The 71,135-nt window shown below is 36.1% G+C and overlaps 5 protein-coding genes, 1 long non-coding RNA gene and 1 pseudogene across 7 annotated transcripts in view; 5 read left to right on the forward strand and 2 right to left on the reverse strand.

Annotated features, from left to right (window-relative positions):
- LOC107640307 (leucine-rich repeat extensin-like protein 6 pseudogene) overlaps positions 1-385 on the reverse strand; it is a 1,008-nt pseudogene extending 623 nt beyond the window's left edge.
- Positions 386-13,123: 12,738 nt separating this feature from the next.
- On the forward strand, positions 13,124-17,547 carry LOC107643240 (uncharacterized). The gene is given in 2 exon segments (XM_088486584.1): positions 13,124-13,997; positions 15,825-17,547. A coding segment is annotated over 1 exon segment (516 nt). The 5' UTR covers positions 13,124-13,997; positions 15,825-16,844; the 3' UTR covers positions 17,361-17,547.
- Positions 17,548-25,990: 8,443 nt separating this feature from the next.
- LOC107640309 (uncharacterized) lies at positions 25,991-27,446 on the forward strand. Its single transcript, XM_021103476.2, has 6 exons — positions 25,991-26,131; positions 26,197-26,259; positions 26,500-26,584; positions 26,712-26,785; positions 26,983-27,026; positions 27,416-27,446. Exons 1-6 carry the CDS (start codon positions 25,991-25,993, stop codon positions 27,444-27,446), a joined length of 438 nt encoding a protein of 145 aa, XP_020959135.1.
- An 18,923-nt stretch (positions 27,447-46,369) lies between these two features.
- LOC110262767 (uncharacterized) lies at positions 46,370-47,274 on the forward strand. Its single transcript, XM_021103477.2, has 2 exons — positions 46,370-46,630; positions 46,723-47,274. The coding sequence occupies exons 1-2, from the start codon at positions 46,370-46,372 to the stop codon at positions 47,272-47,274; spliced, it is 813 nt and encodes a 270-aa protein (XP_020959136.2).
- A 748-nt stretch (positions 47,275-48,022) lies between these two features.
- On the reverse strand, positions 48,023-50,029 carry LOC148563539 (uncharacterized). 2 transcript variants are annotated; one of them, XM_088486585.1, is made up of 3 exons: positions 49,745-50,029; positions 49,040-49,178; positions 48,023-48,102 (listed from the first exon to the last, which is right to left on the reverse strand). In XM_088486585.1, exons 1-3 carry the CDS (start codon positions 50,027-50,029, stop codon positions 48,023-48,025), a joined length of 504 nt encoding a protein of 167 aa, XP_088342711.1. The 2 variants fall into 2 exon arrangements, 1 of the variants encoding a protein (XP_088342711.1); XR_015883299.1 differs by lacking the exons at positions 48,023-48,102; positions 49,745-50,029 and adding an exon at positions 48,523-48,614 and having other exon boundaries at positions 49,040-49,177.
- A 3,728-nt stretch (positions 50,030-53,757) lies between these two features.
- LOC110271819 (uncharacterized) lies at positions 53,758-54,452 on the forward strand. The gene is made up of 3 exons (XR_002362587.2): positions 53,758-53,857; positions 54,074-54,221; positions 54,325-54,452. It is a non-coding gene; the product is annotated as an uncharacterized LOC110271819 (long non-coding RNA).
- Positions 54,453-70,781: 16,329 nt separating this feature from the next.
- Positions 70,782-71,135, forward strand: part of LOC148563540 (uncharacterized) — a 1,049-nt gene continuing 695 nt past the window's right edge. The window contains exon 1 of the mRNA XM_088486846.1: positions 70,782-70,898. Coding sequence (XP_088342972.1) covers positions 70,782-70,898 — 117 coding nt within the window. The remainder of the gene's footprint in view (positions 70,899-71,135) is intronic.

Below are 71,135 nucleotides of genomic sequence, written 5' to 3' on the forward strand. Positions count from 1 at the left end.
TCTTAGGGAGAGGACCGGTGAATCTATTGGAGTTTATATGGAAGAAGTCTAGGTCGGTTAAGAGGCCAAGATCTTCAGGTAATGAACCAGATATGTTTGCATTCTTAAGGTCAATTCCAGCCACTGTAAAAATGGTGGAGTCATCTGGTGCTGGTGCACAGTAGATGCCAGTGTAGTTGCACACATTGGGGCCAGACCATGTGGAAGTGATTTTGTTTGGGTCAGAGGTCATGCAATGTGTCCATGCTTCAAGTGCTGCATGAGCTTGCATCAGTCTTGGATTATTTAATTTCTGTGACTCTAATGGTTTAAGCTTAAGGGATATGAGAAGAATGACAACAACGAAAACCCAATGTATTAATACATCAAGGTAATAAGAAGCCATTAATGGTTTTAATTGGGTCATGGAAACTTCGTATCTATGCATGTGTGTATATATATAGTTATATACACATTACAGTGGGACTTGAGAAATTTCACAAGTTTAGGACGGCACCAAATTTGTCACATGTCATTAATCACATTAAATAATGTGTCACAAGAATTACTCTTATACTACTTCCACAATTACAATCGTACTATCGCAGTGACATTATACGAAGCAATAATGATATATATATATATATGAACAATGCTAGGAACCAAAAGGATATTAGCCAAAAATCAGTCAAATACTTTTGAGTGAATACAAAATTACTACGAATTAATACATATGGATGTTTCTTCTGCTAAGTATCATAATGTTTCTTTTTCATACTAAATGGATGTTCTTTTATATATTTTTCGAATTTTTTTATATTGCAAATAAGAATGTCTCTATTTCTTTAAGAATTTTATATTTTTTTTTAAATTTTATAGATATTTAATTATTTTTACTAAAATATAACTGGATATTTCTTTTGTTAAGTATTAGGATGTTTTTTTCCATATTAAATTAATGTTTTTTTTTATATTTCTGTAATTGTATAATTTACAGTCTCTTTAATAATCAAAACGACACCTAATAACCACTTTAGTAATTGAAGAGCTTGCAAATCCCTTGTCATTGGCTTCCCAGCGACATTTCTCAAAATGGATTGATAAACCAGAATTTATATTTACGCTTGTATATAAGATCACAAGCGATTATGTTGATTCAATGGATGAAATGTTGCAGCCTTTGATTGATGAAGTAAAAGTAGTTGGCTATAGTTGCATAGAAGAATGGATTTCAGCAATGGTTACTTCCTTTGATTGTTGATATTAACAGTTCTTCCGTCGCCTCCTCCCTCCACGTCTGCCACCGCCTCCATGGCTTCTCCGGCTGTCCCCCCACCCTTGAAATCGTCGCCGCCTTAAGGATCGTGTGACGGTGAGAGAGAGGGGTCTGTGTGTGATTGTTGGAGGTGGGTAGGTTAATGTGAGAGAGAAGAGGAAGATTTTTATAGGTTTTAATTAGGTTTACTTAATCAATTTTAAATTTTTTAAATTTTGAATTTAAAAAATTTAAAATTAATTATTAATATAAATTAACGTGGTTTTGTTTAGTTTTCCGCTGATAACCTCTTGGTTCCATATACTTTTCCTATATATATTTATGTACATAATATGATATGTAACATTTTTACTTTACATATTAAAAATAATTTATAAAAAATAAAAAAATAAAAAATTATGGTATGTGTTCATACCCTGACCCAACGCTAAGGCCCAGGATCCAAGTAAAAAGGCCCGACCCAAAGGGTTGAGCCTCACCTTTTCCAAATCAACAGCTAAGACGTCGGTACTCACCACGACTTGCTCTAAGGAAGTCGGGAAAAAGGGTTAGCTAGCAGATGAGCACTCATTTAAATGAGTAACTGCCCCTAAAATCTCTCTAACCACTTCCACGAGTCATATCTTAACCTCCCTAAGATAAAGGGACGGTTAACACCCTAAAAAAGCGGCACTACTCCAGCGGTGGTTATTGGTTCACCACTATAAATACACTGACACTTCTCAGGTATCTCTAAGTCCCAATACTCTCTAGACCTGCTCACACCCTTGCTGACTTAGGCATCGGAGTGTCTTTGCAGGTACCACCCCCCATTCTTTCATGCGAACGAGCCGGACGGAGGACCCCGAGTTGCAGATCCACCTGCAAGCCTCCTCTTTCATACGTTTGGGCCAACCAATACCGTCCAGCCCATTAATCTCTGGTTACCCATCGTAACATTGGCGCCGTTGCCGGGGACCCGAGAGATCAACCAGTGATGGCGGACAGATCCCCTGAGGAAGGTCGTGTAGAAATAGATTCCGAACAATAGAATCTGGGTACCAGAAACCACGACGCAGACCTGACCCTTCATCAGGAAACCAACGACCAACACAGGGAAGGAACCTCTGGATTTAAAAATCCGAAGACAAATTCCTCGGAGGGGCGTGAGTCAGAAAAGGATGGACCACCCCACGCAACTGAACTAATAGGGCTAGTCCATGTCCACCAAAGTCGCTTGGAACAGCTGGAACAGGAACGGGAGCGACAAAGGGAGATAGAAAAGCACCTAAGAGAGGAGATGGATCGACGAAAAGAGTTAGAGAAAAAACTCTTAAAGTTAGAATCCTCCCTCAGAGGTCGGAACTCCCGTGAAGATCGAGAAGAGTCGCCCCCGGGAGGAGAGGACCCTTTTAGTGAGGACATAATGAGGGCAAAAGTTCCAAAAAACTTTAAAAGCCCCGATATGGACCTCTATGACGGAACCACCGATCCAAAGCATCATCTAAGCAACTTTAAAAGTCGGATGTATATGGCTGATGCTTCTGATGCAACGCGCTGCAAAGCTTTCCCGACCACCTTATCGAAAGCAGCGATGAAGTGGTTCGATAGTCTCCCTCCAAGGTCGGTAACCAGCTTCGAGGACCTCTCGAAGAAGTTTCTGATGAGGTTCTCTATTCAGAAAGATAAAGTAAAGCATGCACCGAGCCTCCTGGGAATAAAACAGGAGGTCGGAGAACCTCTACGAGATTATATGGAAAGGTTCAACAAAGTATGCTTAGAGATTCAAGACCTGCTCACCGAGGCAGTCATTATGGGGCTAGTAAATGGACTTAGGGAAGGTTCATTCTCACAGTCCATATCAAAAAGGCACCCCACCTCCCTGAGTGATGTACAAGAAAGGGCTGAAAAGTACATCAACATGGAGGAAAATGCCAGGCTGAGAGAGTCGAGCTGGCGACCTGGGCACCTTCCCTCAATAAAAGAGAGAGAAAGGGAGCCCAAGAAGAAAGAAGACCTCGGTCCTGACAGGCCCAGGAAATATCACTCTTATACTCCTCTAAAGATTTCTATAGTGGACGTATATAGAGAAATTTGCAATACTGAAAGGCTGCCACCTCCCAGGCCCATTAAAAAAAAAGGGGGGGGGGGAGCCGCAGCGACTACTGTGAGTACCATAAAATATATGGTCACTCCACAAACGACTGCTACGACCTTAAAAATGTGATAGAAAAGCTGGCTAGAGAAGGTCGGCTTGACAGATACCTCATAGAAAGGTCGGACAGTCATGGGAAGAGAAAGCGAGATGATATGGATAGAAGAGACCCACCACCGCAGACTCCGGAGAGACATATCCATATGATCTCAGGGGGGTTCGCGGGAGGGGGACTCACCAAATCCTCTCGCAAAAGGCATCTCAAGAAAGTCTACCTGGTCGGAGGAGAGTCATCCGACCTCCCTACCATTTCATTCACAAAAGAAGATGGGCAAGGAATAATCCCTGGATACGATGATCCAGTGGTAATAACTATGATCCTAGCAAATGCCCATCTCCATAGAACCTTAGTAGACCAAGGAAGCTCAGCGGACATTCTTTTCAAGCCCGCTTTCGACAAACTAGGGTTGGATGAAAAAGAGTTAAGAGCCTACCCCGACACCTTGTACGGATTAGGTGACACGCCAATAAAGCCACTGGGATTTTTGCCCCTCCACACCACTTTTGGAAAAGGGAAAAAATCAAAAACTCTTAGTATAGACTTCATAGTCATCGATGTAAGGTCAGCATATAATGCTTTAATCAGCAGAGCTACCCTTAATCAACTCGGAGCGGTGGTATCCACTCCCCACCTTTGTATGAAATTTCCGACCTCAGCGGGGATAGCAACGGTAAGGGGAGACCAGAAATTGGCAAGGAAATGCTACAATGAAAGCCTAAACCTGAGAAGGAGAGGCCGAGAAGTCCATACAATAGAGCTCGGAGGTGCAAGGGCTAGAGAAGAGCTGCGACCACAGCCGGGAGGAAAAACCGAGGAGATACAGGTAGGTGAAGAGGAAGGGAAAAATACTCATATAGGAGCCAACCTAGGGGAAACCCTGAAACAAGGGTTGACTAAGCTCCTAAGAGACAACTCCGATCTCTTCGCCTGGAAGGCCTCCGACATGCCTGGGATAGACCCCGAGCTCATGTCCCACAAGCTTTCGGTCTACCCGGGGTCCCGACCTGTATAACAAAGAAGACGCAAGCTCGGCCCAGAACGAGCCCTGGTAGTAGAAGAGCAAGTACAGGCGCTCCTAGAAGCCGGCTTCATCAGAGAAGTCAAGTACCCAACATGGCTAGCCAATGTAGTGCTAGTCAAAAAACAAAATGGCAAATGGAGAATGTGTGTCGACTATACCGACTTAAATAAGGCCTGTCCCAAGGACCCTTATCCACTGCCAAGTATTGACACCCTAGTAGACTCCAGCTCGGGGTATCAATACTTGTCGTTCATGGACGCCTACTCGGGGTATAACCAAATCCCGATGTATGAGCCAGACCAGGAGAAGACGTCATTCATCACACCCAGAGCTAACTTCTGCTACGTGGTCATGCCATTTGGATTGAAAAATACATGAGCCACATACCAGAGGTTGATGAATAAGGTGTTCGCCTCTCACCTTGGAAGCTTAATGGAAGTATACGTCGACGATATGCTGGTGAAAACCGAAAAAGAAGTCGACCTCTTATCAGATCTCTCACGAGTCTTTGACACCATAAGGTTACACGGGATGAGATTAAATCCTGCAAAGTGTGCCTTCGCGGTAGAGGCAGGGAAATTTCTAGGGTTTATGCTGACACAAAGAGGGATCGAAGCAAATCCCGATAAGTATAGAGCTATCCTGGAGATGAAAAGCCCGACTTGTTTACGAGAGGTCCAACAACTGAATGGCCGACTTGCAGCCCTCTCCAAATTTTTGGCAGGATCAGCACTAAAATCCCTTCCACTGTTCTCCTTATTGAGAAAGGGATGTCAGTTCGAATGGACTACTGAATGCGAGGAAGCGTTCCAGGAGTTCAAAAGATTCTTAAGCCAACCTCCTATTCTGACCCGACCTATAGCTGGAGAAGACCTCGTCCTATACTTATCTGTAGCAGACAAGGCCGTCTCATCGGCCCTGATAAGAGAAGACGAGGCCGGTCAGCACCCAGTATATTTCATCAGTAAAGTTCTACAAGGCCCTGAGCTAAGGTGCCACAAACTAGAGAAGTTTGCCTACTCCTTAGTAGTAGCCTCACGAAGGCTACGGCCTTACTTTCAAGCTCACACAATAAGAGTCCGCACGAACCAACCCATGAAGCAAATCCTCCAAAAGACGGATGTTGCAGGAAGAATGGTTCAATGGGCAATAGAGCTCTCCGAGTTCGACTTGAAGTATGAAACTCGGACGGCGATTAAAGCCCAGTGCCTCACCGACTTCATTGCAGAATACGCAGGAGACCAAGAGGAAAAACCAACTACATGGGAACTCTATGTAGACGGATCCTCAAACAGAACAGGAAGCGGTGCAGGCATAATATTGGTGGATGAAAGAGGAACCCAGATAGAGGTTTTCCTCAAATTCGAATTCCCAGCTTCAAATAATCAGGCAGAGTATGAAGCCTTGATTGCTGGATTGAAGCTGGCGGAAGAAGTCGGTGCTACAAAGGTGATGATATACAGCGACTCACAAGTGGTGACCTCCCAGATAAGTGGAGAGTATCAGGCAAAGGACCCAAATATGAAGAGGTACTTGGAAAAAACTCTGGAACACCTTGGGCGCTTTGCAGAAACCGAGGTCAAACACATAACTCGGGATCTAAATAGCAGAGCAGACGCCCTATCCAAGTTAGCAAGTACCAAGCCAGGAGGGAATAACAGAAGCCTGATCCAGGAAACTCTCCAGGAACCCTCCGTAGTAAAAGAAAAAGACAAACAAGAGGTCCTTGAGGTAGTCGGATTAAGCCTCGGATGGATGAACCCCTTGGTCGAATACATGAAATTCCACATCCTTCCGAAGGAGGAAAAAGAGGCTAAGAAAATCCGGAGGGAAGCCCAACACTACACCTTGGTGAAAAATATTCTCTACAGGAGGGGGATATCAACACCATTGTTAAAGTGCGTACTAACCTCAAAAACCACCGAGGTGTTAGAGGAAGTCCATAGTGGGATCTGCGAAAATCATCTCGGAGCAAGGTCATTAGCCAGGAAAGTGATCCGAGCTGGATTCTACTGGCCGACCTTGTAGAAAGATGCGACCGAATTTGTGAAAAAGTGTCAACCATGCCAGATGCATGCAAATTTCCACGTGGCTCCCCCGGAGGAGCTCATCAGCATCACTTCTCCATGGCCCTTTGCGAAATGGGGAATGGATTTGTTAGGTCCTTTCCCCCAGGCACCAGGACAAGTCAAATACCTGATTGTGGGAATAGATTACTTCACAAAATGGATAGAAGCAGAAGCATTGGCCACCATCACCGCACAGAGAAGTCGGAGGTTCCTCTACAAAAATATCATCACAAGATATGGGATACCCTATTCCATTACTACAGATAATGGAACCCAGTTCACCGACTCTACCTTTAGAAGCCTAGTAGCCAGTATGAAAATCAAACACCAGTTCACCTCGGTGAAACACCCGCAAGCCAATGGGCAAGCCGAGGCAGCCAACAAAGTCATACTGGCAGGGCTGAAGAAAAGATTACAAGATGCAAAAGGAGCCTGGGCCGAAGAGCTCCCACAAGTGCTATGGGCTTACAGGACAACCCCCCAGTCCGCCACTGGAGAAACGCCCTTCCGACTAGTCTATGGCGTAGAAGCCATGATACCAATAGAAGTCAACGAACAAAGCCCAAGAGTAATTCTCCATGACGAGATCGGAAACATACAGGGGCACAAAGAGGAGCTCGACTTGCTCCCCGAAGTCCGAGAAGAAGCCCAGATAAGAGAAGCGGCGTTGAAGCAAAGGATGACTACAAGGTACAACAAAAAAGTCATTCGAAGAACATTCGCCCCGAATGACTTGGTCTTGATCAGAAACGACATTGGAGTCAACAAGTCAGGAGAAAGAAAACTCGCTGCAAATTGGAAGGGACCATACAAAGTCAATGAGGTCTTAGGAAAAGGTTATTATAAAGTAACCGACCTGAACGGAACCGAGTTACCAAGGTTGTGGCATGCTTGTAATATGAAAAGGTACTACAGTTAAAAGCGAACTCTACTCCCTGATGTACTCTTTTCCTAACTTCATGATTTTTTCCCAAAAATCAAAGGGTTTTTTCTGGAGAAGGGTTTTTAACGAGGCATCATAGTAGAGGCTAAGGGAAATAGATTGTCAAAAACCCTTAGTAGCCATAAGGTACCTCCCCAATCAATAAAGATCTTTTTTACAAATATCTCTTATAAGTTCCTTTTTTGTTTTCTCTTTCTTTCGACAAAACGCGCCGACTTAAGCTCGACAAAACGTGAAAATCTCATGAACCGACCTAGATGGTCGTCAGTATAAAACGACGAGGTACAAGTCGGTGTAAAGAGGTTACAGAGATTGATCATGATAAACTCGGAAACATTCCGACTCATAAGTCGAGATGGGAAACCGAGTAAAACAAAAATGAATCACAAAAGTAGCCTAAGTGATAAAAACTCAATAAAACAAAATTGAGTACGAAGAATAAACAAAAGAGATCGAAAAAACCCAGGAAAAGATTAGAAAGCTGTCCTAAAAATCCTTAAAACAAAAAGGTTCAGAAAGACAGACAAGCCAAAGAAAAGGTTTTTCAGAAAAGATCAAGGGGAGTTTGAAAAATCACTATCAAAAAAGCATGCACGCATAAGGTAACTTAAACCCTTATCCAAAAAAGGGTATTTATTAACATTAAACCCTTATCCAAGAAGGGGTATTTATTTTTTAACTTAAACCCTTATTAAAAAAGGGTATTTTAAATGTTTTGTTTACGGCCTTATAAGGCCAGAAGCAAATTGTTCAAACACCACCAAACACAAATAAAAAGTTTTAAAAAGGGGGGGACCCACAGGCCGGGCCCTAAATAGCCAACAAAATTACTTTTTCGGAAGAGGAGTAGACGAATCACCACCATCAGAGTCAGGAAGAGCGCCACCAGGACCAAGGAGAGAGGCATCCATTGGAGACGAAGAGGAAGTCGGCGGAACTGCTGAAGAACTCGGAGCGTCCTTTGAGTGAGGAGGGGACTCAATGATCCTCTGCCCCCGAGTCTTCAATTTTGACTCAGAAACGATCATGGGAGCAGGGGGATCAACTATGGCACCATCAAGGACAACTTTGTCAGGATCCAAAGGAGAAAGATCTAAGTCAGGAGCAATGACTCCAACTTGCTCCTTAAAGATCCTCCAAGCCTCCTCGGCAGCCTCAGCAATAGAGTCCTCCAACTCGGTATATGCCTTCCGAGAATTCAGCAAATCATTCTTCACAGACACAAGATCTCCAAATAAACTTTGGTAGCTGTCCTGCGCTGTTTTCTTCAAGCCCACCTCCATGTTGCATTGGGCTTGCAACTTCCTCTCCCTCTCCCGAAAGCCATCTCTCTCCTCCCTCAGCTTGGCGACCTCCTCCTTCAACCCCCTCTCATGCTCTTGATATATAAGAAGCCTTCCTTCCAGCTCCTCAACCTTCGAGGTTGAACCCAAAGAGCTGAGAGGAGCCTTCTCAAAAATATCTAAGAGTTTACCACAAACACCCGCCGCCTGAGACTCTCCTCAACCAAAGTGGTAAGGTGATTCCGAACAGATACATCATCCATCCTCATGGGAGCATGGGGGTAGATGTACTTTCAGACGAATGCAAGGGCATCCGCCTTAGCCTCACCCTCAAAAGAAGAGCCAGACTCTAAAGTCTTGCGTTTCCTCCTCTCGGGCTCAGGAGAAGGTCGGGCGGAGGGGGGTGGCTGAGAGGAAGCTGAAGAAGAAATCACAATAGGCTGAGAAGGAGTCCCAACATTCCGAGGAGGATGAGGAGGAGGAGGAGGAGAGATAAGCGCCTTGGAGCCACCAGTCCTGGCTCGAGACCTTGCTTTGGCCTCCTGGACTCTCTGGTAAGATTTCTGAGCATTCTTCTTCGCCATCTCTACAAAAACAAGAAGTAACCAAAAGTCAAACAAGTCGGTACAAGAAATCACAAGTCGGAAGTAAATTAAAAAAACAAAAGCTACCTAGTTGCGCCTGGATAAAAGTCGGAGACCCCTGGAGGAATTTTTTAGTGTCCAGATATGGGGCCCTCCCCCACACTTCTCGGAGGAACCCCACAACGGCCGCCTCCACGTCGTCTAGGTCACCCAGACCATATTTCTCACAGGGGGAGGCCTCCAACCAGTACAGGGGAAAGCGAGGAGAAGAAGTATCATCCAGAAAAAAGGGGTGGTGACCCTCTACAGCTTGCACTTTGAAAAAATAATTTTTAAAGTCATGGAAGGATTCGTCAAAAAGGGTGAAAACTCTCTGACCCTGTATGGCTCTGAAAGACACCCACTGTTGCTTATTATTTAACCCACTAAAGGGTTTGGTCATATGAAAAAGATAGAAAAAAATCTTCAAAGAGGTCGGGAACTCCAAAGCCTGGCTGATAAGTTGATAAATTTTCAAAAAACCCCAAGAGTTGGGGTGAAGCTGAGTAGGGGCAACTTGGCAATGATGCAAAACAGACATCTCAAAATTTGAAAAAGGAAGAAAAACACCCAAACAGGTGATCATACACTCATACATAAAGAAAAAATGAGGGGCCGCTTCATTGGCCCTCCCGAAGCAAACCCGGTCTTCTGGACTCGGGACTACCAACTCATACTTCGGCTCGTCCTCCTCAAAAGTACAAATTCTGTGGCAAGTACGAAGGTGGGTGATAAATTCAGTATCCACCGAAGGTTCCTCCCCTAGGACCGTGACATCAACCCACTGAGAAAGAACATCTACGGAAGCCATTTTCTTTTCTTAAAAAGGTGACAAAAACCTACAAGGGAAAAAGAAAAGGAAAATCAAAAAACACGGTCTCTAAAGGGAGGGAATACGGAACTAAACGGAAGTCTACAAACCAACCTATCTATCTACAAAATAAAGGCATGCAAATAGAAAAGCATGTTACAAAAGGAGAAAAAACTAACCTTTATCTGAAAATGAGGGTTGGAGGAAGTAAAAGCCTTCGAACACAAGAGTACAGCACGAACAGATGAAGAGGAAATTTGAAAAATCGCAGAAACGAAACAAGGAAAGAGAATGAAGGTATTTATAAGTACGTTAGGGGCACAATGGTAAAAACGGGGCAGTCATTAATAAAGACGCACCGTTACCAAGACCATCAATCCCTACGCACATCCTAACAGACGCGACGCTTGATTAGACGTAACTGTCAGAACCAAAAGGTCACGAAAAGTCACGTCGGTTTTAGACCGTCACGTCGGTCCTCCGACAAGTCGGCTACAATTCCGAGTAAAATACTCGAACCCAAATCTTGAAAAGAAATTGGGCTCGAGTAGGGGCACTGTTCATACCCTGGCCCAACGCTAAGGCCCAGGATCCAAGTAAAAAGGCCCGACCCAAAGGGTTGAGCCTCACCTTTTCCAAATCAGCCGCTAAGACGTCGGTACTCACCACGACTTGCTCTAAGGAAGTCGGAAAAAAGGGTTAGCTGGCAGATGAGCACTCATTTAAATGAGTAACTGCCCCTAGAATCTCTCTAACCACTTCCACGAGCCATATCTTAACCTCCCTAAGATAAAGGGACGGTTAACACCCTAAAAAAGTGGCACTACTCCAGCGGTGGTTATTGGTTCACCACTATAAATACACTGACACTTCTCAGGTATCTTTAAGTCCCAATACTCTCTAGACCTGCTCACACCCTTGCTGACTTAGGCATCGGAGTGTCTTTGCAGGTACCACCCCCCATTCTTTCACGCGAACGAGCCGGACGGAGGACCCCGAGTTGCAGATCCACTTACAAGCCTCCTCTTTCATACGTTTGGGCCAACCAATACCGTCCAGCCCATTAATCTCCGGTTACCCATCGTAACAGTATATTTAATTCGTATTTTTATTTTCTGTTTTTAATTTTTAATTTTTAAAACTTTATAAAAAAACAATAAATAAAAATAAAAAATTTAATTATTTTCATTATTTTTATTTTTTCTTTCATAAAATTATCACACACTAAAATAAAACATAAATCAAAACAACACATCCTCTTATGTATATAAAGCGAGAATTTGCTGACGGTATATAATTATTTAATTATATTTATTTTTTATTATTTATATTATCAATATAATTAAATATATGTATATTTTAGAATAATATATCAAAATGTATATCATAAATATATGTATATTTAGAAATGTACCAACAAACGTTAGCGCATATGTCACCATATTTATCTGGGTGACAAGAGTACGTATTAGTGTATTACCAAACCAAACGAAAACTACCGTACCAATTTGGGAAGGCAAAGCTGAATTACTCGAATTTTGACGCATCATGCTGATTCCTTTTTTCATCATTGACATTATGGGTTTTATTTTCCAATATCCTTTCTTGTAATAATTAATTTATTCCATTAACATTCCACTAAATAAAAAATAAAAAAATTAAAGGTAATCAAAATTTATTATTTTAACTATTAATTAATTATCAATATTTAAAAATATAAAATAAAATAATTAAATAATAATCAAAACAAATAAATTTTAATGGCCATAATATTTCTCGTATAGAATTGCAGTAGTAGTTACCATAAAATATCAGTTAATAGTATACATAGTTTCTAAAAGACTATGTATGTGTAATTTAACTTTTAATAAGAAAGATCAATTTAAGATTAGTTTGTGATGTCTAATCTTTCAAAAATCAAATTGAGACATACATGATATTTAAGAAATCATCTGATTTTGTAAAATATACTCATATACAATATAAAAGTTTGAGAAGAAAAAATTATTTTTAAGATTTTAGAAAAAAAAAAAAAGAATTATTGTAGTTTTAGTCACTTAATTCAATTGTTAAACTTTTTTAGTTTTATAATAACTTTCAAATAATTTTTTTTAACTAAAATTAATAATTAAAAGATAAGATAAACATTAAATATAAAAGTTTAAATTCAAATTTAACCAACAAAAAAAAGCACACATACAATTAACATTTAGCAACCACTTTAGAGTACAAATTCGATCTTTTATCCACTGTAACATTACAAAGGCTAAATATGATGAAATTTGAAGATACGAGCTTTCAACTTTTCACATGGCATTTAGCTAGAATTAGAAGAAAAACTAATAATTTAAGATAAAGAGTTATGTGCATTTGTTTTCATGTATTATAGGAATAATTTAGAAATGATCTCAACATCTAATTTCATTCATTTATTTTTTCTTTAAATATTTATTAATTTAGGAGTGAGTACATGAATATTTTCATTTCTTGTTAATTTTTGGAACAATATATGAATAATTTTTTATCTAACCAAAATAAGTTTTGTAAAATGAAAGGTGTAAGTAAATTAAAGAAAGAATGACAGGACAGGGAGAAATGGATCTTCTCAATTTTTTTTAATAATTGAGAAAGTAAAATGTGATATCTTACTATTAATTGTTATAAGTAGGACTACGAAAAAACATAAGAGAGAGCATATTAAAGAGTTATAGATCACACTTTATTCCCTCAAATTTTTTTTAAACAATTTGAGAGGATCCTTTCCCCAGGATAAGGTGGTATTGAAGGAGCAGTGGAGCACATCTATCAGAATTGCATACGTGGGCCAATAAGAAGTCGACACCTATACTCTAATAGTTGTCCTTTGTCTTACGTGGAGTACTGTGCACCTCCTCCACCTTATCTCTTCCACTTCTCATCTGTCTTGTCATCGCTTTCCTAACTGGCTCACTATCTTTTTCTCCGTACGATCACAATAATAGTAACAGTGTTGTTGATGTTGCTGCTTCTACCGTTATATATGGTGAAGAAATCAGGGAAAGAGATCTATGGAAGTAGTAGTTAATAAGACACAAAATTAGAATACAAGTGAGATTGACGGAAGAAAGAGAGCACATGCTGCCAGACAGTCATTGCTATGTATCTACATGTTCTTGCAGTGCGTGCTCTCTTTTTTTCTGTCAATCTCCAGTTTATCCTTCATTTTTTGTCTTTGTTTTCTCATTCTTAGTTTCCCTTTTAATCGATTGGAAAAGGGATGGAATAATCTATATAGTTCTTCTTTTTCAGGATCTAACGATGCCATGCCTGCCTAATAGCCCTGTTTCCTCTTAATTAGTTCTGTAATCTGTTATCTGTACTGCGACTTCTCAGTATCTATCTATATTTCCTATATTTTCTTTCTTGGTTTTCTTTTGTTTCTTTGCACGAATCTCTCTGAAAGAGTAGAGAACCAAGATTTGATCTATATTTCCTATATTTTCTTTGCAAAAATCGTTTATAATAATGTGGCCTACTATTCTTTGATCTTCATCCTAACTGGATCTAAGATTTTTGCATTGCTTTCTTCTTGAGTTTGCCTGTGTATCTATATATGTATAAAGTAAAGTAAACATGTTAGATCATAATTTTTTTGCTTTTATGAATGTAGATAATCTTAAGAATTAGCCTTGCTTGAAAAGGAAATGATTTCATTTTGCATCGCTATACTGACACTACATCTCACTACCTTTTACAGTGAGTATATTAACTTTCACTTTAAGGATGACAGCAGTGATTATGATCTATCTGCACATCAGGTAAATGGGACTCATTTTAGGGTTTCATTACTAGCTTAATTCTATGAATTTAATTTGTATCTGCATATGATTTTTTATCTTCACAAACAAAAAGACCTTGCTAGCTATATAGTATGTTATAACCGGAAAGCATAGCTGCATGCATATATGATATATGTGACCTTCATGATTTCTTTTCCAATAACATGATGATATATATTCAAAGTGAATATTTATTTAATAGTAAAAGACTAACCGAATGTATTATTTTTTTTTTAACAGTGATCAATATTTAAAAATTTGGATTAAAAGAATATTATTCAATTACTAGATTAAAAAAATTGAATTAATAACTAAAATTAATGTCCAAAAATAATAAATTTTGATGACTCTTAAGTATTTTCCTTTGTTTATACCAAATGACGAATCACATATACAAGCACAAAAAAGGATTTTTTATTTTATTGTTGTTAAAAAATCTTGCTCATTGGAGTACTATTGTTTTATTTAGATATTTTAAGAGATTTATTTTTTAACTAAATATATATATGTATAGTCTTTTTTTTTTCAAAAATAGATAATTTCATTACTAATATAAAATGAAATTACAAGTATTTTTTTTGTTTGGGTATAAAGAGAAAAAGATGAGGTTCTCCCAATACTCTAAAATAAAGAAAACACAACATCACTACAAAGGAAAGTAAAGTTCTCTTGCATTATTTAAGGATTGAGGAATTTCTGGATTTTATTGTAGAACTTTATTGCGGATAATACTACTGTGTCCATTAAGAAGGTTCATCTTCGACATCACCTAATTTCTCATTACATTCTTCTTGATCAAAGGAAAAAAAAAACACGCACTACTGCTTTCCATACACATGCAATGGGTACTGCTTTCCATACACATGCAATGGGTCAAATCCATTGCATTGTGTGTTTAAGGGACCAACCTAAATATTGTTAGTATGTCATTTAAATATAATATTTGATTTTTGTTATCATATGAAAATAGTAGAATATTGATCAAAGACTTTACTTCATTGTGATATTTGAAAATACTGATCAAATATGACACTATATAATTTAGAGTACATACTTTAAAAAATATTAACTACTCCAATAAAAATGTAAAAAATAATTTTTTATGATGATTTTGGTTTAAGAAGTGTAGTTTATTTATTTTGTCATAATTTAAATAAAAATAATATATTTACAGCATATGAAAATTAGGTTTTAAAATTTATTATTCAATAATCAAAATAAAATATCTTTACATAATAATAATTATAAAATTTTTATTAGAATATTCACCTTAAAAAATTTCAAAGTGAGATTTACATTGTAGATAGACTATGACATTTTTTTCTTTAAATTATATATATATTTCAATCACATAATTTATAAAAATTTTATTCCATTAAATTATCATATCCAAGCAATACCAAAATCATTTGTGTAGCTTTGAGAACAAATGTGTTCACTGAAATTCAAAAATATCATAAATAATATATAAAAAATTATATATAATTATTTTTATTATATGATTAAATTTGACTTAATACGAATTTACTTACTTATCTTTAATATTGTAGGTATTTCTATAAGTATTTTAGTCATCTCATTTATTATATATATATATATATATATATATATATATATTGTGTTAGGACTTATTTCATTTTTTTATATTATGTTATTTTATTTTTTTGGATTTAGATATTAAATTTTAATTAATTTATTATTTTAAAATTTGAACAAGATGTATTTATACGTTGTTTTAATGCATGGTATATATTATTTATATTTTTATAAAAAAAAATTTTATTAAAATTTTTTATATGAATATAGAAATGGCAGATGGAGAATGAGAATTCCCGCGAAAAAAGGGAAAATAGAAAATGGGCTCAGTTATCTCCTACACTCCTACAGAGATCAAAGCTAAGACGGGGAATTTTGGGGTTTGGAAACGTACCTCCCCTTTCCGCCCTCCCCGTTAACATCTCTATGTAATACTTTATTCTCTAGGTATTGAAAAGTTTTTGGCCGTTGATATCCCTAAATAATACTTTATCCTCTATTTATAGAAAATTTTTTGGATTCCTCACTACTGTATCAAATTAATTATTGGAAACAAATACTTAACATGGTAAGGTGAATTTTTTCATTGATGAACTGATCTGATTCATCCGGCGACTTCTCTGTAAAAAGATCTTTTCAATAAAAATTTAACTACTATGTCAAGTTATTAAGTGTATATGATTTTTGCTACTGATATGATGATATTGAGAAATTCATGTTAAGATCCGCTTTATCATCAGTCAATAGTAAAAATTGATCCGTGGCATGCATGTTCAAGTGATAAATTATTTTCCAACTATTAAGGGAATATAAGTGAATAAAAATTGTAGTTTATAAAGAGTTCCATTATTATTTTGTCCTTATTTGTTAGGAAGTTAAAATAAAGAATAGAATGGTGTTGTAGGAGTCAATTTAATGTGAGAAAAATAACCCTAAATAAAGAATCTTCATTCTTCAAGTAAGTAGATAGATGGATATGTCGTTAGGTTATTGTACGTGTTTAATTTATTGATCATTTCATGAAATAAGCTATGACTGGCACATGTATATAGCCCTGAGTAGTCCTCAGCGGAGCCAATTTCATTTTCACTTTGAGAAGGGACACGACGACCCACACACACATGCATTGAAGGGTATCCGCGCCCGCCTTTGTTGACCGAATCAAACAGTAGTAGTAGTATGTAGTATTCAATGAATTCTAGCTAGCAAGCAGGTTCAACGTAGGCAGTCACTGCTACTGTATATTAGCGTCTATACTGGAATTTCTTCAATAACTCTGTCCTGGAATAAATGGAAAACTACAACAATCAAGCAGGAATTTGTGTGCGTCCATTTAAGGTATCTGATGCGGATGACTTGCTTACATGGGGAAGCGATGATACAGTCACGCGCTTCTTGAGATGGAACTCCATCAAATCCAAACAAGAGGCAATCGATTACATAGAGAAGGTTGCTATGCCTCATCCATGGCGCCGATCTATATGCCTCCATGACCGCTCCATTTGATACGTTTCGGTGAGGCCCGGGTCGGGTGATTACCGGTGCAAAGCGCATGTGAGCTACGCGGTGGCGCCGCAGCACTGGGGGAAAGGGATAGCCACGGCCGCTCTGAGGATGGCCGTACGGGAAGCTTTGAAGGAGTTTCCGGAGGTGGTGAGATTGGAGGCCTTGGTGGAGGTTGAAAATGAGGCCTCTCAAAGGGTTCTCCACAAAGTTGGCTTTCACAAAGAAGCCTTGCTACGTAAATATGCCTTCTGTAAAGGGCACATCAGGGATTTCCTTATGTATAGCTTCTTTCCTACTTGAACAGTTAACTTGCCTCCTCCTTCGTCAACTCCGCGATTCGCAGCTACAATTCTAGTGATGTCATGATCATATGCTCCTTCTTCATCAACCACTACTTGTTACTGTTTAATTGATATTCTAGACTTAAATGTTATCAAACCGTGTGATTTATAATAGAATTTATAATATTACTTAAGCTTTAGTGCTATATACCTTTACCTTTATTTACTAATGGATGGATACTTTCCCGTGGAAAATTAATGAAGAAAGGAAGTAAGAGCGCCGATATACTGCTTTCATTCCTTCTTAATGCATTGAATTTAAAGGAGTAGACAAAATTTCTGCATTTTTTGATGAGATTATAATGCGAAAGAGAAAATCTTTATTCCTTGTTAGGAAATGCAGGGCAACAAATAAAACAAATATAAAATAGAAAAAGTCTAGGAAACAGCAACTTTAGGTCAGCACGTAATCAGCAAAAGAAAAGTGAGTAATCCTTAATCATTAGATGAAATCTCACACAATTAAAATTATTATTGATAGTTATTTAATGGTTACAAATCACAAAAATTACTGGCCCTACCACTGTGATATATTATGAGCACTCAATTGCGAGCTATTGCGAGCTAGCTATAAGGCTCATTCTCAACGCAACTTATTCTCCCACTCTAGAAGCTAAGGTGAAGAGATATATACCGAAAGAGATCCAACAATTTCGAAAATATGGTCACATGGTGAGTGGCTATGGAGCATTTAGTCAAGCTATGCTATTTAACTTTCTATTTGTGGGCTTGTCAGGCTGCCATTGCTGACTGCAGAATCTGTATGTGTGTGCTCTTTATTTTATCCAAACCCACCACTCACTCTGATGCGCACACACGTGAGCGTCATTATATTAACGCACCAACCCCCCTCTTGTTTCATGATGCCACACTCAACTAGTGGGGGGCACATAAGCAAGAAAATCTATAGTGAAATAAAAGAGAAGAGCACCTTTTCCTTCTTATTTGGCCTTTTGTTGGTGACGAAATTATAAAGAATAATGCTAGAAGAAAGCAAGTTTTATGATTTGTAGTAATCAATTAGTTATTATATTGATATTTTAATAGTATAAAATTCCATCTAATGGTGTGTGATTATTCACGTTCCTTTTGCTGGATAAGTGCTGGCCAAATTTAAATAAAAGTGCTGACCTCCTAAACATTCTCAATTGAAAATGAGAAAACAGTATTGTGGGTTTAGCCCTTTGTATAATTGTATATGTTAGGAATTGAAGTTGTTAGAAATAAGAGAATAGTCTGAAGATGTTTTTGTGTGTTATTTGGTGTGATCAAAAGATACAATGTATAAGAATATATATAGGTGCTAGAAGAATTAGAGTAATAAAAGCGTAATAACTTACAATAAATACACTGATATGCTAAATAAATATAAACGATGCTAACTGATCTTAATTGATTCTAATTATACTTTAACATTCTTCTTCAAACTCAAGTGCGAGCTAAGAATACCATCTTGAGTTTGGATACTAGAGTCCGAAAACGAGTAGGATGATGTTTTCGTGAAGATATCAGCAGTCTGATCTAAAGTTCCAACAGTTATGAGACGAACAACATCAATAAGGAGACGTTGCCAGACAAAGTGACAATCAATCTCAATGTGTTTGGTGCGTTCATGAAAAACATCATTATGGGCAATTAGAATAGCACTGTAGTTGTCATAAAAAATGTCAGTTAGGGAGGATTGAGGAGCACCCAAGTTTTCGAGAAGCCAACGAATCGAGACAACCCCAGCAATGGTGTCAGCGAGAGCATAGTATTCAACTTCGATACTTGATCGAGCAATGAACATTTGCTTCTTGACTCGCCATGAAATGAGAGAGTCAACAAGAAACAAACAATAATCAATAGTAGAATGACGATCAGTGGGATCACTAGCCCAATCAGCATCTGAGTACGCTTGAAAGGTTAAAGATGAATGGGCAAAAAAATAAAGGCCATGAAATAGAGTGCCTTTAATGTAGTAAAGAATGCGAAGAACTGCCGCATAGTGAGTAGCACGAGGAGCCGACAAGAACTGGCTAAGAACATGAACTAGATAGGCGATGTCCGGTCGTGTGACAGTCAAGTAAACGAGACCTCCAACTAACTGTTGATAAAGAGTAAGATTATCCAAAACAGTGTCATCTATAAGAGTAAACCAAACATTAGGCTCAAGAGAAGTAGACTCAGTATGACTATCTGTAATGTCGGCTCGAGCAAGAAGATCCGAAGCATACTTAGCTTGAGAGAGATAGATACCATCATCTATGGATATGACTTCAAGGCCAAGAAAATAACTGAGAGAACCAAGATCTTTCATCTCAAAAGTATGGTGAAGGGATGCTTTAAGATCAGAGATACCATCAACATCATCTCCAAAAATGATCATGTCATTAACATATAAAAGTAGAAAAATAACCTCACGTTCACTTTTACGAATAAAGATCAGAGAGCATTCTCATGAGAGCTGCAAGTGAAACTGAGATTGCATATAGTGGTGTTGAGCTTTTCAAACCATTCACAAGGAGCTTGCTTAAGACCGTAAAGTGCCTTATGAAGGAGATAGACTTTGCTAGAGGGACAAGGATATCCCGGGGGGGATTTCCTATAAACCTTCTTCCCCATTAAGAGATGCAATCTTTATATCCATCTGACTGAGAGACCATTTTTTTACTGCAATAATGGCAAGGAGAGCGCGAACAGATGTGAGACGAGCCACAAAAACAAGTATCTTCATAATCAATACTATACTCTTACGTACATCCTTGAGTAACTAATCGTGCCTTATAACGGTTAATAGAACCATAAGAGTGAGTCTTGATCTTGTATACCCATCTACTACCCATAACTTCCTTATCAGAAGGAGGATCAACCAAGTCCCAAGTGTGTGCTTTTTCAAGTGCATGAATTTCTTCCTGTATTGATTGTTGCCAATTTGAATTTGAGGAGGCTTCTCGGAATGACGTAGGTTCATAGTGATAAAGAATAGTAGAAAAACAAGGATAATCAAGAAGATGAGGATGTAGCTTTCTTATCCTAGAAGAACGAGTGGAGGGAGAAGGCATGACAGCAGGAGCAGAAACATCGTCCGGTCTAGAATCATCGAGAAATGGAGAATGCGGAAGAGTAGAAAGCTCAAGAGGTTGACTTGAGATAGAACCTGTAGTATCATCACTTGAAAAAAGATCAACATTGAGGTTAGTGAAAAACGGTGACTAAGTAAAAGGAATGGACTCAAAAGAAGAGAAACTAGAGAACATGTGATGCTCCCAGAATACAACATGACGATATATACGAATACGTCAAGAAATAGGATCCCAACAACAATAACCCTTGTGTTCAGTGCCATAACCAAGGAAACAACACATGCGAGCCCAAAGTTCAAGTTTATTATGTTTATGAGGCTGAAGAAGGACAAAACAGACACAACCAAAAACATAAAGAGAGCTATAATCTAGAGAAGTATGATAAAGATGCTCAAAGAGAGTAGTGTTACCAAAGACAGAAGAAAAGAGTCTATTGATAACATGAACAGTAGTGAGAACAACTTTACTCCAAGTACGCTCAGGACATGAAGAAGAAATAAGCATTGTACGAACAGAGTCAAGAATATGCGTTTAGCTCTTCTATTTTGCTGAGAGGTACCAGGACAAGAAAACTCAGATAAAATATCATGTTCAACAAGGAAATTTAAAAGTTTGGAGTCACGATATTCAACATTATCGCGTCGGAAGATTTTAATGACCTTGAAAAAATGAGTTTTAATCATAGTGACAAAGTTAATATAAAGTTGAGGCAGCTCATGATGATTAGTCATCAAATAAACTCAAGTAAAACATGAATAATCATCAATAAATACTACAAAGTATTGAGCCCCTTCCATAGAAGCAGTGAGAGTGAGACCCCAAACATCAAAGTGAATAAAATCAAAAGGAGAACAAGCAAGAGATGAATTATTATAAAAAGATAAAGCTGATTGTTTTGCACTTTGATAAGAAATGCAATCAAAAGACTCATTATGAATTTGACCTAAAATACCCATAGACATAAGAGGACGCAATTTTCTTTAGGAGCTTTGGGCAAGATGGCGATGCCACAAGAGAATAGTAGAAGGAGATGAAACAACACAAAGATTTCACGTAGAAGGAACATGAAAGTTCTCGAGCTCAAACAATCTTTCGATCTTACATCCAATCCCGATGACCTGTCTTGTTCGATAATCCTGCATACAACAACCAGAAATAGAGAAATTGACATCAAAATCGAGATCAATAAGTTGGCCGACAGAAATAAGATTAACGTTTAATTTGGGTATAAAATAAGTATCAGGGAGATTAATATTTGACAGTGAAATAAAACCCTTATGTGTCGCATGCAAGAGAAAACCATCAGCAGTGTTGATAGAAGATGCATTTGAAGTGGTAGACAAAGATGACAAAAAATGATGCAAAGGAGACATGTGATTAAAGCAACCAGAATCAAAATACCATTTGGAATTACTTGCAGGAGTGGAAAGAGCAACAAAGGTATTACTAGAAAAGGAGAGAAGTTGCATAAGAAGAAACTCAATGTTGAATGGAGAGATAGACGGTGGGTTGAGAGAAGGAGAGTTGGTGGTCAAGTAGGACAGGTAGTAATCAAGTGTTCGAAGAGCTTACAATAATGGGAGAACAGTTTTGGACAATTGAAGCCAATGTGACCTTTCTGTTTGTATTTACGACATTCAATAAAAGGACAGTCTGAGAAGGAGTGCCCAGAGCGGTTACAATTTTGACAAAATTTACCCTTTCTGTCGGTGGCAGGAAAGACAGTTTCACTCTCAAAGCAAGTCAACCACAGGCGTGTTTCTTCAGACTTAAGATGAGGAAGCGCATCTTCAAGGCTAGGCAAGAGATTATAATGAAGAAGAGAAGCTCTAATCAACTCGTAATCATCAGTAAGTGCCATAAGAAACTGTATGAGACGTGTTCAGTTGCAATATTCTTCATATGCCTGAGCGTCAGTAGAAATCTTTAAGAACAGACTCTCAAGAGGTCAATTGATCCTAAATCATTTTCATTTGAGCAAGAAAACCAAAAATCGCATGTCCACATTCTTGTTTAAGGGTATAAAGCTCCTTTAGCAGTTGGTACTGATTGGAGAGGTTAGAAATAGTGTAACTTTTGCCAAATGATCCCATACATCTTTAACAGTTTGCCCAAACTCTAAATGAATGCCTAGATTAGAGGTGTTGGAAACCAAGTGATAATCTGATGATTTTTACTATTCCAAACTTCCAATTACTCTACAAAGTCTTTCTCAACATCCTCCTTAGATTCGGAGGTCCCATCTTTTGATTTTTCAATCACAATTGGCTTAACAGGACAAACAACATCACCAGTCACATAGCGCGATAACTTGCTCCCTTTAAGAAATTCTCTCATAGCTTCAACCCAATGAGCATAGTTGGAGTTATTAAGAATAATAGAATAGGCTGAAAAATATCTGATTTTTCCATAATAGCAGAAACAAAAACAAAAAAATAAGAGAAGAAATTGTAAAATCGGGATAAAAATCGAGAAAACAGATGGCAGAATTGAAAAAGGCTCACCAAAAAATCTTAGAAAGGGTCTCACTATGTGCCACGTCACCAGACACGTGAGAAGCCATATCAGCAATGAAGGACACGTGGCAGTGTCTGCATGGAAGAGGAAAAACACGGTAATGCTAACTCAGCAGGGTTGACACGCAAGTCAACAAATGGCTGGTTCGGGTCAACACGCGGATCCAAGCGCAAGTTGGATGCGGATCTGTGGGATGCGCGGGTTGCGACACGTGGAGGCTTCTACGCCGTTGATCTTGCATCGAATCCGACGACGTTGAATGCATCTGAAGAGGAGAAGAAAAAAGGCAACGGCAGCGACTTGCGACGGCGCGTTTGAAGGTTTCTGATGTTGGGGTTAGGTTCGTTGGACTCGTGACGACGAGACAAAGACGGTAGGAAGGGCGATGACGAACCAAAGCGTCGGGAATGGATAAAAAATCAAGGACAAAGAATATTGCCGAAAAAAATGACTATGAACTAATTTTCATAGAAAAAGAAAAGAAAATTTATACTCTTGATACCATGTTAAAAAGAAGAAAGTAGTTTGAAGAAGGTATTTTTGTGTGTTATTTGGTGTGATCAAAAGATACAATGTACAAGGGCATATATAGGTACTAGAATAATCAAAATAATAAAAGCGTAATAACCTACAATAAATACATAGATATGCTAAATAAATATAAATGATGCTAATTGATCTTAATTAAGTTCCCCATAGGGTTTTTCTATGCTCTACTAGGATTTTTTGGAAGTAATCCTAATTTCACAATTTGACGTGCTCAACTATCAAGTGTGTTACATAGACCACAATCATGGCAACGAATGCTGCTTTCTCAGATTCAGGTCAACGCACAAATTATGATGATGAAGATCCAATCGTAGTCGTAGAGAAGAAAGATATTCAAGTAGGGGTAGAAAGATGTTCTAGAAGCTTGGTGGGGAGACTTTGGGCAGACAAGCAATTTTCAGTAGGAACAATAGAACCAGCAATACAAGCTGTTTGGCGACAACCAGAAGGATTCAAGGTAATTGATCATGGTGGGAATGTGTTCCAATTCTTCTTTCAAGACGAAAAAGATGTCATAAGGGTCGAACGGGATGCATCATGGCTCTTTAAGAATTATATTTTAAACTTAAAATGGTGAAAGGAGGATGAACAGATTGGAGATCTAGATTTCACCCAAATTTCGATGTGGATTTAATTTTGGGGGCTGCCGGACCACTACAAAATGAAGGACATAGGATGGAAGCTCGGATGCTCTTTTGGGGATGTTCTAGATGTGTATATCTTCCAAGTTTGAGGCAAAGAACACATCATAGTTAAGGCACAAATCAGTTTAGATATTACTAGACCGATTAAAAGATCCCTGCGTATAGTCGGCCCGAATAAAAAGGTGTTAGAAGTTGGTTTGAAGTATGAATGGATGGAGAACTTTTGCAACTATTATGGTTATGTGGGACATAAGGCAAGGATGTTTAATTTTCAACTTGATGATTCTTTAAAAGGAGAGGTTAAAGAAGAAAGATGGGGCAAATGGCTGAAATCAGATTAATAAAGTCGAAGAGAGAATCTCACAGAAGACAATTTTGACTCTAAGGTACCGATAAATGAGAAGAGTAGACAAAACAAGGTTACAAAGCCTATTCCAGTGAACCTGATCAGGAGTTTGGCTAGTTTGTCAATCCAATCACTGCAAAATCGAAAGGAAAATGAAGGAGAAGAGGTAATGAGTAAGAACCGAACACTACAAAGTGAACACTTACCAGAACTCCAACTAATCCAAGTGCTGCAGCCAATGATAGAAAAACAGCATTTGGAAAACTACCAGGAAAAAAGTGGGGACTCGGGAATGGGGAGAGAAGGGGAAGGATTTGTGTTCAGAAGTAAAGAGGATAGGAGTGCAATTATGTATAGGGAGAAGGGACAGAACTTGAAACAACTAGCTCGAAAAAAATTCTTGAAGGTGACCGGAAGCAAAAGAGGTCCTCAGGGAGAAAGTATGACTGCTAGAAAAAAAGAAGATATGCTTAGAAGAAGATGAAGGTAGCACTGCTGAAGAAGGAGAGAATGCCACCCCACATTTGGCACCCAAGGATCCATGAAGATGATGATGTGGAACTATCGGGGTATGGAAAATCCCCTGACAGTTCACAACATACAAGGGATCTGTAGATCCCATTCCCCTGAGGTAATATTTTTATGCGAAACAAAAAATATTACCTTGAATGTAACTAGCCACTGCAACAAAGTTGGATATCAGTAGGTTTACTCACTACAAGAAAAACACCCATTCAGCCACACTTTTTTAAGCTACATTTGAAAAGCGTAGCCTATTCATAGAATAGCCTACGCTTTTTTCAGTGTTGCCTATTTTTTAGAGAAAAGGAAACACAATTCTGACATCATTTAAAAAGTGTAGCCTTAGGTATTATAGAAATCACTTATAAAGCGTAGCCGTATGTTAATATCTATGGGTACACTTTTATATTAAAGAGAGCGCTTTTTAAAAGTAGCCTATTTGTTAAGTTTTGGGTGCGCTTCAAAAGTGTTGCCTAATGTATCTAAGTCAAATACCCAATATATAACACTTAGTAAATTTTTGAATTTTCACCAAATGATACAACGCATACAAACACTTAGCCAAATAAAAAAACATAACCCTTAGCCACTGAAAACATAACACTCGATCATCACTACCCTTAGCTTTTCCCTTCTTCGCGCCACTCATCACCCCCAAATCAGAGAATGGGATCGCCATCACCAGTCACCACTCACGGCGTCACCACTCACCATCTCCACCAATCACTCATATTCGTCACTCACCACTCACCACGCCGTCACTCACGCACTCTCATCCTCCCTCAACTCACACACACGAAAGAGAAGAAATCAGAAAAGGGGAGCACAGAAAGAAGAAGAGAAGAAGCGAGGAGAAGGGAAGGAAGGAAAGAAACGACGACGCCGCCTAGGGCTCCACCGCTGTCGAGCGCCAGTGAAAGAGAGCTCAAGGAAGAGAGAAAACGCGATGGAGGAGAGAAGAAGGGGGTTCTCGGTCGCCGCTGAAACTCCACCGCCATTGCTAGGGCTTGTTGCCTTCGCTGTTCTGCCACCGTCGGGCTGCTGTTCCGCCGCCAAGGAGCTCGAAGGGAGTACCCCGTGTCACCAGGTAACCATTCTCTGTTCTGTATCATCTCTTTCTCACTCATTCTCTAACTTGCTCTCACTTTTCAGTTCGAAAGTGTGTATGATTTGGATAGTGATGATGAACTGCAATGGCTAAATGAGATGGAGATGGTATGTATTAATTTTCAATTGGTTCTATAAATTTTTGGGGGTTTTGGGGTCTAATTTTAGGTTTTCTAATCTTCTAATTAGTTGTTGTTGTTCTTATATTGTTCCATGTTTTTACTATCATAATTTTGGCGTCAAGCAAAGGATAGATTAAATAGACTTTTTATCTTATTTTCACAAATAATAAAGGGGTCTACTCTGCTCTCTAATTGATCTCACTGTAGTTGATTGGTGTCATTTCAGGCCACAAGCAGAACTAGATCGCTAATTTGGAAGCTTCACAAATTAGGGAGAGAGCAGTTGACAGGATTAATAATGTTATTGGAACGTATGAATTAATTGTTTGTACTGTATATTTCTTCAGGGGTTTATTGTTTGTTCATTTCTCTTAGTATATAGCTTCAATCTATTGTGCTCTATTGATTATAATCCTTTTTCCCTTTTAATTTGTGCAGTTTCCATTTCTTCCAGATACAACGATTTGATGCTCAGAATATTTTCCAAACACCCAGATTTGTTCCCTGAAGAGGTGAGTATCATTCACGGGAAGAAATCAGACTTTTAAAGAAAGTATTGATGTTTTAGAGGAAGTGGTATTCTCTTTCTCCTTCATCACTGAATCAAAATTCTTATTTCTTAATTAATTGGTGAATTCCTTATTGCGTGTGATGATGGTATTAGGGGTAGTGCTAATTTTGCTACCTCCTTCTTCAAATGTCAATGCAGTTTGAGCATTTTGATGATTTCACTATAGCTTCTTCATGGGAAAGGTTTGTTTATTTTTTGAGCCCTCTTCGTTCAAATTTGCATGAAATCTCAATTACAAGACACTTTATAGCATTACTGTAAGAGAAATGGTTCTTTGTGTTGAAATGATGCTACTCTACTATCATGATAACATTATTCTTTTATGTTACTTAATAAATTTATTTTGTAGGTTCATTTCTAAAATTGAGGCAATTTGTCGTCTTTGGATGGCTGATGGTCCTAAAAATTTATTTTGTTTATTTGTTTTGCCTTCTGGGTGATGCAGGCAAATCTTTTGATTGAAATTTTACTTTTTATGATCTGCAGTTATGTTTTGGTGTAAAAGAATTTTTGGCATGGTTTAACACTATCTAATTTTTCATTGAAAGATTAATGTCTTGTATATCACTAGCTCATTGCTCCTCAAAGTGCAAGTGGTGTAGTTCTTGATGCACCAGAGGCTAGCAGGCTGTTGAGTGTTGTTGCGATTGCTATGTCAAATAGTTTGAGAGACTATGGTGGGTTTCTTTCTTCTCTAATTGCTCAAGATCTCTTCACTTGTCCATCTTAAATGAAGTGATCTGACTGTTTAACTTGCTTCTAACTTTATACCCATGTCAAATGGGAAGCAGCCCAGTATTTCTTTCTACACTCCATGTGATGGAATCTATCTTTCTAGCTAGAACCGAGTTCTTATGGATTTTGTGTCGGAGTTGTAGATTTTCTGTTCTTGGTATTAGATTTCTTTGTTTTCTCTTTTCAAATAGGATATTGTGCAAAGCTTATTTTTGGTTTTATAATGTAACTGTTTAGGATGCTGGTTTCAATCATAATCATTCCAGTGAAGTTTCTTCTCCAGTTGCTGGGTACCTTCCAGGTTATATGGACTATCAAGTAGGAATGTGACCACAGATCCCTGTTGAGAGAAAATGGGCCCTCGGATTTTAGGTGCAGTGTTTTACTTGGCTATTTAGTAGTATTTACACAACTGGATTTAGTGATATGCAGTTTCTATTTTGCTTGTTTTATTCAATTGATGCCATCAATAAATAATGAATTAATGATGATTTCTTGCTGTTAGAGGAAATAATAGTTTTATCAATGTCTGTGATTGTCTAACTAGTTCCAGATCTGTGGTTAGTTTAGGGAATTAGAATTGTTGATTAAATGTGTTCCTTATACAATTCATTGCTTGTTGGCTTGAAGGGTTATCGGTCACAAATCCAGAAGGGCTGATAGATCTTGTCTAACGTAAAATTATAGTTTATGGATTACTATTTATTTATTTAATTTATGCAAGATCCGCAATAAAGGAATATATCATTTGATCACTTACCTTCTTTCCATTTTGCTATTTTGGCTCTAGGTTCTAGCTGATAGGTCGCCTGGACTGCTTGACTTCCACTTAGACCTTGTAAGCCTGGAAGCTACGACTAAGGTGTTGATTTATGCTTGGTTGGAAAAAGAAAATTATTCAACTGCTAATTGCTAGTTTGGTTGGTTTATTGGTTTTGTTTCACTTTGTTCCCCTGTAAAACTGAGCACATATCTCCTCCTCTGACTTCTTGCAATGATATGTGTGTCACTTCCGTTTGTTTGTGGCTGAAAATTGTTTGTACAATTCTGGTTGTTGTATTTCTAATTTTGTGCACTTCCGTTTGCTATGGCTGAAAGTTATATTGCTATTTTTGGTTCTTTTATTTTCACCATGAACTAGAAACATGGGATGAGTTGGTATATATGAATTTTTCCCTATTTTTTTATTCATCTGCCGATAAAAAGCAAATAATACTAGCTATGATTATAGACTTATAGTATTAGTATTTTCAAATTAAAGTTATTAGCTTTAATTTAAAAAAATGTTACAACAGCAGATATAGTATGTATAACATGATAATAATATATTAAAATTTTAGTTTTTAGGTGCTAGTCCTAATCATGTTCTATATGTTGCTGCTGCATGTAGTAGTAGTAGTTGGAGGAGTAATAATTGAAGATTGGCTTGTGTAGGAGAGTTTAACTTTTCAAATGTGAAGAGAATAGGGAAACTTTGTGGCAACAGTTCTGATTCTGGCATTGTGGTGGGAGGTAGGGGATTTTTGTCTAGCTGCTAGGGTGATGATTTTTTAAATTATAGCTCTTTATCTTATGGTTTATAGCTTATACTTTTTTTATCTTTGAATTCTAATTTTGGATTTGTGAAACACTACTTTTTTTATAATCGCGAATGTCATTATAAATATTTTTCTAATTACTTTTCTATATAATTATGCAGGATAATATTGAGGATGATGATAATGAAGATTAAGTTGATTATTATTGTGGTTTATTGGCTAAGATAGAGTAGTGTTGGGAATGGATACATGTATAGTTGACTAATAACTTTTATTAGAAGATACTTATGTAGGATATAATATTTTAATTTTTTATAGAGTATTAGTAGTAAATTCTAAGTGATATCATAGTTATTTTGATATGGCTATGTTTATTTTAATATGAGATGTATGAATATTTAAAATTAACATTATTCTAGTACTTTTGGATCATTATTATAAATATATTTTGGTTACAGATAATTTTTATTATTTAAAAAAATTATTTAGTATAATTATGTATTTATTTTTATTTTATAATATTTAACTCATTTAATTAAAAATGCAAAATTATTATATATATATATATATATATATATATTAAATAAAAATAATAATAAGGGACCTAAGGCTACACTTATATACAGTAGCTATAGTATACCAAAAAAAAAAAAAAAAAAACAAGGGACCTAAGGCTACACTTATAAAAAGTAGCCATGGAATATAATGTGGCTACGCTTGACAGGTGATGCAATAGTGTTGAAAAGCGTAGCCTATTCTAGTAAAAATGGAAGCTGAAAAGCGTAGCCTTTGGTCCTGCACAGCATCACTTGAAAAGCGTAGCCTATTCCCAAACGTCAAAAGCGTAGCCCTTGGTGCAGAAAAGCGTAGCCTTTGAGAATAGGCAACGGCCGAATAGGAATCACCCCAAAAAGCGTAGCCGTAGCCCAAAAAGCGTAGCCGTAGCCTAAGGCATCATTTTTTTTCACTTTTGGCTACACTTTTCAAGTGTACCTGAATGGGTGTTTTTCTTGTAGTGACTGTGTCAATCCAAGAGGAGTTTCTAGAGGCTTGGCACTGGCTTGGAAGGAGGATAGAGGAATTTCAGTACGATCCAGTGATGACTTTTTCATCCATTTTGATTGGTTAGACATTGCCAATAAAAAACGATAGGAAGTAATGGCAGTTCATTTACACTGTGACAAGAGCATTTGCTCAGATCAGTATCAAAGAATCCTAGATATTAAGAGCTTAGCAAGCCCCTACTTTCTTGTGATAGGAGATTTTAATGTCATATCCGCCTATCATGAAAAGGAAAGGGGACGCAAGAAATCAGCTGCATCAATTGAGGCTTTTAATAATTTTATTAATGATAGGGAGTTATTGGATTTGGGATATGAAGGAAGGAAGTTCACATGGAGTAATTGACAATACGGAAAGAATCTTATTATGGAAAGGATAGATAGATGCCTCTCTTCTCTCCAATTTCGATCAGATTACTCGAGAGCAGCAATTCTTCACCTAGAATACTCGGGTTCTGACCACTATCCATTATTATTGATGGTAGATAAAGAGGTACATAAAACTAAGAGAAGGTTTCAATTCCAAGAAAGGTGGTGTGATAGTGAGGAGGTTCGGCATATCGTGGAAGAAGCATGGCACTCACAATTTGAAGGCTCTCCAATGTTCAAATTCTTTTCAAAATTGAAGAAATGTGGACATGGACTAGTTGAATGGCAAAAATCCAGTTCTAACAACTCTCAAAAGGAAATTTCAGAATTGAGAAGCCAAATAGAACAAGAGAAACTCAAAGGCACAGGAACAGACAGAACAAAGATTCTTCAATTAAAGGAGGAGTTATCTGAGGCCTATTTAAAAGAGGAGAGATATTGGAGAGAAAAATCCAAAATTCAATGGTTGAAATAGGGTGACCAAAAAACCAACTTTTTCCATGCCAAGACTCAAACCCAGAACTGAAAAAATACAATTTACAGGCTGCATGATGTTGATGGAAATTTCAGATTAGACACCGCGGGTATAACTCAGATTGCTATTGAGTACTTCTGAAATTTGTTCACATCTTCAAACCCCAGACCAGCCACGGGCAAACTAGAGGACTTGGAGGCTAAGGTGGATGAAGAAAAAATCGAAGACTTACTAGACGGGTCACAGAGGAAGAAATAAAAGATTTTACTAACACTTCTGGGAGATAATTAAAGATGATCTTAATGCTGCCATAAAGAGCTTTTTCACAGGGGGAAGGATGCTGTGAGCAATGAATTATACTCATATATGGCTAATCCCAAAGGTGCCAAACACAGAATCCATGACCCAGGTTCGTCCGATTAGCCTTAGCAGTATTTTCTACAAGATTATTTTCAAGATTCTTGTTCATAGAATACAGGGTATGTTAGATAAAATTATTAGTTATAATCAGAGTGCCTTTTATTAAAGGGCACCTGATTAATGATAACATCCTAATTGCCCATGAATTTATGAATTTTTTGAAAACACAAAAATTATGGAGACTATGAGATGGCAGTAAAGTTCAATATGAGTAAGACTTACGACAGAGTTGAATGGTCTTTTGTTTGGGAGATTATGAAGAAGTTTAGTTTTTGTAATAAATGGGTGGACTGGATTAAGGAGTGTGTTACCATGGTGTTCTACTCTGTTACTGTGGATGGACAACCATATGGTTTTTTCAAACCATATAGGGGATTGCGACAAGTTGATCCCCTCTCCCCCTACCTTTTTTTACCTTGTGTAGAGGGACTTTCCCATCTGCTCCACAGAAGAGAATAGAGGAGAGAAATCTCAGGTTTAAGATTTAATGGTAGATGCCCTATAGTCAGCCACTTATTCTTTGCAGATGATTCCATTCTCTTTTGCAAGGCAAATGAGGTAGAATGTCACAAGTTGATACTGGAGTGCTATGGTGATGTTAGTGGACAGGTAATTAATTTCTCTAAGTTATCTATTTTCTATAGCAAGAACACTCCTAGTTCGACCAGAGAATTTTTGTCTCATTTACTTCAGATCCCACACGTAGGTAGAAAAAATAAGTATTTAGGACTGCCAGCAGTGATTAATGGATCAAAAACTCATACCTTTAATTTTATAAAGGAGAAAGTTGATAAGAAACTGCAGGCTTGGAAGCGATCATTATTATCGATCAGCGGGAGAGAGGTATTAATTAAAGTAGTGGTTACGGCAGTTCCGATCTACACTTTGAGTTGTTTTAAGCTCCCGGACACACTGCTAGACGAGATTCAGAGAAAGATGATAAATTTTTTGTGGGGGCAAAGGGGCTCAGAGAGAAGATTACAATGGATCAGGTGGATTATAATTTGCAGAGAAAAGAAGTATAGAGGCTTAGGTTTTAAATACTTATAAGCCTTTAATTTAGCCATGTTGGCTAAACAAGACTGGAGAATCTTCATGAAATCTAATTCTCTAATCAGCAAAATTTACAGAAGCAAATATTTTAAATTTTCTTCTTTTCTACGAGATGACACAGGTCGGGACCCTTCTTGCGCCTAGAGAAGCCTGCTAAAAGGAAGAAAAATTATCAAACAAGGTATCCGTTGGCAAGTGGGGCGAGGCTGTCAGATTAGAATTATGGAGGATTAGTGGCTTAAAAATGTGAAGTCAATATCCGAACAACAGCAAACATTTACAGACCCAAATTTGATTTGGATTAATCAGCTCATTCATAATAGACAGTAGAAGGAGAATATAATCATAAATCATTTCAATCCAGAAATTGCATCAGAAATCTTACAAACTGCTATTATGGAAGTCGAAGAAGATCGAATTACCTGGGAAAGTGAGAGGGACGGCAAGTTCACGGTGGCTTCTGACTATAAAATAGCTTTTCAAATGGTGCATTCTCCAATTAACCAATTACCCGATCTGTGCAGGGAAAAGAGTCTCTGGAATTCATTGTGGGAACTCCAATATCCGCCGAAGATTAAGGTATTCCTGTGGAAAGCCCTTCATGACGGCATCCCAGTTTGTCGTCGACTTCATGAAAGGCTACCAGAAATCTGTCCTAGATGCAACAATTTAAGGGAAAACATAAATTACTACTTAATTGATTGTCCAAGGTCACAAGAAGTTTGGCAAAAGTCAGACCTGGGAGCTTACCTGGGGCAAAACAGCTCAGAGGAATTTTGGGTGCGATGGAGCCAGTTCATGGAAGGAGCACGACGAAGACATCATTGGAGGAAAAATTTAGCACTGGCAGCAATTATTCTATGAAAAATTTGGACTGCAAGAAATCTTCTTGTCTTTGAGAACAAAAGCACTTCACGAGATTTGATTATCACTTCAGCGCATGAATTCATGGAGGAGGTCCAAAAGAGAAATAAGACTTAATATATGTGTATGTTTAGTCATGTTTGGTTAAAGATATGCTAATTGTTTGAAAAACTCTTTCCTACACTATTGTATGGTTGTCCAATGTGAACCCACAACTTTTGTTTATTTTCCTTTAATAAATAAATATCACTTTGCCTTTGAAAAAAAATTGATCTTAATTAATCCTAATTATACTCTAAATCTATAGTGAAATAAAAGAGAAGAGCACATTTTCCTTCTTCTTATCTGGCCTTTTGTTGGTGACGAAATTGGAAATGAGGGACCAACATTGTGGGTTTTGCCGTTTGTATAATTAATTGTATTTTTTAGGCAACAAATAGTTAATTGAAGTAATAATATAACAAATGCATTAATACATTATATCACCTTTTTTCTTCATTTGTTCACATTCAAAGTGAAATTGAGAAAATGTAGGTTGGGAAAATCTTCAAATTCTTCTGTATACTCTATTTCTAAAAACTTGATCCATCTGAAAGATAAAAGGGTTTTATATACATGAGAGAGTATTATTAGTGATCGGTGAGAGGGCGTTTTGCTTCTATTACAAAAAATAATGTTGAGAGGTGATTGAATTCTGTACGTGAATAATGGTTTGCGATTCCTCATGCAAACATCAGAATATTATTTAAGGACATCAATTCTAGCGTTGAATGATTTTGTGCATGATTGATTGAGCTAGAAAAAGTGGATTTGAGGGCAAAGACAATTGGTCCTCCGAAAAGTTGTCCAAGGTGTTCTTGGACTCACTGCTAAGTAACATCTAATTGAACAAACTACTCTCGTTTGTGGATTTGCATTGTTTTAGCTTATCAAACCTCTATTTGGTTTTCGGCCGATTCTTTAGTGCTTTTTTTATTTTGGTGTGGAAATTGTTCAATTTATCTTTTTAAGATAAGTATCAAATATTTTTATAGAAAAGGACAAATAGGTTTCTGACCTTTTTTTCCGCGGATGTTTTCATCCCTGACCATTTAAAAATATTTTTAAATCTCTGATATTCATAAAACTTGGATGGATGAGTTCCTCTGTCCAAATGTCTCCGTCAGACCCAACGAAAAAGTCTGACATGGCTCCCATTCTGATGACTTGGCATCACGTGTGCACACGTGGACTAATAAGTAGAAGGGTAGTTTCGAAAACTGGACAAATAAGTCCTTCTCCCTCCAAACTACGTCGTTTTGCATTTGGTCCTAATCATTAAATTGATTGTGTTTCTTCGTGTAGGTTGGTGGTGAAGAGTTCTACCTGCATCAACAATGGCTGACAATCTGGATTTAAATGCGGTTCCAAATGATATATTGGATTCGGTGTTAGCGAGCACAAAGAGATGTCGTCGGAGGTTGATGAAGGGTGGTGAAGCTGTGACGAACAAGGTGGTTGATAAGTCCAATAAATCATCGGATCCAAAGGAGAAAAAGAGTGGTGAAGTTGAAAAGAGCTCTAATTCTTCGAATGTAGTTAGAACTTCACTGAGGTTGGCCAAGAGTAGATCCAACTAGACTCTATCTTATGTAATTAGCTACACAGTTGTTTTCTTTGTTCTTAATCTTTTTAGGGTTTTAGGGAGAAACAGGGCTATCTTTTTCAATTTTTTTTATTTTTAATTTTTCTTTTGCCCTTTTTATTCTGGAAGCTTCTCTGATCTGTAGGAAAGTAAAGAATTTTCGACGATTCTAGCACAAAAATTTACATCATATTTATTAAGATTCTTGACTTGTACATTTTGTTTAGAACAGTATAAAACAATCTGAAACAATGTCATGTTTTATAATAGTCTCAAGTCTATGCTACCAAACTGTAATTTATACTCAACGAATCAAATCAATACGGTGTAATTTTGGCGATGAACCCTTTCATGAAGCAGCCCTAAGGATCCATGTCTTATGATGAAAACTTGCTATACAAATTACCTCCAATTTTTTGCTAACAAAGGTCTTTGAAACTTAGATACAGTTGGGACAATTGTTTGAGTTTGGCCAATCTGCATGATTGCTCAATAAAGAGTGAGTGGGTTGATGAACTTTCCCATGGGACCATACCATATTCATAAGAAAAATCATTCATTCATTCATCAATAAACGCAAAACGAAGTAGTTTTGAGAGAGAGGGACTTATTTATCTAGTTTTCTAAACTATCCTTCCACTCATCAGTCCACGTGTGCATCTGTGACGTCAGGTCATCAGAACAGGAGCTACGTCAGACTTTCCGTTGTATCTGACGGAGGCATTTGGACAGAGGGACTCATCTGTCCAAGCTTTATGAAGGTCAAGGATTCAAAAATATTTTCAAATGGTCAGGGACGAAAATGTCCGTGAGGCAAAAGGTTAAGGACCTATTTGTCATTTTCTCATATTTTTAAATTATTTGTTTTTATGTTTTTTAAAATTAAATATTAATTTCTAATTTTCTTTTCAGCAAATTAAACACTAAATTTTAGGCACGGTAGCAATTACCATGAGTTTATTAGATTGGCCTCTCTTTTCTATTATATTGTTTATTATATCCCACTTTTGGAGATAAGTTTTAAAGTAGTCCCTGAAGTTGTACTCGAATCTCAAAGTAATCCCTAAAGTTAATAATTACCCAAATTTATCCTCAAAGTTGCACTCCGGAATTCATAGTAGTCCCTGAAGCATTTTTTGTTCATCGGAACCTTGAAACGACGTCGTTTTGAAAAAATAAAAGAAAAAAAAGAAGCGTAGAAAAACGTCATCATTTTATATTTAAAAAAAAAAACAACAATCCCCTTCTTCTTCTTCAACTATGTTCTTCTTCTTTTTCTTCAAGAAATCACAAAAATAAAAACCAGCAACACAAAATATCACCAAAAACCTCAGCATTAATAAAAAAAGATCAATCAAATTAAATAGTAAGCATCAATCAACCTAAACAGCAACAAGCACAAAAAATAGCAACAATACAAAAAAGCCAGCAATAATTACAGAATAGAAAACAACTAAAATTAACCATTGTTGTTATATTGAAACAGGATCAGCAGCAACAATCACCCAGAACATTAAAGAATAATGATTGAATAACTAAAAAAATTAAAAAAAATTCATCATGGCTGAGAGAGAGAACCGTGCCAGAGGAGAGAAGAGGGAGGTAGAGGGAGACAGAGTGAAGATGGAGGCTGGCGAGCGGCGCGGCAACAAGACGAAGGCAGCAATGATGACAGAGAAGGTTGAGGCTTTGTGCCTTTGCCTCTACTGTGTTTGAGTGTGAGAGACTAGGTTGGATGGGAATGAGCGGCGCGGCACTGAAACGGAGGCCGACGAAAGACGACAACAGTGAAAGTTGACGAGAGCTCTTGTGAGTGAGAGAGTATGGTTGAAGAGGGGGAGAACGTCAGGTTGGGAAGGAGAAGGGGAAAGGGAAGGACCTCAGGTTGAAAAAGCAAAAGAGAAAGAGAAAGGAGAAGGGCGTCAGGTTGGAGAAGCAGAAGGGGAAGGAAAAGGGTTGGGGGAAGAGAAGGGTTAGAGGAGGGAAAAGGGACGGGTTAGGGATGGAGAAGGGGAAGGGGAAGGTTGGGGAAGGGAAAGGAGACGTGTTGGGGATAGAGAAGGGGAAGGAAACATGTTGGAAATTTGTGGGGTGGGGGGGAGGGGGGGAAGGGGGTTGCGGGAACGTTTTCTATGCTTCTTTTTTCGTTTTTTTTTTTAAAACGACGTCGTTTCAAAGTTCTTATGAACAAAAAATGTTTCAGGGATTACTATGAGTCCCGAAGTGTAACTTCGAGGATAAATTTGGATAATTATTAATTTTGAGTTGAAACCTATTTTGGCCCCTGAAATTTTTGACCGGCCTTAATTTCGACCCCCAAATTTATAGTTACCCAATTAACACCCTCAAATATTAGATTGTGTCCCAGGTTTGCCCCTGTGGCTATCTCCGTTAACAGAGATCTGATGTGGCACGTTGAGTTGACAAAGTGTGTATCCACGTGGCACCCAACTTGCTAGAATGGATGAGTGATGAGTGAACGACGTGGCAAAAGTTGAATGAACTCAATTTCTCTAGCAAAGTCTCGAATATACTGGGAAAAGAGGGTTTGCAAATTGAGTTTATTCAACTTTTGCCACATCATTCACTCATCACACATCCATTCTAGCAAGTTGGGTGCCACGTGGATACACGCTCTGTCAACTTAACGTGCCACATCAGATCTCCGTTAACGGAGATAGTTACGGGAGCAAGCGTGGGGCACAATCCAATATTTGGAGGTGTTAATTGGGTAACTATAAATTTGGAGGTCGAAATTAAGGCCGGTCAAAAATTTCAAGGGTCAAAATAAATTTCAACTCTATTAACTTTAGAAATTATTTTGAGGTTCGAATACAATTTTACAGACAACTTTAAAACTTAACTCCACTTTTTGTTATCAAAAGTGGTCATACTTAATTAGTTCGTTCTATCTAGCCTTCATGTACTTTGATTAGAAATATAGTGCTGCTTTCTGCTTGTAGCTTCAGCTCTTAAGTATATGTATGTTTAATTTGAACTGACTATTCTAAATATATTTTTATTCACTTATTCTTTAATTGTCATGTTATTCTGGTTATTGTACTAAACCGGAAATTTGGCATAAGGGGGAGCGGTTTGGAGTTTTATGGTTGACCTATTAATGTATCTAATTAAAGCTTATCCAAGATGAACTACGGTGATACTTATGATGTGATAACTAAGGATTTAACTTCATGGATTCTTTGTTTCACTATCTTTCAGAAGGTACTAGTTAAGTAGTTAGAATTTCGTTCTTGTGGATTTTAAATTCCACCACAGATAATTTATATATTTATATTTGTGTACCCAATATCCATATTAAAAATAGTATTGTCTACCATATTTAATTTTTACACTACATGATACAAAAATAAAAAGTGAAGTTCACACTTTTTTCTTTCATCTTTTAGACAAGTTAGGTACCAACTTTTTATAGGGCTGCACATGGATCGGATAATATCCGCATATTCGCAGTAATTATCCACATCCAATCTAAATTTTGCGAATATTATCCGATCCTCAGAGTCATCGGATCGGATCAGATCCAATCCGCACTATGATAGGATCAAATTGCGGATTTGGCAGTGATATTCGCAAATTCGATCCGCAAATCTGTATATCCGCACATCTCATATAAATAGCATAGTTTAAGAAAGTAAACCCTAATGTGATATGAATTTTAGTGTGTTATTTTATGAATTTTATGATATCTTGTTTTTAATTTTTATGTTGTACTTCAACTTAGAATAATTAAACTTAAATCTTGTGTTATTATTTTGTTTTTGTTATTCAAGAGAACTTTTATTGATAATATTTTAGAAGTAAATAGGTTTAAACAGGTAAAAAATAAATTTTCTGGATATTTTTTTGTAAAAACAGCGAAACAAAATCTTAAAATTGTTTTTTTGAATTATGCGGATATATCCGATATCCGATTCGATCCGATCCGCAAGTATACGGATTGGATCGGATTGGATCCAGCCTGAAAAATTGTATATCGTATCCGATCCGATCCGGTGAGTGCAGTGCGAATCGGATAGAATTTTAAGTTATATCCGATCTGTATGTAGCTCTAATATTTATTTAGATACTACAGAACTTTCCATTAAAAATACACATTATATTTTTAATTAATTCTCCATTTTTTTAATGTACCAGAAAAAAAAAAAAAGTGAAGTAGAAAGCGATGCGAGTGTCGGCAAGAAAGACTAGATGAAGTGTTAAAGTCCCTTTTCTTTGTTTTTTGCATGCAGGATTGGGTTCAAGTTTGGTTGTATATGACAAGAGACAAGTAACTAATAGGAGAAACATGTCCTGAATAAAGGAAAGCACTGATGAGCTTGAAATCCACTCGTACAAAAAATGGAGATAGATAGATAGATCGAGGAGGGTAGAAAAAGATATCCAATTGCTTGAAAGTGAGAAGCAGAAATGTGATGTTGCTGTCAAATCACATAAATGTTGTTTACAGTAGGCACTAATAGCTAGCTGTAATGTGAATTAGCTTCTGAGGACACTGGTTTTTTGTGGCCAGTACTGGAATTGCCGGACACCTACTAGCAGGGATGGATAGTGGGGGCAAGCGTATCCATTACGATTTGAAAATTTGTTGAGTAGTATATAATAATAATATTGATTTGTTTCTATTAAATTATTAAATTTGACTCCACAATAATTTTTTATTTAACTTTTGATACTTAATAGTCAGTTTAAGAATTTTATATTAGATGTTTATTAGAATGATCAATTCTCAATTTAAATAAGATTGATGTTCTTTTTTAGAAATGAACTCAAAAGATATTATTTATCTTTTCTTAAAATTAATTTTAGTTTTTTTTTGTAGCAACTACATTAATTAAACAAAATTTTCCAACTATAGATATCAGTGAGAGTTGACTTTTGATTGTACGAGAAGTGAATTTCTAATAACTGTTTGGTGATATATAAAAGAGGCATTTCGATTGTATTGTTAAAAAAAATTATTCAGTTTTTTTTTAAAATATGAAACCTAAAAAATAGAATTATAAATTATATATTATTATTTAAATTATTATTTTAATATTTTAATTTGTAAATTATATATTTTGAAGAATAATAATATTTTATAATAATAAAATATAATTATAACAATAATTATGTTATATGTATATAAAAAATAACTATCTGTATAGAATACATATTGAAATACAAAATATATATTGAAAATGAATTAAACAATAAATATATTTATACACAAATATATAATGGTTAATGAATAATTTTATAGCTGATTTTTATGCAATATAATATTTTTATTATAAAAATTATTAGAGTTTATTTATCTTGTATCCTAAAGGCACATATTATAAGATTACAAATTGAAAATATTTTGTTGAAAAAACAAAAAATTTAAATTTTTAATGTATTTATTTTACAGTTATCAAATGAAAAAATTTAAAATATTCTATTAATAATAAGTTTGTCATGTGTCTTTAAAACACATATTAGCTAAACTTAAATTATTATTATTATGTTATATATATTTTATTTCCACTGTCAAAACTTTCTAGATCCGTCACTGCCTACCAGATATACGTGCCTGCCTCTCCCATCTTTGGGAAATGAATGACAATTGCTTCCTTCAATTTCTTCTTCAGCTTGACTCAACACTGTTTTTGTTCTTTTGTTTTTATGCTTATGTAGTAAGGAGGAATTGTTTTAAGTAGAAAAAGTATCTTTTAAATCTTGAAAGATCAAGAAGTAAATAAAATTAATAAAAAATATAGGAGTCGATTCACAAATAAAATATAGTATTAGTTAGGACAAATTTAAAAAAAGTACACTAACTTATTTATTAAAGTGATCAAAGTCCATCAACATTTTAGATAGAAGGTCATTAATAGATAAAATTAAATTGGGTTGAGATCACTAGATAGCCTAGTTTGGACCACCTAGAAGCAGACAATGTTTCACGCGCGGAGGAGAGGAACTGGTTGAACGGCGTCGAAGCAGAGATCGAGATTTGGCCGAGTTGAAGTTCACCATAAGGGAGGCAATGGACGACATAGGACAACTAACGACGCAGGTACGTTCTGTCGATCACCTTGAGTTATTTATGGTTCCATAATGTCGTGGGAGGTTGGTATAGGTATGCTCCCGAAATTGGTTTCAATTGGGGGATCGTGCCTTTACTACAAGAAATACCGTTAAAATCGACAATCAATATTGAAAATCGACAGCAAAATCGACGGTGTAACATGTCGCTTTTAACCTTGTCAATTTTTCAAAAATCAAATAAAATCGCCGGCTTGTCAAACCGTCGATAAATTTTAAATAAAATCGACAATCTTTTCATCGATAATATGAGTTTAAGATTTTTACATATTTAGTAAAAGCGACAAACTTGTCGCCAATAATATTAAATAAAATTGACACATCAACTGTCAATTTTGGATTTATTAAAATTGACAAGAAAGCCGTCGATAATATGATTAAAATATTGACAAGTTTTTTGTCTATTTTTTATTTTCTTTTGTCAATTTTGAATTTAAAAAGCGATAATATTGCCGTCGATTTTAATGGATATAATTTTTTTCATTTTGAAAAATAATAGACAATTAAATATTAGATAATGAAACAAATAAACTTTTAAATACAAAAATAAAATTTATAATAAATATTAGATAATAAATTTACATACTTATCAAAATAATAATAAATAATCCTCTAACTTAAAGATTTAAGACAAGATAAATAATTAAACTTCACTAATAATACAAAATATTCAAAACAAAGTAAATAATCCTACTCGTACTCGTCTAAATAGTTCTCATCTGAAGTCATCAAGATCGTCAAAATTATCCTCCATATGAGCACCTTGTGGTTGTCCTGGCGGCTGCAAGATAGGTGGGAGTTTTCTACCTGGGGCTACGCTTTTCTGGGAGTTTGGAAAAGTAAAAGGAGGAGGTAGAGGGACACGTGATCCAGACTACTAGGACCCATGGCCCTCACATACTCAGTCAAACTACTGAGTTGATGACTAAACTGATCTATCTGTGAATTATTGGTATTGAGATCCTCGGCAAGAATTCAACAATCTGTTGCCACTCTCTTTTTCTCCCTTTGATAACGGTCTTCAAACTCTCTATATGTAGCGGCATATTGTTCAATTTTCCTATTGAGTATTGTGATTTGTTTCTAAGATCCAAAACATCAATGCTGGTGGTCGTGGTTGGTCGTCCGATCCATCAACTCGGAGTCGCACCATGGAAGAGTTCCTTACCTCACTCATGCCATATATCCTACCTCTTTGTTTTCCAATCACTGTTTTCAATCCATATGCTTTCCTCAGAGACAGGTGGTGGATCAGTTACACCAGCCTCTATAGCAGCATGTTAACTCTTGCTCAGCCTGAAACATGTGTTCTTGAAATGTCTCCTAAAATGAGAAAAAATGATTGATAAATTACTTTAAGTATCAACAATGCAAAAGTTTAGAGGATATGTGACAAAAATAAATCTAAAATTACAATGAAAAAAGGTATCAAGTAATTTTTTTTTGCACATTTCAATTTACAAAAAAAAAGCAATTACAATAAAAAAAAAAGGTAAGTTACTTTTGTCGTTCGGGAGTGTTCTTCGACCTATTGAATTCTATCCTCTTTGCGAGTATCGGTATGCTCAAAAAATTCATCCATACGCGATGGTCTTTCAAGCGATTGATTCTACATAATATAAGTAATAATTAAAAGAAAGAAGTTGATATTATTGTCAAAGGTTTAGAAAAAAAAATTACAATATACAATTTTTTTCTATCATTGGAAACTAACAATGCCATAATCAGCTAAGATACATATAAATATCATTGAAATGAATATTAAAAAATCATTCAAAATCATTTAAGAAGGTACCATTATTACACACGGCAGGTTGACTGCTTTTAAACTGGTCATTTGATTCTAGATTCTAATCCAAAACATTAAGGTAGCGTTTGTTTTTGGAGACAGTATACAAAGACATGGACAATAAATGTTTAAAACGTGTTTGGTAGCAGAGACATGGATAGTGGACATATTGTCTCTGGAACAGTTTTTTTAATTTTAGTGTCCACTCTTTTATGGAGGACAATGATGGACACGGGAATTAACAAAGTGGACACAGATTTTTTAATGAAAATTCTTTCCCATTTTATCCCTACATATTATTATTATTCCATTGTTACCCTTTTTTAAATCATATCATAAGCCCTAATTTTGTGTTGTGCAGCAGCCTTCTCCTCCATGATTATCTTCCCCTTGCTCTCTGTTTCGTCTCTCCTTCTTCCTTCTCTTTTTCAAATTCTTTTTTTGTTTCACTTCCCAGGTATAGCTCTCTGTCTCTTCTCTTTCTCTTTCTCTTTGATCTCTGTCCCTTTCTTCTTCTTCTTATTTCTCTTCTTTCTCTCTGTCTCTTCTCTTTCTCTTTGCTCTCTGTCCCATTCTTCTTCTTCTTATTTCTCTTCTTTCTCCGGTGTTCTATTGTTTAGTACTTTATCTTATTCTTCTTTCTTTTTCTTTGTTTCTTTTTCTTCTTTTTTACTGCTTCTCCTCTTTATTTTTTTGCTCAACTAATTTAACTACAACATTTCAAAAGCAAAATATTTATTAGAGCTTGTCACAACTTTTGGAATTCACGTGTTCTTCTTTTTCTCAATCACGCAGGTATATAACTCTGCCTTTTCTCTTTGCTTCTTAATTTCGTTTGTATTGTTTTACTTTAAATTATTGGGTTCTTCTGGCTTCTGTTATTTTTATTTGTTTATATTGTTTGTGATTTGAAAATGTAAAAATTGAATATGGACATGAGAAATGGTATTTTTGGTGTCAAAATTTTTAATTTATGCAGTCCTGCTGTGAATGAATGATTGAACATATTTTGTTTAGAATGGAATAAGGAATGAAAAAAAATTATATTGAACTCTTCTTATTGATTTGAATGCAAAAATAAAATAATTAGTTGGTGATGTTGTTATTTTTATTCTTATTGATTATTTATAGTATTTATGTTATTTTATAATAAATTATGATTTAAATTTTTTATTTGTTGTTAGGGAAGAATGGAACCATTGGACTACTCTGAACAATTTAGGCAATTTCTTTTTTTTTTATTATTTTATGATTGAGATTGAACTTGAGACAGCCACAATATTAATTTTGATGTTTGCATTTTTTTGTTTGAGAAATAAGAGAAGGAGACATTTGTTGATTAGGAATAGAGAAATTAATACTAATCCCTTAAGACGGAATGTGTTAAGCCGCATAATAGGAGGAGGCGATAGAAATTGTATTTGGGAATTAAGGATGAGCGTAGATGCATTAGGAAGATTATGTGAGTTACTTAAAGTTCAGGGTGGATTAAGCGATGAATGTCATGTAAATATACCAGAGCAAGTGATTATATTTTTAATAATTTTAGCTCATCATAAAAAGAATCGCACACTCCAAGTTAGATTTTATAGGTCAGGAGAAACAATAAGTAAGTATTTTAATAAAGTTTTGACATCGGTAATATGTGTCCAAAGCCTGTTGTTTGCAAAGCCTGTTCCTGTTCCAGATGACTGCATAGATCCCCGATGGAAATGGTTCAAGGTACGTCTAATGAAGAAACGCGGTTGTGGTTTTGTATTATATATGGTCTGGTATAGAGATAGTTTTGAACCTTCAATTTCTTTGCTTTAGAACTGTCTAGGAGCATTAGATGGAACATATATAGATGTGACTATCCCTGAAGAAGATAAATCAAGATACAGAACAAGAAAGGGTAAAATATCAACCAACGTCCTAGGCGTATGCAATCGAGATATGAATTTTGTGTACGTACTTAGTGGATGGGAAGGATCCGCATCGAATTCAAGAGTCCTTAGAGATGCAATTTCACGTCGTAATAACCTCAAGATACCAATTGGTATGTAATAGTTAAATTTTAGGTAACAAAAACACTTCAAAATTTTTAATTCATAAAATTTTCTTAATCCTCATAACGTGTCTCTTTTAATTTATAGGGAATTATTATTTAGTGGATGCTGGTTATACTAATTGCAAGGGGTTTCTAGCACCATATAGGCAAACTCGATACCATGTACAAGAATGGGCCTATGGTAGAAATGCGCCTAGAAACTTTCGAGAATATTTTAACAAGAAGCACTCTTCAGCTAGGAACATTATTGAACATTGTTTTGGTTTATTGAAGAAGAGATGGGCAATTTTGAGGAGTCCTTGTTTCTACCAAATCAAAACACAAAATAAAATAATTATTGCTTGTTGTTTATTACAAAATTTTATTCGGCTTAATATGGACTCCGATCCTGAGGAGGACGTATCACTTGAGAATGAGCAAGTGCTTATTGGAGAGGAGCATGGTGATAACCAAGATGGCGATGATGAAATGATTGATAGTGTAGAGGACAGCAATGAATGGAATGTTTGGCGAGACAACTTAGCACATGAAATGTACAATGAGTGGATGTATAGCCGAATTAATTAATTGTCATATGATTGGCTTATTTGATTGAAAATGTATATTATTGATTCATTTTGATTCATTCTCTCTAATCTTAATATTCTCTGAAATCTTTATATTCCTGTATTTGTTACTTGTACAATCGTCTTCTCTTCCTTTTCCATATTTTTCTTCAACATAGTGTCAAAGTGGTAACATCAACTAAGACCTAATCATATAACTATTTTTCTGAGTTCCTAAAAGATGGATCATCTTTCTTTTGTAGCCTCCTGTTTTCACATTTCTGTGATTTTTGTTTATATCTACGTCTTGCATTTTCCTGCTTGCAATCATATTTAACTGTTTTCCAGCCCAATTTCCCTTTTAGATTGATTGAAAGATTGGTTAGCTTTGTTTCATGATATTTATTATATCTGGTGGGTTTTCTTATCTTTTTTAATTCCCCGTCTAATGAATTAAAAAAAAACAGTTTCCAACTAACTTGCCATTCCTCTTATTTCTTATCAAAATTTTTAGCTTGGTTGGAAGTTGGAACTCATGCTTAGCTCACTTAATCTCTTGTTGTCACTTTCTTTCAAAACAAGCATTAATTACCTAGATTTTGAAAAAATAATTGATGGAAAGGCAACCTGAACTATACATACCAATGTTCAAGCTGCTAATTGCCATGTCTTAGGACACCTTCACCAAAGAATGTTCTTCTAGCCAAGTTAACTGCCTTTGGCTTGTTTTTGATAGTTTGAATTATTATGTGTATTTTATTTAAATATATTGTATTGATACATCATAAAGATAATGTCATGATATGTTTATGATGTTCAATTGAATTCTGATTTAGTTAATCTAGATTGTAGAGACAAATGGACAGACATGTTTGGACTGATGAGGAGACAGAGGTATTTGTTGGTTTTATGGAGGAGCTTGTCATTAAAGGAAGAATAGCTGATGCAGGTCAATTTAGGCCTGGATCTTTTGAGAAACTTGCTGCAAAAATGAATGAGAGGTTTCCAAGTGGTGGTTTTCAAATAACTCATTGCAAAAACAAGGTTAAGAGGTTGAAAGAGAAATATCAATTTGCTGCTGACATGGCAGGCTGTAGCGGTTTTGGATGGGATGATGTGAAGCAATGCGTGGTTGTGGACAACAAAGAGATCCTCGCTGCTTATATGAAGGTTGGTTTACAAGTTTGATTTTGTTGAATTAATTTTATTCTACTTGATAGTCTGTCCTTCTTTGTTGATCTTTTATTTTTTATTTTTTCTAGAAACAAGGAGTAAGGTTGTATACTCCAGGAAAGCCTTTTCCCCTTTATACGCGCTTGGAAAAAATATTTTGTAAGGAAAGAGCAAATGGAGATGCTGCTGTATGCGGCAATGACGCTGAAGAAGAAGTGCAAATGAATGGGTATGAAGAAATGGACGAAGAAGATACGGATTTCTTTAACTCAAATCATGATTGTAGTGAATCTCTACTCCAACAATCAAATTATGTGGCTTCATCTTCTGGGAAGAAACAAGGAAAGAAGCCTTCCTCATTTAAAGCGGCAAAGGATACCAAGATGATGAAGGAGTTAACTGACACGCTGAAATATGTGTTCGATCAACAGGAAAAGCGTTTGGATGCTTTTGCCCAAGCTATGGTAAACACTCGTGAGGAAAAAAAGACTGGTGATATACTCAGCGAACTTGGATTCACTGATGATGAAGTTATTTCTATTGCACTCAAGTTCTCCACAAATCCTCAACTGGAAAAAATGTTTTGGTCATTGGGAAATAGCCAGAAAACCGGATTTATTAGAGCTATATTGCATACTTAGAATTAGAGTTAATCTCTTTGAGTTATCATTTCATTTTGTGCAGACTTAGGTTCAAACAAGCATAATTTTACATGCAAGATTTTTTTGATGTTAGTGCATAGTTAGTTTTACGTATTGGTTTTAATTATGTTACTGCAGAAACTTGTTCAAAATGGGTGCTTAATTGTTTAAGCTTTTGGTTAGAAATTGTTTAATTGTTTAAGATTTTGGTTAGAAATTAATATCTTGTGTATGGTTTAAAATAAATATAAATTCATTTATTGTAAATTTTTTTTTTTTAAATAATGTTTTTTTCATAAGGTTACGTCCAGTCTTCGATGTTAGTTTTTCCGGTGTTCATTGTTAATAAGGTTGAAGAATAGATAATTTGCAATTAGTAGACCTCATTTCATTGTGTTGCACTAGTCTGGAAAGGTTTGTTATGCAAAAGAATCCAAAATAGTTAAACGGAGCGGTTCAAGAACACCTGGGAAACTCATATATTGTATTTCACAAAAATCAACCATGTAGAGATGGAATGAACAATCATAACTCAAATGGTCCACTTCTGAAAAATAAAGCTCGAAAACTATTATTAAGTGTAACAATAAGTGACACAAGTTATTGAAACTTCAGGCTCAACGATATTCTACATGTAAATGCATATGTCCCATATCCTAAACATGTATGCATATTCTCTCTTCTCTCATGGAAATTTGAAATAGAATAAAATGATGACTGTGAATAATATTTTAAAAAAAATAAAATATTAAGCAGTTGCAGTTTGATCATTTTGTACTTCATCAACCATCAGCCATTCCCACCTCTGAAAACCAAACTCAGTCCTTCCTGTAACAGAGAACACACAGTTAGTCAAATTTCCATGCTTCAATTACATTTTATGCTACATCAAAACTACAATGCAAAAGCATCTCAATTGATTAAAACAATGGCTTTCCTCTGTTACCAAAAAGAAAAGTCTACCCAAGCTAGAAACAAAAGTGGGGTGTTCACGGTGAGAAGTCCTAGCCTCCTACGTCAGTTTGTGGTCAAAACTCCCCATTCATACTCCAATCCAGAGGATCTAAATGTGCTTGGCTGTGGCAGATAGCAATAGCTCTTCAAAACAGAGCTTGCCTCTAAAGTGAGTAAGAGCCTATCCAGCTTTTGCTTAATCTAAGTGCACAGCAATATTTATTTACAAATGAATTCACCCTTATTGGTTCACTTTACAAATGAATTCACTCTTATGGTCTATACCTTCATGCTGCTGCTTTTCTTTTCTTTTCCCTTAGCTCATTTTCTTCTAGGAATTTTCTTTCTTCACCTTAAGCTATCGGCACCTTCACCTTGGTAGAATTCTGGCAGGAAGATCAACCAGTGTTAAATTAACAACTACCAAAATTACCAAAGTAAATGGATGACACGAATCTTTCAAACTGAGATGTATAGGAACAGAATGGACAATAATATAAGGCCACTTGAAACAGAGTTCCCTCCGGCCCTTCACGATATATAACACGGAACCCTTCATTATCCTATTTTATCTGTTTAAAGAAGTAACATTACAACAATGCAAATTACTGATTTCAAGTTCTATATCTAAAAGGATGGACAATAAAAATATAGCATAGTTGTAGTGTGGATAGCATACTTTCTAATCAGTGTATGATGGTGTACTTGTACTAGACCCTTTACTATATTCAGAAACACTCCTCAACTATATTACTAATAAACATTCAATCATTACAAAGCAAATATGGCTAAGGAATGCTGTTATTAGTACCTTGTTGTTTTGAAGAATGCAAGAGTTGAGTCTGAACAAGGTTTTTGAGCATGTGATAATTTGTCATATGAGGTGAGGCAAGAGTGTTGTCCAGCCTCTCCCTATACAGCTCCACAATCTCTCTTTTCTTCTCCATCTTCTTTGCATCTCCAAAGAAAAAAAAACACAAGAAAGTCCCTTTTACTAAAAAACACACAATCTTCATGATAAGCTCAATTCATATAGTCAAGTACTAATAATAGTATCCAGGTAGTAAATTTTGATCAAAATTTAATATTGCACTTACATGAAACTTTGCTCAGTTTGGCTTTGAATGACAGTAAAAGATTGGAATTTGCAAAAGCTAAATCAATGAAAGAATTATTGAGTTGGTAATATGATAATTAGAAGAATATATAGAGGATATTATCCTTAAAGTGGGGGACCCCAAGCTAACAAGAACTGCACAAAATAGTAGAATATAAAACTAATAATGAAATCCATGAGCCAGCACTTTGCCATGAAAGTGCGCCATGAAAGTGCAGTGCTTTTTCAGTGTTACCACATAGACAGAGAGCTTTGATGATTGTTGTCAACGTTACGGTATAAGGCTGAAAATCACTCTTGAAAATCTTTGCAAAAGCAGAGACAGCAAGAGTGATCCAAATCCATTCCGCAGGAACAATTGATTAAGATATTCAAAGTAAATAAGTTGGGAGCAATTACCCTGGATTGCAATTGCTGAAAAAGGGAAATGGCGGTGGAGCAATGGTTGGTCTTGGCAAGAGATCCCAAAATCTTGGGGAATTGAAGGATGGATGGAGGGCGACACATAAAGAGCATGCGAGTGAAGGAATCAACAGCTTCATCAAGCGATTGGGGCTGAGAGTGAGAGTGTAGGGATGAAGTTGAAGGGAAGCAAAGACCGAGAGCGGAATGAGGAACAGAATTTGGGATTTGAAGAAGAGCGTACCTTAACATGATTCGTGAGAATGGGAACAATGACAACATTCTTGCAATCAAGAGAGGTAGGGTAAAAAGGAATGCGATGTATTGAAGAGTAGTCCACCAGAGAGAGTGAGAAGAGTTTAGCGAAAGGTTAGGGAGGGCAAGGATTAGAGATGTAGGGAAGGAGGGGAGGGATGTCTATTTTAGTCATTTTACCTAATATTATAGTCTTGTCCATGTATTTTTATGTGTATCCAAACATGATACTGGGCATTACATTAGTGTCTTGTCCATCATATCCAAACACAATACATGAACAATAATTTTTAATGTCTCCGCCCTATTGTCTCTGTCTCAGTGTCATGTTCTGTTCTGTCTCTGAAAACAAACGCAGCCTAAAAGATAATGAAAATTTTATGTTTTGCTGCAAGGAACACATCTAATTGAATATAACAAATATATAGAGAACAATTCACTACTAGAAAACTAGTTATTACAGACGAATATTTCCGACGGATTTTATCCCACGGAATACAAACAGAATTTCAGAGGGATTTTTTGTTGGAAAACCAAAAAAATGAATTAGCATAAATTACAGACAGAAAAGAGAATCCGTCTATAATTCTGTCGAAAAAATTAAATTTTTTTCGTGAGAAATAGTTACAGACGGAAAATCCGTCTGTAATTAAATAGACGAAAATACTGCGCTTTATTAAATTATTACAGACGGAAAATCCGTCTGTAATTTAAAATTTTCCGCCGGAAAAAAAAACTAAACCTAATCTACCCCGTCTCTTTCTCGAGCTCCAGCTCCATTCACAAATAACTTTTGACTCAATTCACAAAGCACTCCATGAAGATGAACAATTAACCCTAGCTAACCCTAACCCTCCCTGTCTTCATTGTGCCTCACTGTACCCTAACTCTCTCTTCATTGTGCTTCACGAAGAACCCCAAACCGCGACGAAGAGCCCCTAACAGCACTCTGCAAGAACGTCGCCGGTTGCCGGCGCTCGCAATGCCTCCGTCGAAGAACCCCTAACCGCGATGAAGAACCCCTAACCCTCCTTTGAGTTTCTTCGCTCTTCTCTCGCCACTCTCACCCTCAAGCTCACTGAGTCTCACCTCTCTCGCGGCTGGTTTCGCCGTCGACCTCTCTCTAGCTCTCCGGTATATCGCCTCTCGCGGGCGTTTCAGACTCAAGGTCGTCGCGTTCTGTTTCCGCTGCTGCTCTGTCACCGTCGCTGCTCTGTCACCGTCGCTGCTCTATCGCGCTCTGTTGCAAGCGAATCGATGGAATTCGACCCGATCCCAATCAGTTCCTGCTCCAAAGAGAACCAGAGCATCTACCAGCAGTTGTTTAAATTACGCCGATTCAGGTATGCATTGTTTAAATTACGCCGATAAACCTTAGGGTTCAATTTTTCTACGCCAGTTTTAGCTAGGTTTATCATACTTTGCTTTTGTGGCTCAATTGTTTAATGGTTCCAACTATTATATAAAGCAAAACAAAAAGTATACAAAATTAATGGAAGCAGAAAAGCTTGATTGAAGACACTGTGATAGTCAAGTTCAAATAAAGAGAATGTGACTAATAATGAATAAATTAAAGTTGCATGATATTTCGTTAAATGTTAAAACATTTTTTAAATATATATATATATATATATATATATATATATATATAAGGCAATTTTGAACTATATAGTTTGCACATTTGTTTGAACTTCTGCAGCAAAGCATTGTCGTATGGAGTTACTCATGCAGCAAAGGTTAGTGGCTTGCCCATGGTTTATTTATCTGCAATCATCTTGTTTTCTTTTTTTTCCTGATCTATTTTTCTATTTCAGGCTCTAAAACCTGCTACTCTTGTTCCTCTTCAGCTTTTAAAGTCAAGTGGAACCAAATGCATAATGGTAAGTGTACTTAAAAAGGCTTTTGAACTTCTGCTATAAAGTAAGAGGTTATACTGACATTTGCAAATTATCTAAGGTTGGTGACCCAAAGCAACTTCCTGCAACTGTCCTCTCAAATATTGCGAGTAAATATCTTTACGAGTGCAGCATGTTTGAACGTTTACAAAGGGCAGGGCATCCTGTTATCATGCTTACTGAGCAGGTACATAGTTTGCTACTGGATCTGATCTGAAGTCTTTTTGTTTTTAAGGTTTAGGGTTTATCCGTTTAGTTTGCCTTGTTTGACTAAATAATCAATTCAGCACAATTCTTATTTACTGTTGAGAAGGATTGAGTAAAGATATAAAAAGGATTGAGTAGAATATGTGTGGTGCATTGCTATATTATGAAATTGATGCTGATTATTTCTACACTGACTGTAAAAGTGGAATCCATCCCATATGGAATATGCATTTTGTCTATTTGGTGAATCTTGGAGTGTACTGAATGTGGATTTTCAGCTGTTTCTTTTGATTAGTTGCAAAAGCTTTGAAGAAAGTAAAGGTTGTTTTTCTGAAATAAAATGCTTGAATTTGAAGGAGAAATTTCAATCTTCAAACTTGGTTTTTATCTCTTTATCACTTATTCTTTTTATTAGGGAGTCATGTTGATGGATATGAAGAGGGATTTGAGAACCCTTTAATATTGATGAGTTAGTCTGTATGCATGCGAAGGGATTAGAGAATTCAATTCATGGTATACTTGTCTTTCATGTTTTATGCATCCAACCATTCTTTTTATTAGGGAGTCGTGTTGATGTATATGAAGAGGGATTTGAGAACCCTTTAATATTGATGAGTTAGTCTGTATGCATGCGAAGGGATTAGAGAATTCAATTTGCATGATAACTGCTATTACAATAATACTTCAGGTCATGTTTAATTTGATCTCTCTTTGCTGTCCTAATATTGCTTTTGCAAAGTTATAGTTAATGATAGTATTTTGTTGTTGAGCAACAAACTAGTTCCTTAACATGTTTGCTTTAAGCCACAACGTCCCAAATATTTCTTGATGGATGCCTCATGAGGTCTGAAAATTATAGCTTCTTTGATGAGTATGCAGGGCTAGGGGACAAGGCTGTTTGTGGCAACAAAACTAGGACGAATTCGAGCGGCCGCAAAGCAGGCGCTTTTGGAAGTACTTCAAGCTGCACCAAACAGCATAGGATACTATGCAAGAGGGAAGGTTGATGTTTCTGGAAGGGTAAATGAATCTGCTTATGTTTTGGCTAATTGTTGGAAGAGTTTGAACAGTAGTTCTTGCAAAGTATGTCTTGAGAATTCTGTAAATGCATCTATTCACAACCCTTAACAATATATATAGCATTGAAAAGTTTGAACAAAATCCAAGACCTATTAATATGTGTGGATCATATCTGAAAGGGTAAACTACAGTAAATGCTATAGTTTGGTTTCAGTGAATGTTAAGTGTAATTTAACCTATTGAGAACATTGTGGAATACTCATTTTCTTAAGTGGTGTTGCAGGGGTTACATGGCTCCAAAGTACCTAGCTCATGGTCAGTTAACAGAAAAGGCAGATGTATATAGTTTTGGAGTGTTAGTCTTAGAAATAGTTACTGGGAGACAGAATAACAGAAGCAAATCAACAGAATACTCAGACAGCATAGTTATACTCAACCAGGGTTTGGAAAGAATCCAATTTTGACAGAGAACTGCTTTGATTATTGCCCAACTCATCGGTATTCTTTCACTTCAACATCTCTATGTCCATCTTTTCCAAAATTGCTAATCTATGTGTTTCATTGTTCTGTTTCCTTCTTGTTTTGACTGTGAGTTTCCTTTGCAACCGTAACTGTAACAGTAATTTTAACTATGTGATGGTTCTTGTGATCCATAACAATAACATATCATTTTTGTTGTCAAAAGGTTATTTTTTCTATTTCTGGAAGCTCCCCATGTCGCCAAAATCCCGAGGTATGTCTCTCTTGTTAAATTTTGAAACGCCAATCATTAATTTACAAATTTCAGTTTTGAGATCATGAGTTGGCGCTTCTCTCTACTTCCTTAGCTTGCTGAATTTTTAGAAACTTAAGATGGATCCCCCTGAAGGGAAGTATAGTTGATAATCAGTGAATTTAACTCCGCTTTAACTCAGCCTCGGTGCATGTGTGTGTACTTTTTTTGTTACAGATGTTTGTATTGTTGGTGTTGCAAGGACTCCAATGGGGGATCTACTTGGCAACCTATCATCTCTATCAGCAACACAACTAGGCTCAATTGTTATCAACTAGGCTCAATTGTTGCAGCTACCATGCTTGCAGTACATTGTAGAAGCAAGGTTTTCTTTTCATTCATGAATTGCCAAAATTATACACTTCTGCTGTGTTCAAATGATTTTTTGTGGTATTTCAGTAGATACTTAACACTTTGGTCTCTTACAGGTTGAAGTTTCTGGTGGAAGAGGGAAACCCTCTAGAATAGTTGATAAAGATGAAGGATTGGGGAAGGTAAGCAGATCACAGTATGTAATTACATGTGTTAACTTATCTCTATAGGACATAGTGGTAGATATTAGGATTACATTGTAATGCCATGTGTATGCACATCTATAGTATAATGTACTAACCAGAGTTGCTGATAAAGGAGAGTTTATTAGAATTTAGAGTTTCTTTTACTTTACTATTTTTTCCCCTTTTTTCTTTTGTGGTATCTCCTGCCTCTATTGGTATAACTAGAGAAATTTGTCACCAAATTTATGTCAGTTCGATAATAAAAAAAACTTACATATTTATTGGAATGCTTTTGTGTATTTGTTTTTTATTATTTTGTTATTTTGTACAAAATTGGTAATTGCTGGAACTTTATACAGTTGACATGCTAAATATTCACTGATATAGAGTAATAAACGTAGGTCCCTCTGGTGGGGTTATTTCCCAACTGTCTTATGCAACAAAAAGTTCTTCATCCATTCCGAAAGCATGTGAAGTAACTTTCTTTTCCCTTGTTCATTTTCCTTGTTTTGTCTGTTTAGCTTCTCCAAAATTCAGGTCTTATTCTTATTACTGTAGTAGGTTGGTGGAACTATTTTGTCTGCAAAACTTGCAAAAGAGAGAGGATGGGCCATTAACGTAGGAGGAGGATTTCATCACTGCTCTGCAGAAAAAGGAGGTGGATTTTGTGCTTATGCAGATATTTCTCTTTGCATCCACTTTGCTTTGGTTCGGTTGAATATATCAAGGTAGCATAACTGCGTTTAGGCTTTATCATTGCAAGCTAGGACATGCTCTTAACACGTGCAAATTAGAATTATCTTCTAACTGTCTGCAAAATCTTTAGGGTGATGATCATTGATCTTGATGCACATCAAGGAAATGGCCATGAAACAGACTTTGCCTATGATAGTATGGCCACCAAAATTCTCCTTATGTTGTCTGACTTCTTACCTTTTAGGATTTTCACTGAAAAGACTGTGTAATGGCAGGCCTAACTTTAGAGGGAAGTATCAAGTACCACATCTAGCTAGGACCACTGCAATGGTCTTCTTCACAGCTCATGGACTTTGCTACATTATCTTTTGGGACAACATTAATCAAATCTAAGAGGTAAATTCAATAAGCAACTTGTTCAATGCAAAGTCCTTTTTCAATCATAAACTATATAGGCTAACATTGCAAGAGCTTTCATTGTAGATGCAACATAGTATTTATTTCAATTTCCTTTCATGTTGCTACAATAGGATTCAACTTTTCATATATATTGCTCTCACGGGGACACAGAAATTGTTGAGTTCTGATCAGTGCATATAGGTAGCTAATTTCAAATCTGCACTGTGATGTCATACAAATCATATAAATCATTGAGAAACTGTGTTGATCTTTTTCTCCACATCTGTTGCAGTGCTCAAATATATTCTTGACAGTGCTAAAATAAAAGCTCAATCATTCATTACTTTTTTTCTTTATTATTCTTCTTGTAAACTTTTGCATACTAGCTTTACAGGAGTTTGCTGAGAGGAAGGACAATGGGAAGATGGCTGAAGGATTAAGAGGAGAGGAAAAAGCAGGAAATTAGGACTCATAATGCTCAGTTGCATGCTGCAGTATCCGTGGTAGGCATAGCTGCTGCCGTTGCGGCCATTGCAGCTTCAATAGAGTGTACATTGTAGAATCAATAGAGTGTACATAGCTGCCATAAGAAAGTGTACATAACTGCCATAAAGTTTTACACTTACCATATGAGTGGTCTCTAGCTCAGCTTGCATTGTTCAAGAAATTTTAGAAAATTCTAAGGATACTACTTTACTAATGTTTGTGAGACATGGATGTAATTTTCACTCCATGTGGATGTATAACTGTATATTATTGAATAAGTAGAGTTATATGCAAAGAAATATTATATAGATAATCTATTTTTCATACATCTCAAAGAAGAAAAAAATAATATATAATTTATATGAGTTGAGTTGAGTTTTTTTATATTTATTTTGTATGAAAACAAGTTTATTTTGCAATTAGAAAAATAAAAAAAAATTCTATTTTACCTTACTGACGAATTTACAGACGGATTTTCTGTCTGTAATCAAAACGTGGGATGATTTTCCAAAGTTTAAATTACAGACGGAAAATCTGTCGAAAAATCCGTCTGTATTTATAGACGGAAAGTTCGTCGCGTTTGGGAAATGGATAGAAAATTTACAGAGGAAAAATCCGTCGGTAACTGATAAAAATCCGTCAGTAAATAATTTCCGACGGGGCTTTTACAGAGGGACAAAATCCGTCGGTAACCAAAAATCCTTCTGTAATAAAGACCAAATCCATCTGTAAATCTGTCTGTATTAATCTATTTTCTAGTTGTGATTACAGTGCACTACTTTGATTCTAAAATATAAAGGGTATTATTTGCTAATACAGTTTGGGTTAATTGGGTAGATTTTTCTAATAAAAAGTTAGGCAATGTTTGAGTATGTGCTCTGAATAATTGGTAGTATTCACTGAAGTGAAGATTAAATTGAAGTATACAAAAGATATATAAAATTAATCAAATTGAATAAGTCCAAAGCAAGTTCCCTCTTCCAAAACAAGCTCAACCTATAGAGACCCCAAATCACAGAATAAGTTCTAATCTAACATAAACTTAATCAAATTGAAATTACTAACGTAATATTTGATTTCCATCATGAAATACAGGAGGAAGAGACGTTTGAGGACAAAAAAGATAAAAAAAATAATAAATAAATAAATAAAAATTGGACTTTGGAGAAAGACACAAAGGCAATAACTTCAAAATTTTTTGGTTAGTAGAGACAAAATTTAAGATAATTTCTGATTTTGTCCAAAAAATAAAAACAGAATTATAAAACTTTGGCAATTGAAACACATAATTAGAAGGTTGAAATTCAAACCAAATGGTGCGGTGCTGTATTGTTCAAACAGTAGAATACATTTCATGTCAAAATCATAACTAATTAATACATTTAACATTTCCTTATACAAATATTCATTATCAACAGTGCTCTTATAAAATAATTATTCTTTTACACTAACTAATGACTTTTCTTGAGCTCACATATACAACTCCTATAATCAGACAAGAAACCATCTCATTAAAGTATCAGTATAGAGAACCATGACTGAGTTGCAAGTTGTATAATCTATTCATACCTCTAATACACGCAATGCACCAAAAACAGTGTTTGCCTACAATAAATCAAAACAGAAAAAAAATATATATATATATATTAGATTACACAACTAACTCTTCATATCTTTATTTTGCAACAAACTTCTCATTTTCAATACTACCTCTTCTCTTTGCTCTGTACCCTATTTTTCTATTAATTAATATCACTTTATTGTTATTGGACCTCCAATCCTGTGACCCTTTTCGGCATAATATGGACTCAATTTTTAGTTTCCATGTAAATGGCATCAACATCGGTACACAAAGAAATTATGTCAACTTAGTATACATAATTAGAGGGTGTGGTATCAACACAACACCAGAAGAAGAATGAAGGTGAAGAAAAAGCAGTGAGGGAATCTAAGAGAACAAATGATAAAAGTATTCGAGATTAGAGTATAAAAATGAAATGATAGAGGCAGTTCAGATTTCATTCTTTAATATTTTGACATATAGTAATAGTGTTACAGTAACATGGTCATTGAATATCTTTTATCTATCAAGGCATTCACCATTTTTTACATTATAGGATAATACTTTATGAGAATCACTTAACTAAAATAAAATTTTCATGAAATAAGTCACTATAATCAATTCTACAGACAAAAAACCAGAAGAATTTGATTATAATGATCCTTCAAGATGGCAACAACACTCAAACACCACCACAATTACAAAACCTTTGCAATCTAAAGAGAAAAAGAGGCGCTCCCATATATATATTAAAGCAGTGTACAGAGGAAAACATATATAAATATCATATCATATCATATGCTATGTAAGTCAATTGAATCAAGCTTCCCTTTTCTTTCTTTCTTTAATATAAAGGCCAAGTTTATATTAACAAATTTAAAAATAGCGATATAATCCCCTTAATATATAACAGAGTAACAACTCTACTTAAAATAAATATAAACAAGTTTGAATATGCAATTGTATTAGCTTTATAGATTAATTAACACTGCTATATATATGGAGTTTACTTTTATGAACTAATTATGCACAAGTAACTGATAGAGGTCATAGCTATATTTGAATCTTAGAAGAATAGTAAAATAAAAAGATAAATCAATTCGAAAAATGTCAATTTTGTAAAAAAGAAGGATTAAGAAAATGTATTGTTACTTTACTACTTTATGGCACTTGATATAACTAAATGAAGTGGGTTTACAATTAGATCATACTTTGGATTTCTAGATTTAGGGGATGATACTTTACACTCAAACTCAACAACATAACAGTAATGATACTTGAAATAAGGGATTCCCAAATGAAACAGAAATACTAATGATAGTTGAAGTTGGCTTTGAAAAGAGTTCAGTAACAGTAACAGAAAAATATACATGAATTTTGTGAGCTCGATTGAGAGAGAGAAGACGCGTAAGAGGGAGCAGAGAAGGACCAAAGTAGGAGGAGCGACGGCAGCAACGGAGAGAAGGAGCGATGGCAGCACGGCAGCAGCGGAACGACGGCGGGGCGAGCAAGAGGAGCAACAGTGGCACAAACATGAGGAGCGACAGTGGCACAGTAGCAACAGAGCGCGACGACAGCGCGAGCAAGAGGAGCAACGGCGGAGCAACCGTGATGGAGTGACAGATGGCAGCAGAGAATGACGATTGAAAACGGTGTGAATTTCTGAGAATTGTGTTTCTTAACTTTGGAGCGGGAAGTGAACACGGATATATGTTTTTAGTGATAAAAATTGATGTCATATTTGTCAATTTTAATTTATAAAAAGAAACACCTTAAGCGTCTATTTTATACATTAAATCTACATCGTTTATTTGATTTTAGAAAGCGATATAGACCATTCAAATTTATCGACGGTAAATTGTTGTCGATATTTTAAATAATAAAATAGACGCCATATTCGTCGATTTAAAATAAAAGTATTTTTCAATCCTGGTTCATCGACAATGTGACGATAATAGAGAAAGGTTAATGCAACATAAAAAAACCAACGACCTGGCTGTCGATTTTAATATTTTATTTTAATTATCTTTTTTTAACAATATCGACAACAAACTGTCAAAAAATATCGATGACAGAGATAACTGTCAATTTTTAGTGTCGAAAAAATGCTTTTTCTTGTAGTGTTTAGCTCAGTTTGAGTAAACAACTTAATTAAGCTACTTTTGAAAAAATAGCTTAAACAATAAATGATTATATTAAAAATAGCTTATAAATAAGTTATTTTATATTTGAATTTTTAGTTCTAAAAGTACTTATTTTATAGAAATGTGATAAAAAGTAGTAGCATTATGAGAGAAGTCATTTTTTTAACTTCTCTATAAGCTCCTAAATAGCTTCTTAGAAAGCTGCAATTTGGTTTTGAAAATTGCACCAGACATTAATACTACTACTTTTCATAAGTCAAAAACTCATAAAAGTTACTTTTAAAGCTTCCCAAACGGGCCACCGTGGCTCCGAATTGACTTCAAATTTGATGTGCAATGTGGGTACGAATATACAGAATTGATTTTTTTTTTTGTTATGCGTTTAATGTGGTTAATTGCTGTTATGAAGTTGTGGAGATTGAACTTAAAGTGGAAAAGCATTAATTTTACAGAAAATTTAGTCCTCATTAGTGAATGTGTTCAACTTTGAAAACTTTATCTAATATGAATGAAGTGATGAAATAAAGGAAGAGTAGATTTTGACCAATTTCTAATCTTGCTCCACACGGTACGATGTGTGTATATTTTCTGCTTCTGTTGACAACAGTTTTAAGCTTTTCATATTGGATGTTTCCGTTTAGAGAGGTACATAGACGAATTGGAATTGGAAGTCATTAAATTTTGCTTTGATATTGGTGTGTGTTATTATTTATGAATTGGAGTTGGATGCGGCATATGTTTGAGATTTTTGTTTTAGCCTTTTTGGTGTGTGATATAGTTGTGTGTTGGTATTTATGATTGATAATGGCAAGTTTTAGTTAGTGTGATATGTGAACTGTGTCAGGCGAATGCGTTTGCAGAATATGTGTACATATGGTTAGGGTGCTGGTATATTTGAACTTGATTATGATCTCCAGAGGTCTCATACTTGATCGATGGACAAAGAGGGCTAAGCAGCTGAGTCATACCAGCGACAGAATATGTGTTGGGGAGATTCCAGACACAGCATACATGAGCATGCATGCGGTAATGTTGGCTGAATGCAAGGAATTGGTGAACTTGTCTTGCCAATTCTTTGAGGACTATTTCGACATGAAAACAAGATTGGCCAAGGAGCGCCAATCCCTGAGAACTTGTCCTACCGATTTTTTGTGACTTCATCAATACTATCTATCTCTTAATGTTCTTTTTCTATGCTACAATCAGCCAAGTGTCCCTCATCTGAGTCATTTCACTGATCAGAGGCATCCACTCCTCTTTGCACACGGCCACATTGAGGTTGAAGCAACCTACACCAGATATAGTAGAAAAAGAATTGGTAGTTTTGGGGTAATTTCTGAAGGGTGGACAAACTTTGCTAGCTTGTGCAACTTCAAGCTCAGAGATGTTGGGGTCTTTGAGGTCCTCTCAATTGAACCGGTCACAATCCTTCAGGTCCGATGCCACTAGGAAGCTGCAAGCTCACGAACATCTATCCTTTTGTAATTAATTAGACGTGCATTAGTTGAATAGAATTTTCCATTAATAATCTTATATAACATGAGGTCTTTACTTAAAAAATTATTAACTTAAGAGTAAATTCAAATTAAAAATTCAAGTCATTCGGGTAACTGCAATTTTAAAAAATACACTAATACGTATAAAGAACTACTAGACTTATAAAAAATGAAATTTATTATCTTTCACCCAAAAGAAAACTTATTGCTTGCCTTTCGTAATTATTTACAATAATTTAACAAAGACCCAGTAATATTTTACATACAATAAACCCCAAAATAATATCATTCTTGAAATCAATCTCATTTATTATTAATTTTTTTTTATGCCTTTCAAGCTTTCCCATAATTTATACATATGAAAAGGTAGAAGATGAAATTTTAGAGGATATGGGTAATGTCATTAGATGGTAGGAAATAATTTTTTTTTTTTTTTTTTTTGGACGTGGATGGTAGGAAATAATTGAGGATGGTCTTTGGGGGTATGGGTTTGTATCAGAGTTGTGTTTGGATGGGTTGTGGATGTGGGCCATGTGGCCAAGTCCAAGTCCAAAAAAAAAAGCTCACCAATACTTTCTACCAAAAAAAAACTGATCATTAAGGAGTTGGTCCCCAGACCATGTTGTACCGATTTGCAATTAGATTCAATATTGGGTCAAATCTAACATTACTAACATGTTCAGTATGGCAGCCATCTCCACCATCCTCCATAAGGAATATTTCTGCAAAGGACCAGATTATTCTTTTCCCACTAAAGATATATCCATGGTAAAAATTAGATGAACATATTTTTGTATGCATTGTTTTAAAACAAGCTAAGGATGTTTATGTTTTCTTTGATTGCTCTGTCTTTCTGAGTTTCTTGGTGGACAATCAAAGACCACGCACGCATATCTATTAGCTCCTGAAATTATTAGATACAATATATCTTCGGAGATAGAAACATTTGGGAAAGGATGAAAAGGATAGGGGTAGGGGGAGATTGTAACTGTACAATGCTCTAATAATTAATGGCTTTCTTTTCAATAATGTTAACATATTGTTAGTATGGCATCACATATATCTAGGGCTGGAATTGAGTCAAGCCAGCTCATGAGCCAGCGCGAGCTCGACTCGTTAACAGCTCGATAAGCTAAATTCGTGAGCTGGTGAGCCAAGCTTGAGCCTGAAATTGAGCTCATAAATTAAATGAGTCGAACTTGAGCTTGGATAAGCTCAGTTCATTAGTTCGTGAGCTGGCTCGATTATATATATATATATATATATATATATATATATAACAATCTTAATTATTTAATATTTATATTTATTTTTTACATATAATTTTAATATAGGACATAAATAAAAATTTATAATTTATTAATAGATAAACAATATATAAAATTGATCTTTTCAAATATTTTTAAAAATATATAAATTATAATTTATTGATATAAAATCATAGATTATGTATCTATGTTTCTCTTATTTGAGCCAGCTCGTGAGCTCGAGCCAGCTCATGAGCTTTTGGTGAGCCGAGCTTGAGCTTAAGAAATAAGCTCGATTGTTAATGAGTCGAGCCGTGAGTCAAGCTCAATTTTCGTGAGCCGAGCTTGAGCTTGGTCTAGCTCAGCTCAGCTCGGCTCACTTCCAGCCCTACATATACCTACATAGTGTATGAGTGTGAATTTGTGAAGTGATGGGGCTTTAATTAATACAATTGTGATTAATGAATGGAAATTATTTTTCTTATGGAAAGGGTAATGGTGTTTTGGTTTAATATTGACAATTGGGGTGTTTTGCTAATTTATGGGTCAGATCAACATGCGGGAGAGGTGTTAGTAGAGCGCCATCAGAGCAAGTTAGACTTCGTCGTCGACATGGAGGCTCTCGGAAAACACGGGGGGCGTGCTGAGCAGAGGTGCCAACCAGCTTTTGCAGACTATGTCGTAGACGTGGAGGCTCCATGTCAACACGGGGTAGGCGTGCTGCTCAGAAATTTTATGCAGCTTTCGCAGAGATTTTCGCACGTTTCTGAGGAGTTGCAAAGCCCTATTCAATACGGGAAGGGTGTGTTGCAGTGTCTGCATGTAGGGGACACCTCCTTCCTCCGAGAACAAGCAACACAGGGTTGAAATTCTTTAAATTGAGATCAACCCTCCCTCAGCATTCATTCAGCGAAGGCAACTTAGAAGAAGAGAGTGATTTTAGGGAGGAAGTCTCTCAAGAAGAAGAAGAAGAGAGTTAGTGTTAAAAAAAGAGTAATTTCGTACATAAAAAAATATTGTAAGTTTGTACCAATTAAAAATGGTTCGTAATTATACGGTACCTGAAGAACATATTAGTAATTATTTGGATCATCCAGTTTATATAAGTTGATAAATTTTATTTTTTTATGTATTTAAATTTTTTAATTTTAATTAATATTATTTTTGTTATTGTTAATATCATATAAGGGTTAAGTACTGTTTTCGTCCCTAAGGTCCGGGGTGAAAATCAAATTCGTCCCCGACCTTTTTTTGTTATTAAAATTATCCTCAACGTTACAAAACGTTATAAAATCATTCTTTTGTCCATAAATAATATTTTTTGGACAATTTTGTCCTTAAACAAAAAAAAATTCTCCCTATCCTCACCACTAATCCCCAGCATCATTAGTCATCACCACTACCACACTACTCTTTAATCTGAACCCATTACAACACCACCCCTTCATCCAAACAACACCAACAATGGCAACAGCAACTCAAATACCCTTCATCATCATCTTTCTCCCTTAACCTCCTCACTCTACTGTTTAACATTCTTTTGTCACATGGAATTAGACCATCAATAGCGGCACCAGCAGCAGGCAGCGCCCACAGGTGTGGAGAATATTCCGACGACGTTGAGCCACGGCGGTAGGTTCATCCAATACAACATATTTGGGAACATATTCAAAGTCACCGCCAAATACATACCCATTGAGCATTGAGTTCCAAAGTACCAAATCTCTAACAGGCAATTCCTCAAACACCTCATGTGCATCCATCACCAACCCAAATTTCATATAAGTATTAACCAGAGCACTCCCCACAAGCACATCCAACTCGAATCTAAACTTAAACAAAAATCCATGAATCTTCTTAACCTCCAAATCCTCCACACAGGCTCTGATCACACACGGGAATGTGTACTTATCCGGAGTGACACCCAGATGACGCATTAGCTTGTAAACCAAGAAGCCATCAAGGGAAAGCCCATTCCCAACAAATCCAGCAATGACAGCATTGTAGGCGAAGACATTCTTATCAAGATCGGTAGAGTAGTTGAAGACCTTGGCATTGCTCATGAGGATGCACTTCGAGTACTTTTTTTTGTTGTTTTTCTGTTCGTTTTAGGTGAGAGGGGTGGAGGTAAGGGAAGGGGTGGGGTGGGGTGGTTTATTTTATTTTTAATATTTTTTATTTTTGTTTAAGGGTAAAATTGTCCAAAAAATATTATTTATGAACAAAAGGATGATTTTCTAACGTTTTGTAATGTTGAGAATGATTTTAATAATAAAAAAAGGTCGGAGACGAATTTGATTTTCACCCCAGACCTTAGGGACGAAAACAGTACTTAATCCTATCATATAATGATATAGCATTGTTATTTTAGTATTATTATTTTTACTTGTATTTAGTTTTATTCATTAAGGTTAATAAATAATATAAATATTAAACTATTTTGGGATAATACTTTTATTTGTCTAGTATAATATTATTTTATTTTATACAAATGTGAATATATAATTTTTTTTGAATTTTTTTGTTATAATATGATTATTTTTTTACATTTAATAAATAATTTAAATATTAATAAATAAATTAATAAATATTATTATTTTTCAAAAACTAGATATCTTTAATAATAAATATTTTTTGTTGTAATTTAATAAATATTTATATTTATTTATTTTTAATATTTAAATAAATAAATGCTTTTTTATTTATGATTAGTAATAAAAATATTTATATTGATGTAAATTACTATAATAAATAATTATTTGTTATAATCTTCATTCATTTAAACTAATAAATATATTTTTGTTGTACCAGTCTAACAGGAATTTTATAGTTTGTAAACTGGATCTGCCGGAAACGTGGAATTCGATGGTAAAAGACGTCTTACGCGCAACGGAATTCTACTACGTTTCTAGAATTGGGATAATCAAAGGATTTTACCCCTTATTATTTGCTCTAGTGGAAAGGTAGAGGTCAAAGACTCACATCTTTGTATCGCCGGTAGGTGAGGTTATGGTAACACTGGAAGATGTCGCTTATATATTTGGCCTACCCATTAATAGAGAGGTTGTGAGCGGCTAGACAGATAGTAGTGGCGAATTCTTACAGAGCCAAAGCATCGTGATTTTCGGCCGCGAACCCATTGTGAGTAGTTCCTCCAAATCTTATATAAAGTTAGCATGGGTTCGCGGTATCAGAGATGCAGAGCCATTGGACACTTTGGAGTTTATTCAGAGATACGTCAGATACTAGATTTTTCTGTTTGCTAGATTCAACTCTATTCGCGGATAAGTCGACAACATATGCCCACGCGAAGTATCTACCGTTGCTCCCCGATTTTGAGCGGATCCACACTTACAGTTGAGAGTCAGCATGTCTCACGCATCTTTACAGGGTACTGTGTCATGCATCACGGTATGATACTAAGAAGATGGATGACCCTCTTAATCTTTTGTTTGTTTGGACATGGGAGCGAATGCTGTGTATTGTGCCCGTACCGAGACAGTACCTTCTAGCGGCTGACGTACCAGTTGCTCTGAGGTAATTTCTATTTTAGTTATGTATTCTATTAATGATGCATATTTGATTGACAGCACATTTTTTAATTTTTTCAATATTACGTCTTTCAGGTGGAGTCATTCCGCACAATCCATAGTGTGGTTATCGAAGACCACATCGACATTTAGGCAAGAAATAGACTACATGGACGAGGTAAATATTTTTGCTTTGTGTGTGTTAATATCCAACACTAATATTAGGGTTCTAATTTTTTAATAATATGTTGTAGTTTGTCTGGCGGCCGTACAAAGGATTGATCATACCCAACGAGCTACATGGACACCTTGAGGTGTGTGACACTGTTGCTCCGTTATTGTCATTCGAGTGTGCCAAATGACACTCTGCGAATCGAGTGATGCATCAGTTTGGGTATGCACAACCCGCACCGGAGCTAGCAAGAGTCATTCTACCAGAAGAGCATTGCATCACTCTTTGCGGAGTGCAATTTCATTACTGGAGAGTTCTACATGCAGGATGGATAGAGGAATGGCACAACCGATAATATGTTGCTCGAACAAGCACCAACACACGGAGGTTTCGAGCACCCTTCAACACTGAATTAATGCACTCAATCGTCATGTGGCCCATCGATGTCCATCGTCAAATGCCAATACCCAGTTTCTAAGTCCAATGGCATCGCACTACCGGGCATATGCCTTGCCTAGCTCTTGCAACCTCTTATAGTTGATGTTGTACTCCTCTACCGTCCTTGAATACCTATGTTGACAATAAATTTTTTCAAGTGCGGGACTTTGAATACGCTTAAGAAATTTCTACCGATGTGCCTAATACAAAACATCCACCATGTTCTTGGAGGTTGCCAATCACCTCCAGAATGATTTATTGCTGCCCGAATCAACTCATGTCGGTCTGATATTATATCCACACTGTCTTTTTTAACAAGATGCCTTCGTAAATTACTGAGAAAAAAGTGCCACACATCAGCGGTCTCTCCCTCCACGAGGACAAAAGCGATAGGCATAATGTTCTGGTTCTCATCTTGTGCAACAGCAACCAAAAGTGTACCTTTATATATTTCGTAAAGGTGTGTGCCGTCAACTTGAACTAGAGGCTTGCAATGCTTGAACGCCCTAATGCATGGATTGAAACTCCAAAATACGCAGTGAAGTATCTTGATACTGTCCACCTCCTCAATCCCATTGTACAGGGGTTGTGTTTCTATTTAGACAATTGAGTCATGCAGATTCTGAACCATGACCGAGAACCACCATAGTAAAGCTTGGTAAGAATTTTTCCAACCACAAAAAATTTTGGCTATGGACTTCTGTTTTGCCAACCAAGCCTTTCGGTAATTGATTGAACTTCCATAATTATAGATTTCACATTGATGGATGGGTCAGTCTCAACCAATGGCCTTATAGTAGGGGTGAAAATAGGTAGGGTAGGGTAGGATATGAACCCAAACATAACCCTACCTTATCCGCGGGTTGAGAAATACCCAACTCTAACCCTACCCGCACTCAACCCCTGGATATCTGATCCTACCCGCGAGTTGATAAAAAGAAACATCATTATTATAAAATCTAAAAAGCATACAAATTAAAAATTCAATTCAAAAATTCAAACAACACAAATTATCCCACAAATAACACAATTATCTCATACATAACATAACCATCAAATATTTAAGTACACATAAAAGTCTTTGCTTAAGTAAATAACACAAACATAAATAAAATTATTTAATTCCATGTCTCCATGAGAATTTCATTTATTGCAACAATACCATCACTAGTCTATGACTTCAGATACAACATCATCATCATCATCAACATTTACAGTTTGATAATAAGGTTTGTTACCTAAAAATCAAAGATAATAAATTTATTTATTAATCAATCTATATATAAATTTAACTTTACCATAAACAAATAAAAAAGTTAAATCATAAATAACCTCTTTGACGATATGCTACCCACAACCAGTTTTGGTTAAACATTCTTCCACAGTATTTTCATGAAGACTACCACTATAAGGAGCAATTACTCGTCCACTTGTGTTAAAAAAAGACTCAGAAGCAACAGTAGACACAGGGATAGCAAATATCTCTCTTGCAATCATGTATCCTTTTTCTTGGTTGGAAGCCCACATGTCGGTTGTAACTGCTACTTGACTATCATTTCCATCCATTAGCTTAGTCATGTTAAGCTTCTCCAACTCATACATTTCAAAAATGTCCTTTCTAATTGTATTTCGCCTAGGCACCTTAAAGGTTGGTGGCATTGATGCATATATTTCCTTCATTCCAACATGTTCTACAAAAGATAAAGGGTACTCATGCATAAAAATGGCCTTGGCAATATACCTTCTTGTATAAGATGGATCAAATACAAAAGTATCCGCACCACTCCTTGTATGTTTAGACAATGAATCAACAATTGCTGATTGCCTAGAGTTTGCTAATTTTATCCTTTTACAATAGTGGAGCACATGATTTTTCAAATTTGTAGTCCCATTTCTTGGATTGGCTCCAAGAACAGATTTGCAATGGTTGCATATTTCCTTCCACTCTTTTTTCTCTTGAAATCGACTAAAGCATTGTCAATAAACACTCTTTAAGCTCGATTTGTTGCTATTTTCAATCGAAGCGGATTCATCTGAAACAAAATTAGCGATTGCTTCCAGCAGGAGTTCTTGTTGTGTTCTTCTGCAACCACATCTTGTGCCACTACATCCATGTTGGTACTTGACATTTCGAAGTGAATTTCTTACAAATATATACAAACGTAACATGTTCAAATACACTTTGTACAAATATACAAATATATTAATGTAACAGAAACAGAAACAACACTTACCAATAAACTCCTCTCTCTAATTTCTTAATGTTTAAATAATTTTTTTTAGAGAAATCAAAATTTATGACAAATAATTTATATGATAATTTATCTCCGTTTATTGAGCATTTTCATGCACCATTCATTCATTCACTTTATTCATCTTCAAATAAATTTAAAAAAAAATTCTCAGCATCTGTTCTAACCCGTCCAAATAAAAATTTCCAATCACAAGATCATTTAAAATCATGCCGCCATGAACACAAATAAAAATCAAATTACATAATCAAATATCTAATTAAAATCAAATTAAATAATAATCAAGTTTTAGTTTTGAAGGCAGATAAACATACTTTCATAGTTTTAGCATAAGGAGCAGGCATTGAATGGAGGAACGAAGCATAAGGTATGGTGCAGCAGAGCCGGCGACACGACGCAGGCAAGTTGAACGGAGAAACGAAGGACGGGGGCAAGCTAGTGACGCAGGTATGGTGCAGCAGAGCCGGTGAGGAGAGTGAGGGGAGACTGCAACACCGCCGGTGACGGGAGTGGGGGTAGACGCTGTTAGAGTGCAGAGAGATTTAGATTTGAGAGTAGAGAATTAGGGTTCTTGAGGGGGTGAAATAGGGTTTGCAATATGAATGAATTGAGACCAAATAGGATTGTTAAAGTTGTATTTATATCTCATTAAATGAGAAATGAGTTTTATAAAAATAAAAATGTTAATATTACAAATTTATAAACTTGGTTTAGTGGCTATGAATTTTTTGCATATGCCAAAGGTCCTTGGTTCAACTCCATACGTAACATTTTTAAACATACACATAACACATATATACGGGGGGTGGGGGTAAGGTTTAAACATACACATAACACATATACATGGGGGTGCGGGTAAGGTTGAGGCTCAATCCGCAGCGGATCGGGTTGGGTACTAGCGGGTAGGGTCCATGCTGCCAGGCCTACCTTATAGCCTCAGCAACTGTGTCCAAGTCCAACTTGGAATGATCTTGTGAAATCGTTCCCATGGTGCACGTGGGTCTACCGTTGTATCTCTATATCTCCCAACAATCTTTTTTCTGTATCAAGCTGGCTCGGATAAACCAATTGCACCCACTCCCATATATCTTGCATTTTGCATAGAACGTTTGTGGCTCAGACTTATAAACATTATAGTCGACTCCTCTAGAGATAGTGTAACTTCTAATTGCTGTGACGACAGACTTTCTAGAACTATATTCTATTCCGATCCTGAACTCCTAGTCCTCAGGATCAGCAACATCTACACAAAACAGAAATCGTCACTCATTGATCCATCCAAAATATAAATTAAGAAAAACGTATTATTCACTCATCACATACTTATGTTTGCATATTCGGAGAATTTTGGTACATGCATGATGTCAAGATCTAAGTTACGCATAAAAAGTGAAACGTTCATCAGTTGACTAACTGCAGGTAAACCACTACATTCTCCACTGCTGCCTCACCTCCCATACCATTATCCTTGTCTTCGTCACCGGCTTCATAAGTAGCTTTGAAGTCCTTTTCGCTATCACTGTTCATTCATTCGTACACTTCAACTCTATCATCCTCTATATTTGAATCATGTTAGATCTCATCTTCTTCTACATTTTCAAACTCAACATATAGCTCAATATTTGGCTGTCGCACTTGAGTCTACCGGTGAATATGGAACATATTCTGCATACTTGTTTCGTCAATGATAGGCATAATATCAAACTGTATTAGACTACCAAAAACTATAATGGAATTCCAGTACAGAATATTGCTCACTCTCCTGAACATATCGTTCTCTATGCTTTGATAGAGACCGAGCTCTATGAATGTCATGGTACATGGAACCACAAACAAAAATAGACTCTCACACACAAAGCTCACTCCCTCATGAGTATTCCGAATAATCTCACCATTTTAATATATCACCAAATTTGCGGTACCCTCCATCACACCAGAAACACACTCAAATAACTCGCCTCTTCGCAATGAAATGGCACCGAACTTTGCCTTATATAAAGAGAGCACTCAACACGCAGATCATGTGTTGCATCACCAACGAATCAGAGTGCAACACGTGTCATCACGCCCCACGTGCTGACTCAGTACGCCCCCGTGTTGGCAGCACGCCCCACACATGTTGAAGCTGTTCTACTGACACGTCCATCAATTTGTAAATACATCAAATGCACCCATTTCTATTAAAAACACCAATAATGTTTCCATATTATAAAAAATAGCCATCCATGAATAATGTAATAATAATCCATCTTCTGTGTGATTCTTGCATTGCAAACTTGATTGGCATATGTAGTAATAAGATCACTGTAGTAAAATTGAGA

The sequence above is a fragment of the Arachis ipaensis genome, chromosome B5, assembly GCF_059453495.1.
Source record: "Arachis ipaensis isolate K30076 ecotype BB chromosome B5, ASM5945349v1, whole genome shotgun sequence".
Taxonomy (NCBI): domain Eukaryota; kingdom Viridiplantae; phylum Streptophyta; class Magnoliopsida; order Fabales; family Fabaceae; genus Arachis; species Arachis ipaensis.

What these genes read in the sequence shown, in the direction of transcription:
- LOC148563539 (XM_088486585.1), bottom strand. Translation starts at nt 50,029, where the DNA reads ATGTTGTCATTGTTCCCATTCTCACGAATCATGTTAAGGTACGCTCTT. An exon ending in TTCAGCAATTGCAATCCAGG is followed by an intron (nt 49,179 to 49,744) that starts GTAATTGCTCCC and finishes GGAGATGCAAAG; the next exon opens with AAGATGGAGAAGAAAAGAGA. An exon ending in GCATTCTTCAAAACAACAAG is followed by an intron (nt 48,103 to 49,039) that starts GTACTAATAACA and finishes TCTCTGTTACAG; the next exon opens with GAAGGACTGAGTTTGGTTTT.
- LOC110262767 (XM_021103477.2), top strand. Translation starts at nt 46,370, where the DNA reads ATGGAGGAGCTTGTCATTAAAGGAAGAATAGCTGATGCAGGTCAATTT. An exon ending in TCCTCGCTGCTTATATGAAG is followed by an intron (nt 46,631 to 46,722) that starts GTTGGTTTACAA and finishes TATTTTTTCTAG; the next exon opens with AAACAAGGAGTAAGGTTGTA.
- LOC107640309 (XM_021103476.2), top strand. Translation starts at nt 25,991, where the DNA reads ATGGAGGAGAGAAGAAGGGGGTTCTCGGTCGCCGCTGAAACTCCACCG. An exon ending in GGCTAAATGAGATGGAGATG is followed by an intron (nt 26,260 to 26,499) that starts GTATGTATTAAT and finishes GTGTCATTTCAG; the next exon opens with GCCACAAGCAGAACTAGATC. An exon ending in ATAGCTTCTTCATGGGAAAG is followed by an intron (nt 27,027 to 27,415) that starts GTTTGTTTATTT and finishes GTATATCACTAG; the next exon opens with CTCATTGCTCCTCAAAGTGC.